This window comes from Cydia pomonella, chromosome 11, assembly GCF_033807575.1.
Source record: "Cydia pomonella isolate Wapato2018A chromosome 11, ilCydPomo1, whole genome shotgun sequence".
Lineage (NCBI taxonomy): Eukaryota > Metazoa > Arthropoda > Insecta > Lepidoptera > Tortricidae > Cydia > Cydia pomonella.
Genome location: NC_084713.1, coordinates 22,495,497 through 22,567,585, shown reverse-complemented (window position 1 = coordinate 22,567,585; position 72,089 = coordinate 22,495,497). Strand labels below are relative to the sequence as shown.

At 36.7% G+C, this 72,089-nt stretch overlaps 1 protein-coding gene across 4 annotated transcripts; it reads left to right on the top strand.

Annotated features, from left to right (window-relative positions):
* Positions 1-37,867: 37,867 nt before the first annotated feature.
* Positions 37,868-62,236, top strand: LOC133522510 (putative inorganic phosphate cotransporter). Of its 4 annotated transcripts, none has more exons than XM_061857868.1 (11): positions 37,868-38,432; positions 52,083-52,207; positions 52,792-52,971; positions 53,450-53,588; positions 55,131-55,348; positions 55,835-55,984; positions 56,201-56,333; positions 57,607-57,731; positions 58,335-58,454; positions 59,460-59,604; positions 61,549-62,236. In XM_061857868.1, the coding sequence occupies exons 1-11, from the start codon at positions 38,372-38,374 to the stop codon at positions 61,581-61,583; spliced, it is 1,431 nt and encodes a 476-aa protein (XP_061713852.1). In that variant the 5' UTR covers positions 37,868-38,371; the 3' UTR covers positions 61,584-62,236. The 4 variants fall into 4 exon arrangements, with proteins under 4 accessions (XP_061713852.1, XP_061713855.1, XP_061713854.1 ...); XM_061857871.1 differs by lacking the exon at positions 37,868-38,432 and adding an exon at positions 51,155-51,444; XM_061857870.1 differs by lacking the exon at positions 37,868-38,432 and adding an exon at positions 51,453-51,618 and having other exon boundaries at positions 52,089-52,207.
* The last annotated feature ends 9,853 nt before the right edge of the window (positions 62,237-72,089 follow it).

Below are 72,089 nucleotides of genomic sequence, written 5' to 3'. Positions count from 1 at the left end.
CACAGATGTATTGACGTTGCATAAACACTAATGAAGACTTGTATGAAAATGACCCCTACAGTGTAATGGTAGGCGTCCACGTGTATTATAAAATTAAAATTTAGATAATATTTCAAATATATCAATTTACTGGCCTCGCGGATGTATAGACGTTGTGTAAACAGTAAATACAAATAAAGACTTGTATGAAGATGGCCCCTATGGTAAGACGGTTGGCGTCCGCATGTACTACAAAATTCTAATTTAGAATTTCACCAATTAATCGGCCTGTCCTCCTCACGGCGAATCATTGTAGGTTGGTGTCAGTTTGTGTTACAAGTTTCTAGTTTTAATGTAACAATCGTTCGTCGTAAACGCTAATCGAAAAGGAAAGAAAGATGCGTGTTGCAATTTCCATACATTGTTTACTTTTTGTTTGGCCTTAACGATGAACGATTATCTTGGCTTAGTCTTTCAGGCTTAAACTAAATATTTCTAATACTATACGTAATTAACTTGTTTTTAAAACAGACTATATAATAGATATAAGTTTGGTTAAGTCCGTACATTCCGCTCCTAAAATGATATTGAGAATAAGGTGGTAAGGATTTCTTTGGTAAAATATATAAAAGCAAAAAATACTCCAATTAATTATTACAAGTAATTACTGTAATAAGGTAAGCACGAACAACCCATCGAAAGCGTACCAAAAAAGTGGTGGTTGCATTAAATAAATGTCGGCTGTTTTTTAGGGTTCCGTACCCAAAGGGTAAAACGGGACCCTATTACTAAGACTCCGCTGTCCGTCCACCCGTCCGTCCGTCTGTCACCAGGCTGCATCTCATGAACCGTGATAGCTAGAGAGTTGAAATTTTCACAGATGATGTATATCTGTTGCCGCTATAACAACAAATACTAAAAAGTACGGAACCCTCGGTGGGCGAGTTCGACTCGCACTTGTCCGGTTTTTTTTTAAATTTAAAGTTTAATTTCAGTATCTGACCTTGAAAGCCCAACAGGTACTGAAAAAAACAGCTATTAAGGAAAGTTTAAAGCAGACCAAATGTTCACTAGAATGAGTCCAATTTTGTTCATATACCGCTACCTCCTAATAGTACAAAATCCCGATTTTGCAGGAGAGAGGTTCAAAGGTACAACGGACTGTAATTTCCTTATTTGTTAATGTAGTTCCATATATATTGGATTTAGTCTGGCGAATCTTCTTGGATTATGTTTGCATTAATGGAATTCTAAGATTTATCGCATTTTATGACAAAAAAAGGTTATCTATAAACTGAATAATAATGAACATACCTATTAACTCTATTATTCATTACATTCATTCATTCATTGATTCCTTTATAAAACATAGTTGTATATGGCAATCATATTATTTCATATTTAAAACTATTTATATTTAAGTTACATAACATAGCATATAATATTAGGTATAAGATACGTCAGGTGGGTACAAATGTTATTATTATTATTATTTATTTATGGCTTTCGCTGGTTACAGTACTTATTAAGAGTATATATATACTCGAGTGTACGCGTATTTACGTACGGAACCAACAAGCACTTGATCCAGTATACGTCAAATGTAGACAATTTTTATGATAAAATTATTAAGGTCTATGTAGACATGTAGACAAAAACCTTTCAAGCAGTCATACTCTATTAACATAAGAAAACCAGGTACAGGCTGAAATTTTAACCACCGTTCATACTCTTCGTCAGTACGTAATAAAAGTTGTACTCAAATTAAAAAAAAATCTGTTACAACATTCCGGCTGATGCGATGCCGCTGATTTCTATGGGGCAGCCAAATTTTTTTTTTGCTATTTCGGCATTTGCCCCATAATAAAAAGTTGTTAAGTATGACCTGTAAAGTCACTACGCAGAGTATGAACGGTGATTAAATTTTTGCCTTGTATATAAGCTACAAAAGGAATCATATCAAATCTATTTCCAATATGACATAACTAATCAATAAATCAGCTCTGGTTTGCTATAATAAATCTGAGGTAGAACCGATATTTCAAAGTATGTCAATAGTGCTTGTCCCACAAGGCACGCTATCAAATATCTAGGTCATGTCCCATGTGGTTTCTATATCGCTAACCCTAGTTATTAGAGATTAATGAATCTGGATAATAGTGTTTGGTAGACCCAAGGGATATAATATTGGGCTCTCTAACTTAATAATTGAATGTCCACTCCTTGCCTGAATAATGCATTTAGAAAATCAAATTAGAATATGAAAATAACTGAATAAAGTTGTCAAACAAATTTAATTATACTGTGTATTTGGGTAATTCCGAAAGGAAAAAAACACTCAAAAAGTGCCGATATATTCCAAAAAAGACCTCTTATTGCAACGGAATATTGATTTTTAAATGTTTTTCGGAATCACCTACCCAATTTCCCCTAGTTACAAAATCTTACGGCCCGATTCGAAGAATGAGATACGATAACGATAATTTCTGGTTTAGATAAGTTCTCATTTAGATATCGTTTGTATGTCGTATAATTGACAGAAGCAGCTCGATTCGGGCAATCAATGTCACTTTGAAATTAGAAATATCGTAGATAGATCTCATTGGGATCACATCGGAATTAAAATAAACGTCAATTTTGACATGGCGTTTAGTTATCGATAATTTAAAAATCTTTCCAAGGTCTTAAACGTGTCTAAATCATTCTTCGAATCGGGCCGTTAGCCAGGTGTACAACCCATAAAAACCAAATAGTATTTTGTACAACAGGTACTTAATAAGGGTACCTAATAATGCCTAGATAATGTACCGTTGCACACAATATTTTTTGCAGTTGCAGTTGGCATCCAAACGTCATTAACTCACATTTTGTCAAGAAAATAGACAAATACTGCGGCGGGATTAACTCCGCAGCAGTAATGTCGCAACAGGAATTCAGATGAGTTATCCTAACACCACCTTTATCGGACAAAGTTTATTCTACTAAAACAAGTTGTTTCGATGTAATCTACTATAACCAAGTTGAAATGCCAACGTTGTTGCCGGCTTTACGAAAGCTAATATTTAAAGTCAGCACTTAATTCGCATGTGCATCGTCCGGCGGCGTGTTTGCTACAGCTCCCTCGGCGCCGTCAAATATATTGGAGAGAACGGAGTGCTTAGAATATCGATGCATTTTATTGTATTTATGTTCAAATAAGGAAACCCTAAAAATGACGAGGTATTTACATTTAGCGATTTCGAAGGCCAACTGCGCCGAGTGGTCTAAATGTACAAATGGTCGTGTTTCTTTGTATGTTAGATCTCTTATCTATTTATTAATTGTTTGTCAGTTAAATTTTCTCTCTTTCTAATAAACACATATGTCAAAATGACGGATAAGGACATAAGATCCAGGGCTCGTTAGACTGGATTGGTGTTTATGAATAACACCAATAGCACTTTAAAACTTAATTGGCGAGTGCATCGTCTGGTGGCGTGTTGCAATCTACGATAGCTCCCTCGGCAGCGATTGTGTTTTAGTCTACATCAGATATATCGGAGCGTGCATCACAAACATCTGAACATGATAATGTAGCAGTGTCTGGTTGATGTTTAATCGATTTTTTACGTAAGATTCAATTTTTAAATGAAACTTAGACTTCCTAATTAAGGTCGTGTTAATCTTAAAAATGGCTAGATTCTTAAGCCATTGTTACGCATATTTAGCGATTTCTGAGGTCAAAATGGTCAACTCGTTACTTGTAGAGTATTTCATTATATATTGCACTACTAACTTTATTTTTGAATTCTCTATTAAATATGTAAAGTCATCTTAATTCATAAGTGCACCTGTGGCGGGTTAGCAATCGGCGGTAACTCCCCAGCAATCATGTTTTACAGCCCGATTCGAGCTTAAAATACATCAAATATTTCTGCAGACAAAAATGACACTTTTGACACTATCATATCTGATCCATAGATCTAATTTTTGACGTATCTTAAAGTTCGAATCGGGTCTTTAGTCCCCAACATATATATAGAAGCGAACAGCTTGCTGACAAATATTATTAAAATGTTAGGCCATTATTTGGTTTTTGGAGACGAAATTTTGAACCGGCACCTATATTTTTATGTAAGATTAAAGTATCCATTTAAAGCTAAGACTTTTTTGTATAAATAATGTCCATTTATTGAATAATTACGAGATATTTAAACACTTATAATCTACATTTAGGGATATTCTAGTTCAAAATGAATGTACCTTCTGATCAGAACCATTAATCTAAATGATCATATTAGAGTTAGAGTTATTAGAGTGTGTCGATGTTTATCGACGTCATACGTAAGTTAGTAATTTTGTCTATTAAATTATCTATGAAATGTTTAAAGCCAGCACTTAATTCATAGGTGCGCGGGTGGCGTGCGAGCAAGCGGCGGGCGATGTTACTCCCCAGCGATCGTATTTCACTCTTGATTAGCTCCAATTATGAAGCACCAAGTTTTCAGTCGCTTGATAGCTTTAGTTAAACTGTTCATAATCAGGGCCCGTACATTTCATGCCATTGACAGACTAATGATAGTCACGCTACATAGAGTATGATTCCAAATAGTATTTTCGTAATAATACTAAAAAATGATTATTTCAGATGGAATCCATACAGTATTAATAATAATCACATAACACTTAAGCTATGTTAGAAGTAGCATAATAATTAACCATTGTTTAACTGATACATATACTTGACAATAAGTACAGTACCCCTAGCGTAAATTTATTCGATAGCGAAACGGGACGTACGCGTTTGCGTTAAGTCTCATTTTTTATGGGATTTTGAGTTTCCATAACGTCCCGCTTGGCGCGCTGTTTCTAAATCCCATACAAAATGAGACTTAACGCAAACGCGTACGTCATGATTCACTATCGAATAAATTTATACTAGGGCTACTGAAAGGTCTAACTGATTTTCGACTTATTGTTACTCAACTAATTAATAGATTATTGATTTATTACCTACCTACCTACCTGCCTAGCCTACTAGTTTTTTACCTAGTTTACAGCTAGCGTTACCTAGTTCACGTCTGGATCAGCGCCATCTTTCAGGAAATCTGGACAACAAACTAAACAAAGCCATTAAATTGTAAAGCAAGCATTGTCTTAAAATTCTGTTTAACTTCAATAGGCAAGAATTTTTTATTCTGACTAAATATGTGATTTTAGGATTGATATTTAAATTAACTTCTAATTTGATGAACTCGAAGACGGAGGCAAGTCTCTTTTTAGGGTTCCGTAACAAAAAGGTACAAAAGGAACCATTATGGTACGACTCTTACCGTCTGTCTGTTACATCCCTAAATACTCCAGAACCACTTAAGCAATCGATTTGAAATTTGGAATAGTTATGAACAACGCTAAACCAGATACATTGAAAATATTTTTTTTATTCCTTAGGATAATGACAAAAAAGCCCCGTAAAAAATGCTGAATGATCATTTGTTGATTTACCTTAGTAAATATTCAACCATTTGTTGATTTTTCTTTCGATAACAAGTCACATAATTTTATTTCCTCGGGATTTATGTCGTTCTCGATTATATTTGCGATGCTCAATGAATATTATTCCTTTTGGTTCGGTCGGGTGTGACGTCTTTTATTGAATTATCGTTTTTCTAACATCACAAATGGCTGTGATATTCGTATTTGTTAAATATTTTTGCTTCAGGTAAAAATCGAACTAATTTTAAAATCTCGTATGGTTTTTTATTTGTTTTCAAAGCTTTTATTCACTATAATAACAAAATTTTTAAATACATCGAGTCGAAATTAAAACCTATACTCACGTGTACAGTCCATTGAATCTGAAAAAATAAAAAAACGTATATTTTGATAGTGACAAAGGAATCAAAATTTACAAGGTACCTACTTTCCGTTGACATAGAGCTATGAAAATATGGAAATTAAACTGCAAGTACAGAGACAAATCTTAAAAATATGAATTTGTAAAAAAAAAGTTAAATTCGTACGAAACCCTCGGCGGGAAAGACCGATTCGCACTTGTCCGGTTATTGCTTTTAGTTTGGCGTTTGTCGAACTACGTTTGTCATATTAGCTAAACTACAAATTCAAATTCTTAATAAAATAAAACCAAAAGAAATTATATCTCATCTAAATAATTATATAACTTAAATTTCTAAAATAATAAACCCCTGAGGTCATAAGGGGCACGGTAAATAAAAACATACAAGCATATTTATTTTTTTTTTACATTTTTCGCTCTAACTCAATGGTGTGGGGTATCGTTGAATAGGAATTTCAAAACGAATAAGGGACTCCAACGACCGATTTTTGATAAAGTATATTCGCTACACTTAAATCGACCGGGATATCGTTCTTCCTTGCGTTGTCCCGGCATATTGCCACGGCTCATGGGAGCCTGGGGTCCGCTTGACAACTAATCCCAAGATTTGGCGTAGGCACTAGTTTTTACGAAAGCGACTGCCATCTGACCTTCTAACCCAGAGGGTAAACTAGGCCTGGTTGGGATTAGTCCGGTTTCCTCACGATGTTTTCCTTCACCGAAAAGCGACTGGTAAATAACAAATGATATTTCGTACATAAGTTCCGAAAAACTCATTGGTACGAGCCGGGGTTTGAACCAGCGACCTCCGGATTGCAAGTCGAACACTTTTACCGCTAGGCCACCAGCGCTTCTAAATCGACCGGGATATAAACCGTGATTATCGTTTATATTGTTTTTATATCCCGGTCGATTTAAGTGTAGTGAAACTAACCGGGAATCATTCAAAACTGTTAAAGTATATTCGAAAAGAATAGCTCCGAATGAAACACACTGTGTGTCGTCCCCGCCCCCACCCCTTATAACTTTTGAACCATGGATCCAAAACTTATGAAAAAAGTCGTAATAAAACAGCTTAATAAATGCTTTAAATTACAGCTATAACGAACATGATCGATCCAGCCGTTTGATTTATTGCAAAAAGTCTTATTTCCTTAGTCAAAAGACGTGCGCTGAAATATCAAATATCAAACATTTATTTAGCAAATAGGCCACAGGGGCACTTTTACATGTCCATTTTTACAAACAATAAAAAAAAACAATTACAAATCTGCCGTCCTATCCCTAAAACCTATCTAACCCACAAATTATAGTTTTGAGATATGGGCAAAAAACGTTCAAACCAATATCTCTAGAAAATGTGTACATTTATTCGGGATTTCTTTTATGCAAAAATTAAAACTAAATTTATGCTTACTGTTTTTGAAAACCATTTTCTCAAATATTATTTTATTAATTAGAAAATCACAATTTTGTGTTTTAGTATTGCAAATAATTACTAAAATATGTACGATATTACTCCTAAAACACCGTTAAGTATACTTTAGCCGTTCTTTAGAATTGAATAATATATAAAAAATATCTAAATAACGGCCAAAGTCAATTTACGTGTTTATAGTATCGTAATTGTGAATTGTGTAATAAACAAAACATAGCTTAATAACCGCAAAGGTACTGAACAATTTTATAATATTGTATCTGTTAAAATATTACCTAGAAAACATTTATAATACACACGTTATTGGATTGTGACCGTTTTTTAAGCTATGTAATGACCCTACATATTGAAGTAATTTGTATGCGTTCCTATTCTAAAACCCCGTTAAATGACGAATGCTCACTGTCGTCGTTAAGTCGTGGAAATATTAGCATTTTTTTTTAAATAAAATCCCGTTGATTAGCATTATAGTACTAAGTTTATAGAGTTACTTATTGTTAAATGAATAAATCACACCTGTATCGTATATGTATTTATTTGCATTCAAAAATAATATTAAAAACGTAAAAAATACTGACAAATCAGTCTTCAGCTTTGTACAATTTTACGCGAAGGAGTAAAAACGAAAATTGTGTCAGTCTCAAATATTTGTTAGATGTAGGCGTAGATTACTAACCATTGTAAGGTAGGTATCAGGTGATCCATGTAAGGCCCAGTACCTAATAAAGACCACTTTTGAAAAAGCGCCCCCCGCGCTTTGATTGCCAGTTCAAAAACCTAGTAAGGCTAAATGACCACACTAAAATCTATTAGTTCTCAGATTCCTACTAGTTTTTTATATGGGATTTGTGACTTCCTGAGTTTTACGATGGTAAAAGGTAACTCAACATGCTACTTACTAGGTTTAGAGGCATCGAAATCTGTAGTAATTATGCCGAATTTGGAGCAGTTGTCTCTGTAATCGGTGAGGACTTACTAGTTGGATACACATAAGATAAAAAAACGAATTTACAGAAATGTGTTACCTACTTTAGCATCTGCCTTTAACATCTTTCGCATAAATATAAAGCTAAGTGTCATGCATTACGGAATCACTGCAGTACAATATGCGGAGATGATCAAAGGCTTCAAATTCATAATTTCGTTGAATTTGGGGACCAACTAAAGTTTGGTAGTTTCTTAAGTTACTTGGAGTTGGAACCATCAAAAAGGTGAATTAATGACTTCTTTGGTCTCGACTCCCTTAATCTGGACTTCTTTTCTTCTGAAAAATTTTCTCGGTAAGTAGGATATCCTAAACTTTCCTTCTAATGCATCAACCTAACTTTTTTTCAAATACCTCAACTTCTGACTATCCTTCTTCCTCCCTTGATCAATTCACTGATAGTGCCCTTAGAGAGGACGTAATGTTCATCTCGTCTAATGCCGTTGGAGTCGACAATCTGAGCCAAAACTCTAATTGACCTTATTGAGCATATCATCATATGTATTTCTTCTTATATTTTCCCGTCGCTTTAATAAGATACCGCTATTACTTATTCCTTTGCTAAAAAGTCCAATTCCTCCTTCTTCTTAGACTACCGCTCTATTTATTTCCATTTCTTCCTTTCCTCTCTAAAGTTCTTGAGTGTCTTTTGTACATCAACAGGTTACTGTTTTGAATAGACATGCGCTCACAAATCCATATAAACCAAACCCGATTACCCCACATGGCACAGCACTTCACCGCTCTTGTAAAAATTATTGCATATATACGTGCAAATATGGTATATCAGGGTGTTATCGTTCTTGGATTTCGGTAATGCTTTCAACACGAGTGACTTCGACATCTTACAAGGCATATTGCGTTCTCTTAATGTATCTCCTGTGATAGATATCTAGTTCCATAGTTATTAAGTCCCTACTTACTAGTTGACGCCCTCGTCAACAGCATATAAAGGTGGATTCCTCTTGATCTTCATTTTTCTTGCACAGAACAGCGCAGCGTGTTGTCTTCTGTTTTATTTCATAACTGTATAAACTCTAACAAATTATATTTTCTTCTTCTATCACTTTAAACATACCGTCAAGGCTCTTTTACTCATCTAACATAGACTATCTGCACCATGAACACGAACACTAATTTAGAAAGCATTTTGATTTGGACTTACACGGACACTTACGGTCTCAAGGTAAATCCACTGAAATTCAAGTTATAGTGATAGGTACATAAATCAAAGCGTTCTGCCAGAGTTGATTTTAATACTCTACTGGCCATTGTTTTTAACTGTACCTATTTAGATTCCCTTCTCTCTAGGTCTGCTAAATCTAAGCCTGTATTCTGAAAATCGTATAACGCATAAAAGAAATAACAATTATAAATTATTCCTTATTTCATTACTTATTTATGTAGTCTAAAAGATGTGTAGGAAAATACAAATTCTAAGATAGTTAAAATCTAATCTTAGTGTGCCTAAATCTTTAATATAAAGAGATATTTAACACTTACATTCGCATACCGGACATTTTTGACATAAACATGCATCCATTACTCACCAACGAAAACAGACAACTTACTGCGCGCGCCGCATTGAAAAACTGTCTGTCCTACGTAATAAAATTTAAGGGAATATGTTTTATACTTAGCGGGGTTTTAGCGTAGCATTGTTAGTTGGCCATGTTTAACTGTTGTATTATTATTCTTTTTCTCAAACATAATTACCCGTTAAGAAAACTAAATAGGTTTTAGTGGTGTATTTGTAATATGGATCGCAATAAAAGTCTTTTAAACACACAGTTAAAGAACGTTAGCCATGTTTAAGCGTAGTAACTGTTTTTTTGTATAGTATTTATTGTAAAAAAGTGTACGTGATAAAACATAATAATAGGGTTAAATGGCTTTAATGGAAATTTATAAAGTTTTTCCAAGTAAATGTGTTTTAGCTTTGTATGTTGTAAAAGATTAATTAAAATAAACAACTGGCTAAGCGCTTTTATATTACTTATAGAAGAATAATGTGGGTTTGCGATTTTATAGTATCGAGAAGTATCAAATTATAATGCAGTTAGCGTGTTAGGTCGAGTCTGTATCTCCGTAACTACAAATGATAAAAATATGATTCCAAGACCAGTCGATAGAGAATTTTTTCCTGTCTTAGAATATTAATCCAAACGAAAACTGGTAATATGCAGCTTTGATAGGTTTTAGTGATAGGACGGCAGAAATATCGAATCGATGAAATAATAAATACTTTATTAGAGATGTATACTGTCTCTAAATGTCAAATTACACAAAAAAACTATGATAAATAACATAAAACCATAAAATACTAAAATTCTTTAGAGATTTATAAGTCTCTAAGTGTCGGAGATAAAATATAAAAAAAGATATTAAATTATCCTTAGAGATGTAGAGGGTCGCCAAGGCTTGAATTCTTATATAAATAATAAAAAACACAAAAAATTTAAACAGACAAGAACCGAAAATAAAACAAAGGTATAAACTCCCTGGTGCTTGTAATGTATATGACATTTATTATTAGCCCCCGTTTAGCCTATTCTGACCGAATGGTAACTACGGAACCCTACACTGAGCATGGGCCGACATGCTCTTGGCCGTTTTTAGGGTTCCGTACCCAAAGGCTCAAACGGGACCCTATTACTGAGACTTCGCTGTCCGTCCGTCCGTCTGTCACCAGGCTGTATCTCATGAATCGTGATAGCTAGACAGTTGAAATTTTCACAGATGATGTATTTCTGTTGCCGCTATAACAACAAATACTAAAAACAGAATAAAATAAGTACTTAAGAGGGCTCCCATACAACAAACATTTTTTTGCCGTTTTTATAAATAATGGTACGGAACCCTTCGTGCGCGAGTCCGACTCGTACTTGCACGGTTTTTTATTTTTTAAATTTTTAACTCTTACGTATAATAATATAATAATATAAAATAATAATTTAGCCTATATACGTCCCACTGCTGGGCACAGGCCTCCTCTCATACGAGAGGGATCGGGCTATAGTCCCACGCTAGCCCAATGCGGATTGGGGACTTCACATACACCTTTAAATTTCTTCGCAGATGTATGCAGGTTTCCTCACGATGTTTTCCTTTACCGAAAAGCTAGTGGAAAATATCAAATGACATTTCGTACATAAGTTCCAAAAACACTCATAAATACATACATAATAAACACATATAGTTTACTTCTCCAGTAAAAACGTCCTCTGGACGAGCTGGCATCGTTTCTTATTACTACCTCTTTTAAATGAGCTTGAAGTAGAGAGAAGGATAAAGATTGCCTGGAACAAATTTTGGAGTCATAAAGAAGTACTCAAGAGCAAAAATCTACCGATTAATTTTAAAAGGAAGATTATGGACATGAGTCATGAGTCATGAGTGATGGAAGCAGACATGAGTCTGCTTCCATCACTCACATATGGCGCACAAACTTGGAAATTCTCGAATAATGTAAAGAACAAAATAAAAACGTGTCAGAGAAGCATGGAACGCAGTGTTACAAATATAAAGAAGATACAAAAAATTAGACATACTTACACTTATTAGGAAAAAAACAAATGTGATAGATGCACTAGATTATGCAAAAAAGTTGAAATGGAAGTGGGCAGGCCACGTCGCAAGAATGGCAGACAAAAGATGGACTAACCAGATAACTATGTGGCCCGGACCAAGAGGCAAACGCAAAGATGGAAGACCGTACATGCGATGGTCCGATGACATTGCAAAAATTGCTGGCCCAAAGTGGACTCTAACAGCACAAGACCGATCAAACTGGCTCTCTCTGGATGAGGCCTTTACCCGAGAAGGGGTTCTTGCTTCGTGGCGTAGGAATATTCTTAGAGTTATTTAAAAATTCAATTTTAATTTTTTGTGAATATAATGAAATTGTTGACTACTTATCATAATTACGAGATATTTCTTCCAATTTTTCGAATCATGTTGACACTGTAACTACTTGCAAGAAATAAAAGGCTTTTTTTATTTTTATTTTATTTTATTTATCTCTTTTAATTTGTATGACGGACGATGCCATAAAGATTTTTTTTTTGGCATCGGTTGTTTAAAGCAGAGTCTACATAAATTAGTCAATATCCTCGTATAAAATTAAATTATGTCCGGATATTTCAAATAAATAAATAAATATTTGGGGACAATCTGACACATATCGACCTAGCCCCAAACTAAGCAAAGCTTGTACTATGGGTACTAGGCGACTATATACATACGTATATAGATAAATACATACTTATATACATAGAAAACACCCATGACTCAGGAATAAATAACGGTGTTCATCACACAAATAGATGCTCTTACCGGGATTCGAACCCGGGGATCATCGGCTTCAAACACAGGTTCACTACCCACTAGGCCAGACCGATCGTCAAATTAAATGAAAATATCTTATCCGTCTCCGCTACTGCCGAGAAAATGTGCTCCAAGTAAATACATAAATATTTTTTTTGTACAACTTTAGACAGATCCAACTAGTTCCATAGCAAGCTCAGTAAGGCTTATGTTGTGGTACTATTCGACAATATATTCCATAAAATATAGTTATATATACGTTATATAATTTTATCTTCTGTGGAAAATAAACATCGTCACTTATACGCATTAGTGGAACTCAATTTTGATGATCCCACAGACAAGCATTCTAATGTCGAGTAAGTTGCTAATGTTTTTTTTCGGTTGTTTACACAGAAAACAGCCATAACTTAGAAACAAATATTGATGATACACACACAAATAAACGCCCTTGCCAGGATCGAACCCGGGAGTAGTAAATATGACTAATGGCTGCGGTTTGAATTCTGTTGGAAATACTTTATTATTATTTAATAATAAAGTGTTACTACACATTAGTAATGTTACTTTATTCCATATATTGTTACTGCTATATTAGTAATGTTACTTTATTCCATGTATTGTTACTGCTACTTTAGTAATGTTACTTTATTCCATATATTGTTACTGCCACATTAGTAATGTTATTTTATTCCAACATGCATGCTTTCTGATACAAACTGAATATATAGCATTATATAAAGCATTAAAACCTTTTTTCTGCATTTATAATACATACTAAATATATGGCTAACAAAGTAAACCACTTTAATCAATTTCAGTTAATAAAATATATTTCATCGAAGCTATCTTGCTAATAAGCCGAGCTATTCTTAGATGTACGTGGGTGCCAGGACAAGATAATAAGAAAACATTACATTTATTACTTTTCAAGTATATTATAATTAATCAAGTTGGTTATTTTTTTAAATAAATGTATTAATAGAAACGCTTGCCGCGCCCCCTACCGATATACTAAGTTTGTTTATATTTTTGTGACGACCGGTCCCCACTAGGTATGGGTATCCTGACTATGGTTCGAATCCCGGTAAGGGCATTTTTTTGTGTGATGAGCCCAGATATTTGTTCCTGAGTCATGGGTGTTTTCTATCTATTTAAGTATTTGTACGAGTATATTATATATATCGTTGTCTGAGTACCCACGACACAGGCCTTCTTGAGCTTTGCGGTACTTACTCAATATGTGTAAGAATGTCCTATAAATTTATTTATTTATTTTATTTTGTGTTTTTACGGTAAGTACCTGTATAAAATATAAATACCTTTACTGAAAAAAAATTGATATAATTCCTGGAACCTTAAAAAACATCTAATTACTTACCATTATATATCAATCACCGGTCAAAAAAACAAAAAAATAAAACAAAAAAATCTGTCACAAAAACACAGTCACAAATGTTTAAACACAGTCACAATTCAAAATAACGCTTGGAAAATCCCGATTCGTAGCCGCGCCGCGTAGCACGTCCGTAGCCGACGCGTCCCGTAGAGGCACTGATTCGTAGAGGCTCTACGATAAAGCATTGATAATATATGCTTTAAGCGATGATTGGTTTCTGCTAAAAGGTGATAAGAAGGATATTACGCTCTTATGTGTAAAAGGGCTGTAAAATAAGCCTTTTAAACCATTGTGTTCTCATTGCTTGGATTATGTTTTCGTCGAATTTGATCGTTCTTTTGATATTATGACGCGTAAAACGGTAGATGAAAGCCTTATTTTTTGGGAGAATTATTTTTAGGCGACGAAAGTGTTTTATGTTTATGTACTTACCTAATTGTTTTCTGTTTTGAAAGGTGCAGGATTTTTTATTAATCTCGTACAAAAACGTCCTGGAGGACAATTCGAACGTACATTTGTATATCTAAATGAAGCTATTTAGTTATCCTTCGCGCGTGCATTTTGCTCGTACTTTTCAGACAGATTTTTTAATGTAATAGGCGGCAAACGAGCAGACGACCCGCCTGATGGGAAACAGTTATCGCCGCCTATGGATATAAGCAACATCTGAGGTCACACTTGCGTTGCCAACCTTTGAGAACCCTAAATACCTGCTTCTTGAAGAACCCCATGTCATAGCGCAAGGGAAACACCTCAGAAGGTAGCTCATTCCACAACTTGCACGTTCTGAGCAAAAACGTTCCCGACCCACGAACTGCCCGACATTGGATGGAGTCAAGTGGAATGGTACTTTGGTGCTCCAGACCAGAGATGAAAACAGTACTCCATATGTGGTCGAACCTGCGCTTTGTATAACGAAAGCCGGTGACCTGGTGTGAAGTACTGTTTCGCTCTATTGAGCACCCCGAGTTTCTTAGAGGCCAGTTTGCCGTAACTGGACTTCGTTCGTAATGTCGACACCGAGTATCCCGATACTCTTGGAAATGGTAAGAGGAATGTTCTGGAATTTTGCGCTAAGACAAATGGGGATTTCTTAGCGGAAAACGCGTTAACTGTCTGTCTATTTTGTGTGGGGTTAAACTAACATCTTCAGTCGGTGTGACTGAAAAATCCTAGTTAAAACTAGTTTTCACTGAGGCCCCACAGAATATTAACAAACAAGTTTTAACAAATGAAAACGCGTTACGGAAGACTACCTTTAACAAGTTTTAACTTCTTTCACTTTTTTCCTTTAGATATAACGCGTTTTTACTAATAAAGGATATCTACGCTAACATATATAATTCGTTTTTCCCATTTATTTATCTAAATGGTTTGGAGAAGTCCATAAATCTGGCATTAACACCCGTCGACCGATATATCTCCATTGCTCCCAAACAATACGAGTACACAACCCTTGACGTTCTCGAGCTATATTTTCGTTTTTGTATCGCCTTCAGCTATCTTAAGCGTTCCAGGAACGTAGGATGTGAAATATATGCGTGAGACATGGCGCGTGCTCTTGTATTATCTAGGGCTAGCGAGTGATCATCTCATTAATAAAGATAAAAAATCTTATTTGAAGGTTTACTTAGCATTCACTTGTAATAAGTAACACAGCTTTCTTCGATATATACACTTATATCGTGTATATACACCGTGGGCTAATTAAACCCGACGGATTTTAAAGGTGTATTCTTGACCGCATTTAGACTAAATCAGAGACGATGCGCTAACGAGCCACATCCCTGGTGTGCAGAGTAAGGGCCAGCCAATAGCATCCTGACCATGATTGCGGACAGGCCATCGCATGTATATAAAAAACTGCTGCATGATCCATGTGCGCTTGAATAAGTAGATAGGCGGATTTCCTTTCAGTTGGTTTTCTTTAAGAAAATCAGCTTTTTATGTATTTAGAAACAATAATTAAATATAGTTAGCTAGGCAGTAAATAATTATGTTAAGTTGGTCGTAAATAAATGGATTTATTTATTTATTAATGTCATACTGAGCTGCTCTAAATTGATTTGGTTGGCAAATTAATTATTTGATCGGCAGTAAGCGATCCACCATTAAGCAAACTTTGATCCGCAAAAATCGGTTACTTGAAAAATCTGTTGATCAGATAATGTCTAACCAACCTAACCTACCTCGTTCGCTAATAACCTGATTTTTTAAACAAAAAAAAAATGTTGGCCATCATTTCATTAAGTACTTCCCTTTCATTTTGTCCTTCCAAAAACTTACTACCCATTCACAAAATGTGCGCAACTAACTCTGTGTTGAAGAGGGTGTATCCAAGGGTAAAATTTTACAATATGGACGGTATGGTGAGGGGTGAGGGGGCCGGGACGCAACTGCGGCAGGGTAAAGCTGTTGGATCTGGGTAGCTCCGGCGCTGCGGAAGAGCAGCCCTTCCGCCCTCGCGTGACGAAGCACGGTCATTACACTCCGCTTCGCAGCTTCGGCTTGCTTTGTCGCCTTCGGCGACCCCCCTTAGCCCGGAGGGCGAGGGCTACCGTCCCTCCGCGCCTTCGTTTTCGCAATTGCTCTCTAAAGGTAGGACAGACAAGACCACGTGGATATTGGGGTGGTCTGATTCGCTTTTAAATGGCCTTGACATTTTGGTAACCCACTGACCCGGGGTTAACTGGTTAAATCATTAACCTAGTGTCAAATTGTACTGGTAACCATGGTAACTCCAGGTTTAACCGGTTAACCCCGGGTTAGTGATTGGTGCCAGTGGCCCTAAAATATATTTTACAAACACAATCAGTTTGAGGAATACAACATTTTCTGATCTTATGAAAGTATACACATACTAAATAAATAAATTTACCATAGTCCTTAATTTTTAGTGTGTCGACAGTGAAGACGTAAGCAAAGATAGCACGTATTGGTTGGTCCATTTACTCGCCCTAGCTCAACGCTATATAGGAATGACAGCGCGTGCACGACGAATCATAAATTAAGTCAAAAATATTTAAACACGACACACGTACCTGTTTGTTGCGAACGTGAGAAAACAGGATTTGAAAAAGAAATGACCTATTTCTTGTAAGATTATAAGGCCGAAAATTAGTTAGATAAGTTCAATGAAATAGTACGTTCAAAAAGAAATAAAACAAATACAAACAAATATATTTTTCCTATTGGACGCCCTAGGTATCGCTGGGCGACATGGTGGAGGCGGATCTGCGCGAGCTTCGAGTCGACAATTGGCGAGAGGTCGCACAGGACCGAGAAAAGTGGCGCTGTCTTGTGTCGGAGGCCAAGTCTCATTTTGGGTCGCTGAGCCAACGGAGTAAGTAGTAAGTAAGTACAAATAATTTATTTATAACGCCAGGTTACATGTCATGATAGTTTTCATATAGTACATATTAAATTTAATTATTACACATCTAACACATTTTAATTGGTACTTATAATGTTAATGGTTTATGTTGTTAATGTGTTCCAATTTGTGCCGCTTCGGCATTAGCTGTAAGGTGCAATTTGTTATTTGAAATAAATAAATAAATAAATTCAAGTCTGCATGCTTTATAAAGGTGATTATAATGAATAATATTTATATGTGCTCGAAGAACTCGACTATGGAATAAAATGTAAGGTTGAGAAGCAATTTTAAGGGCCACCGCAGAAACTGGATCCTTTTTAGGGTTCCGTACCAAAAAGGTACAAAAGGAACCCTTATGGTGCGACTCCGTCCGTCCGTCTGTCACAACGCTAAATATCTCAAGAACCACTTAAGCTATCGATTAGGAATTTGGAATAGTTATGAACAACGCTAATCTTGACACATTTAAAGTATTATTTTTTATTTTAATTTTTAATAAATATGGAAAATGCCCAATATGAAGAGGGGGCAAAATTTCAAATTCTAGTGATTAGGTCAAGTGGGGTATCATTTGTAAGATATTAAATTGTACGTTCCAAAACATTTTTTGATTTTTTTTCGTAGTGAAAAAACACACAATTTTAATATTACTACAAATTTTACAGGAAAAATATAATCAGACGTCAAACTTCGTAATTTTTTTTAATATCCAAAAAACATTTCCGAAACCTGTTTGCAATTTAACCAACTTTACGTGTGTTTATTACACTTGAAATTTCTATGACATTACATTAAATATATCTATTTCAAATAAAAGAACAGTTTTTGAAATCGGTTCACATGATAGAGAATTATCCTCAAAAAACCAAAATACGTGCACATCGCGCAAATTAGTTAGACAATTTGCCGATAGATGGTGCTGTCACAGTTATACTTAGTATAGGTACCTACTACTACTTTTGCCTTTGTAGTCATACAAGATAATTCAAAGTTTCGACGGAACCCTCGGTGCGCGAGTAAAACGATCTCGCACTTGACCGGTTTTTATTTTATTTCGTCCGGCAGTCTGTTGTACACTGAGTGGCCGACGACATACAATTTGCGATAATTGCGGCGCTGTTCGCGACGGCGCGCGTGGACTGTTTCTATACTATCATGCGTGCACAATGCAGTCCCAACAGCATCCTACGAATGATAGCGTATAGGGTTGACTGTCCCTACTTGTCGCACTGTGAGGGATTGCATTCCCCCATCAGTGTTGTTTTATTTTAAATTAATGTTTGCTGTACCTACCTGACGGGTACGACTTTAAACTACGTCCAAAAGAGAGGTATGGGCATTGTGAATGTCATCTCGCCTTGTGTATTAGGGCACAGCCAGTGGATGTCATTCCAGATCTATAGCAGAGCCCAACTGGGGAAGTACCTCCACCTTACAGAAAACCGCAGCCTAATTGTGTTCCTGCCGGTGAGTAAGGTTGCCAGAGGTCAACGAGAGGGGGGGGGGGGGTTGAGTCGGCAACGCGCATGTAACTCCTCTGGATTGCAGGCGTACATAGGCTACGGAGACTGCTTACCATCAGGCGGGCCGTATGCTTGTTTACCGCCGACGTAGTATAAAAAAAAACCTACTAACCCCTTAGTTTGTAAGTTCTACTAATAAAAATATTAATTCATTCATTCATTCATTAATACTAGGATCATAAGAAGGGAGAGATGTTGTCGCACTTCTTACGACTTATCTTAAAAATTTCTTCTTGCAGAGCAAGTTCTTAACTATCGCTTTAATGCAAGAATTACTTTCCCATTTCATCAGCAGTTCCATTTTGCTTCGTAGTCGGTTAAACTGTTAAATTAAAAACTAACTTGAAAGCCGCTATCGCAGTCAAGTGATCTTTCTTTTTGTTCAAGAAGCGGCATTTGAAGTTTTAAAATTTGAACTTGATTTGATTTTACGTAAGTAGCTCTCACAGATGTCTCCCATTTTTAGGGTTCCGTAGCCAAATGGCAAAAAACGGAACCCTTATAGATTCGTCATGTCCATCTGTCTGTCCGATTCTGTCACAGCCACTTTTTTCCGAAACTATAAGAGCTGTACTGTTCAAACTTAGTAAGTGGATGTATTCTATGAACCGCATTAAGATTTTCACATAAAAATAGAAAAAAAACAATAAATTTTGGGGGTTCCCCATACTTAGAACTGAAACTCAAAAAAACTTTTTTCATCAAACCCATACGTGTGGGGTATCTATGGATAGGTCTTCAAAAATGATATTGAGGTTTCTAATATCATTTTTTTCTAAAATGAATAGTTTGCGCGAGAGACACTTCCAAAGTGGTAAAATGTGTGTCCCCCCCCCCGTAACTTCTAAAATACAAGAATGAAAAATCAAAAAAAAATATATGATATACATTGCCATGTAAACTTCCACCGAAAATTGGTTTGAACGAGATCTAGTAAGTAGTTTTTTTTAATACGTCATGAAATTAAAAAAAAAAAAATTTTTTTCAACATACCCATACATGTGGGGTATCTATGGATAGGTCTTCAAAAATGATATTAAGGTTTCTAATATCATTTTTTTCTAAACTGAATAGTTTGCGCGAGAGAACCTCCCAAAGTGAAAAAAAGTGTGTCCCCCCCCCTGTAACTTCTAAAATAACAAAATGAAAAATCTAAAAAAAATATATGATATACATTACGATGCAAACTTCCACCGAAAATTGGTTTGAACGAGATCTAGTAAGTAGTTTTTTTTTAATACGTCATGAAATTTAAAAAAAAAATTTTTTTTCAACATACCCATACATGTGGGGTATCTATGGATAGGTCTTCAAAAATGATATTAAGGTTTCTAATATAATTTTTTTCTAAACTGAATAGTTTGCGCGAGAGAACCTCCCAAAGTGAAAAAAAGTGTGTCCCCCCCCCTGTAACTTCTAAAATAACAGAATGAAAAATCTAAAAAAAATATATGATATACATTACGATGCAAACTTCTAACGAAAATTGGTTTGAACGAGATCTAGTGAGTAGTTTTTTTTAATACGTCATAAAATTAAAAAAAAATTTTTTTTCGTCAAACCCATACGTGTGGGGTATCTATGGATAGGTCTTCAAAAATGATATTTAGGTTTCTAATATAATTTTTTTCTAAAGTGAATAGTTTGCGCGAGAGACACTACCAAAGTGGTAAAATGTGTGTCCAAAGTGGTAAAATGTTGAACGAGATCTAGTAGTTTAAGTAGTTTTTTTTAATACGTCATAAAGGAACCCTTCTTGGGCGAGTCCGACTCGCACTTGGCCGCTTTAATTTTTATACCATTTTGCGTAATAATGTCCTATTGTAGGACGGGAGGTGAGGGCGAAGACGAAAAGCCGGCGTTTAGTTATATAAGCGCGTGTATTCCGAACTCAGAGAGATTTTACTATAGTACTAGTACTTACTTGCCTAGCAAGACCTAACTTGGTAGGCGCGAGCTAGACTGGTAAGTTGTACAACGACTTCAACTGGGGTGAAGGTATATAGCGTGCTGTACCGAAGCTCCTACTTGCATTTCTCGAATAAACCTCGGCAACGCTCCGAGGGTCATGATTCTTCGTTGCACAGTCGTTAGCGAGATCTATCTCGATCTCAGCGCCATCTCTTGATAGCTGGCGTAAGCGGGGCCGACGATATGCATTTACTATAGCGCGGGCGAGACTACTAGCGGCATCTAGTAGCTTTGTGGCATATTCGTGTTACACTATACTATTTATTATTATTTATTTATTATTTATAACAAAATGCTATTTTATGAAGTTAGCGTATCATTTTGTGAAATTTCATCGTATTAATTTTTATAATTAAACGCCAGAACTATTGCTAAAAGGTATCAGGCGCTTTAGAACTATGGTGCATGCTAAAATAACTGAAACAAAAACGTGATCTGCTAAACAGTGATTTAAACTTTCACCATTTTTGGGGTTCCGTAGTCAACTAGGAACCCTTATAGTTTCGCCATGTCCGTCTGTCTGTCTGTCTGTCTGTCCGAGGCTTTGCTCCGTGGTCGTTAGTGCTAGAAAGCTGAAATTTGGCATGGATATATAAATCAATAAAGCCGACAAAGTCGTACAATAAAATAAATAAAAAATTTTTTTTAGGGTACCTCCCCTATACGTAAAGTGGGGGTGAACATTTTTTTTGCTTCAACCCTACAGTGTGAGATATCGTTGGAAAGGTCTTTCAAAACTAATAGGAGTCTTCAACAAACATTTCTTGATAAAGTGAATATATTCGGAGATAATGTTTGCTATGTTAAAATTATTTAATTTAATTTAATTATCAAAGTGCATTTATAATCAAGAGTTATACGTATTTTAGTGACATGTGCCGTGAGAACTCTATTATGTGCAAAAAACTATATCAAAAAGTGTAAAAATAACAGAAAACAGTTAAATCAAAGTGACAATGTTCGTTGTGCCGTTCAAAATATCACGCATACATGCAAATATTTAGAGTGTGTGTTCAGTGTATTCTCCAATGAACGCACAGGACATTATTTTAGCCACTCCCATTGCACTTGCACTAATAGAACGTTATTTTCATCTTCTACGTCACAAGCTCGCTTGGCCTAGTGTGAAGTTCTTGGACTATAACTTATACTACGCCACAAGGGCGTGAGTTCAAATCCGCTCACGGGCATGACTTTTGTGTTTTAATTTTTTGTTTTTGTTTTTTGTGTTTTTCTTTTATTTATTTTTTATTATATTATTTGACTGTTTTTAATTAATTGAACAATTAAAATGGCGCCACAATATTTTAAATGCTCCAAATGCAACGAGAGTGTGCATAATCATGAAGCCTTAAAATGTTCGAACTGTAAACAAGTGTTTGACACAAAATGTTCGGGAAGATCCGAAAAATTAATTCGGCTAATGTCCGTGGAAAGTAGGAAAAAATGGAAATGTCAATTATGTCTGCATGGATCTAACTCACCAATCCCAGTAATAACTAAAAAATCTATTTCAATAAGGAGCACCGAAGAACAAAATATCACAATAAGGAAAAAAGCATTAAAGTCATCGGCAGAAACGCCGTCGAGTTTTTCACCCGCAGCGCAAGAGTCGTCCGGGAAAAAACAAGGAGAAACTAACAAGCCACCGACATCATCGGCAGCATCAATTCCGTCGGCGTCCAGTTCTTTATGTGTAGGTCAAGATCAAACTGAGAAGGGAGAGATTGAAGATAACAAGTCAACAACAGAATCCCCAGTAGTAGAAGCATCGGTGTCAAGTTTTTCTCCCGCGGCGTTTGACCTGACGGACGAAGTACAAAAGTCACCAGCGCCGAGTTTTACACCCGCGGCGCAAGACTCAACTGGGAAAAGACAAGGAGAAACTAACAAGCCACAGACAGCAGAGGCAGCATCGGAAGCAACGGCGTCAAGTTCCTTCTCTGGGGGGCAAAACCTGACTGAGGATAAAGAGAGGGAGAATAACAAGTTAACGGCATCATCCCCAGTAGCGGATACATCGGCGTTAAGCTCTTCACCCGCGGCGTTAGACCTGACGGAGGGAATACACAAGTCACCAGCGTCTAGTTCTTCATCCGCTGCGGATACCCGTTCATGCGGGTACCCTGCGGAAGAGCAAACTGAGGAAAAGGAGGATGATATTGACATAGGCGTAGTTAAGAGCCAGGAAATATCACGTACCAGATCTAAATCTATGGAAGTAATATCGGAAATCGAAAAGCGTTTTTCAGATAACTATCTACTTTTGGAAGACGATTTGTCCAAAAGTTTTGAATTACCAAATGATACCAGTATAATTGCTGAGTTAAAAGGAAAAATAGCAAAACTGAAAATTGAGCTAGCGAGTACGGACAACGAATTACAGAACACAATTATCGAAAAAAATGAACTAACGCGCCAGATTACCAAATTAACGTTAGAATTAAACACTTTGAAAAAATTGTGCAATACACCACCCTCGTCAAAGAAAGGAGCCCGTATGATCCGGATATCGAATTTAGCTAGTCCTATAGGAAAGTGTAACCTTGGACAACGTTCAGATTTTTCAATGAAAACTTTAGAGATGGAAAGTACCATATCAAAATTAAAAATTGAGCTTTGTAACTGTAAGGAGGAAATGATTCGTCTCAATCGAGTCATTGCGAACCTGGAACAAGAATTGGCTCCTACAGCGGGATGCAACCCACCCGTTGGGTCCTTAAACGTAAACCAAAATAAGAACAAATGCTCTAAAGGTCCTACTGAGGTCTCGAAATGCAAGAAAATAAAAAATAAATTATGTATTATATCTAGCAGCAAACGGTGGAATATACTACGTAACATGACATCAGTGAATTCTTATGACGATTTTGAGTACTGCCATTATTTAACGCCCAATGTCGGAACAGAAATACTATTAAAAGACATATATTTGAAACTAGCTAGCTATTCCAAAACAGACTTTTGCATTATCATGATTGGCGAGTCAGATTTTCATACTACCCGAAATTATGATGTGTTGGTTAATGTTATACAAAATAAGTTGAAGAGTATAAGTAATACCAACATAATTATAGTTTTGCCAACTTATATTTGTGGTGCGCCTGTTTATAATTCACGAGTTGAATCATTTAATAATAAACTTGGGCAGGACATGCATAATCATGGTTATGGCTATCTATATGACTCTAATCGAAACCTAACCCTAGATCAGTTTTCACTAGGAACTGGGAAAATTATCAGCTACGGGATTCAAACCATTCTGCGAGGCCTGTCAGAATGGATCTCAAGCTTTCAAAATGTCAATGATTCAGAATTCACTCTGGAAACTTCACCTATCAATAATAGTGTAATAAGTGAGAACTTAGGACAGAAGGATCCCTTGTTTTTTCGATCACATACTTGCAAATAGTGACACTTCTGTACCGGATCTGTATACCTATGCATCTGCACCCATGAATAGTGAGCTAGGAAATGTCAACATAGAAAAGGCTATTGATAGCAAATTATCATTGTCCAATAGTCAGCAATTAGAAACAACGTCTTTAAATGTCTTTCTACAAAACGTATGTGGTATAAAATCGAAGCAAGATTTGGTGGAATTGTACTTAGACAGTTTAGATAAAAAACCGCATTTTGTATGTTTTTGCGAGCACTTTTTAAACAGCAGTGAAGCCAATTGTGTAGTTTTTTATAATTACGAAATAGTTTGTATGTTTTCTAGAACCAAGAAAAAAAGGGGTGGTACTTTGATACTGGCTGAAAAAGGTAGGAAGACGGAACCTTTATTAGAGTGCAAAAAAATGTCTAGAGTGGAGTGTTTTGAAATTTGTGGGGTTCGGGATTTGGACACTAATGTATTTATATGTTGTTGTTACCAAAATGACAAAAAATTTGATATTTTTATGGAGAAGTTAGAACAGCTACTACAGTACTTCATTGACAAAAAATGTATTATCTGCGGAGATTTTAATGTAAATATGTTAAAAGATGATAAGAGGAAAAATATGTTCGTTAAACTTTTGCGATCATATAACTTTAGGCATCTTGTTCAGAACAGAGTGACGTTTAAGCGCAATGAATCTGAATCATGCATAGACAATATCCTGACAAATTTACCTGAGGAGTATGTCTTATGGACTATAGTGGATCATAACGGTCTGTCAGATGGACATGCAGGTATAGAAACTGGCTTTGTAGTCAATAATAATAAGCACGTAAGCAAGAAGGAGAAAGCCATTTTTGTACACCGCAGAGTTTTTAGTAGAAGGAATCATGAATTTTTCAATGATTATATTACTAAAGAAAACTTGGATGTTTTATGCATTAATAGCTTTCTTAAAACATTTAGTACAATATTTGATAAAAGTTTTAAAAAAGTAAAGAAAAAGATCAATTTACGAAAAAGTAACAAAATTATGTGGATAACAAAGGGAATCAAGGTAGCAAGCAAAATGAAACGTGTGTTATTATCAATAGATAATGTTCGCAATGATCAAAGTTTAATTAGCTATCGCAAATCGTATATTAAAATATTCAAAAAGGTTCTCAAGACGGCAAGGATGTTAACGGTACAAAACCAAATTACACAGGCAAAGAACTCTGCTAAAAGCATCTGGGAAGTAGTAAACAAACGTACAAATAAGAATAAAGTTCTTAGTAATAACAAACTTTTACTTAAAACAGATCAATTATTAGTAGACAATGGTGAGGAAATAGCCGATATTTTTTCTAATAATTTTGATTCCGCAAATTTTCAAGTAACTGGTGATCCTGCCCTAGCTTTTTCTTTACTAGAATCAAATTCCAAAAGAGTACAAAATCATATGGTAATAAGGCTAACAACTTCATTTGAAATAAAGTCTATTGTCAAAGCCATGAAAAATAAAAAATCTAGTGGATATGACGATATACCCATAACCGTAATCAAAGATAATATTGATCAGCTGGCCCAACCACTTTCATGTTTTTATAATAATTGTATTGACCAGGGTATTTTTCCCGAGCAGCTGAAAATTGCTAAAATTATTCCCTTACATAAGAAAGGTTCGCGAACGGATCCTAAGAATTATAGACCCATTTCTTTATTACCGACTTTGTCCAAAATTTTTGAAAAGATAATAAAAAAAAGACTTACGGCACACCTATTAAATAATAATATTATTAATGTAAGGCAATTTGCCTATCAGAAAGGTATTGGTACTTCTGAGGCTATAGATACTTTAATTGAGGATATTACTAATGACTTAAATGAAAAGTTAAGGGTGGCTGGTGTGTTTCTTGATTTAAGATCCGCTTTTGACACTATCGACCATAATATCTTATTGTACAAACTAGAATTTTATGGCATCAGGGGAAATGTATTAAATTTATGCATGTCATATTTACGGAACCGAAAACAGTTTGTAGAAGTTAAAGAGGTTCTTGAAAGTTCTATTGAGGTCACAAATAGGTCAAAATGCGTTAACATAACAAGAGGTGTTCCTCAAGGATCTGTATTGGGACCGATGTTTTTTGTTTTATATTTAAACGATTTTATTTCTTATCTTTGTAAAGAAATTCCAGGAATAAAATTGGTAATTTTTGCTGACGACACGAGTGCAGTTTTGTCGAGCCAAACTATTGCTGATCTAAATGATAAGGTAAATTTAGCGCTAAAGGCATGTCAAACATGGCTTCGAGCTAATAGTTTGATCTTAAATAGCTCAAAGACTTGTGCTATGCTATTTAAAACTACAGCTAGAAATAAGGAGACTCTAAGTGTTCATATAAATGATGACATAATTCAGCCCGTAGATAGCACCAAAATATTGGGTATTCACCTAGATGCACTATTAAACTGGAAAGACGAATTGAACAGTATTGATAACTCAATTAGTTCTGCTTGTTATGCTATTCGCAGCCTTAGGGCCGAATTGACTGTCGAACAACTTAGGATGGTGTACTTTGCTCTTGTAGAATCCAAACTCCGCTACAGTATAAAACTTTGGGGCAACAGCTATAGATACAACATAAATCGCGCTTTCGTGGCCCAAAAAGATGCAATACGTGCTATAGCTAGGCTTCCTCCATGGGAAAGTTGTAAAGAACACTTCAAGAGTCTAAAAATACTTACTGTACCTAGTCTTTACATACTAATTCTCTTAACAGATGTTATCAAGCATCGCAATCGTTATGAAACGGAATCGGAAATGGTGTCGCGGGAAGCATCTAGGACTAAGAACTTGACATCAAAAGTAGCTCCGCGACTGGAGGTTGTAGAACACAGCGCCAGAGTTCAAGCGGTCAGATTGTTTAACAAGATGCCTACAGATTTTAAAGTTTTAAAATGTTCCGCAACATTTAGAGACAAGTTAAAATTATATTTGTTAGAGAAATGCTGTTATGACATTAGTGATTTTTAATGAATACATTTTATTGATCGTACTGACATTATAATATTTATTATTTTATTACTATTTTCAATTGATTTATGAATTTGCTTTGGCTGATTGTCGAAATGTTTTAATGTCATAATAGAATTTATTATTTGTGTTATTATTTATGTTTTGCATGCCTATTTGTTTTTTCTTATTGGTATTCTATTGTATAGGTGTACTCACTAGGTTAATATTAATTGTATATATGTATAAGGAATATTCAAACACGATGTAAATTGTTCTTGAATAAATAAACTGAAACTGAAACTGAAACTGAATTCGAATGCTTCGAAGAAAAAAAAAATGTGTCCCCCCCCCCTCTAACTTTTGAACCATAGGTCCAAAAAATATGAAAAAAATCTTAGAAGTAGAGCTTAAGAAAAACATTAAATGAAAACTATAGCGGATATGATCAGTTTAGCTGTTTTTGAGTTATCGCAAAAAGTTTCCCCTTCGTAAAAAGACGTACATCCACAGTTCATCCCTTGGTTAACAATCTACCATACCAGTCGATATTCGTTTCCGCTTTCATGTACTAATGACTGGATTCCACGCGGATCAGATCCCCAAACCCTCGTCCCGATTGAAATTGCAATATTTTTGATTGCAATGCCTTCCTGCTCTTTTCTGCTATAATGTAAATAAATAGCGATCTGTGGAAATCCTCTGTGTGAGTATGTGGATATGTAGATCTGTGTCAATACGCGATTAAGTCCCGTTCCTATAAGTAAAATTGTGAAATAGTTAAATAACGATGAGATGACGGGTGACAGAAAGATATGGAAGAAAAAGACATGCTGCGCCGACCCCAATTGAATGGGATAAGGGCAAGCGAATGATGATAGTAATCTGCTAGATTTTGATATGCCAACTTCACAGACATCTCCCACAGCTCGGCTACGAAACGGCAGCAACGCTACACATTGCTTATAACCAGGAACCCGATTCGGATTCGGAACAACTTATTACGGTTTTAACCTTATTTTGATATGACTTTGAAGAACGGTCACGCTGATTGGTGCACGCAAAATGGAGTGCCCTACAAGTCCGAGGCCCTGGGCTTTATCAAAACCAATTCAAATCTGTAGCCAGTTATTAAATCTGATTCGGACTTCAAGTCCGAGGCCCTGGGCCTTATTGAAACCAATTCATAACCGTAACCATTTATTAAATCTGATTCGGGCTCCAAGTCTGAAGCCCTGGGCTTTATCAAAATCCATTCAAAACCATAACCAGTTATTAAATCTGATTCGGGCTCCAAGTCTGAAGCCCTGGGCTTTATCAAAATCCATTCAAAACCATAACCAGTTATTAAATCTGATTCGGGCTCCAAGTCCGCTTTATTAGCATTTCGCCCACTCGGGGGATTTAAAAAAAAAATTACCATTATTTTCTACTTTTTACTTAGAACTTTTGGGTTAGTTTGACTCAGGATCTCGAGGACTATTGATTAAAATAAAGAAAAAAGCGTCCCCAGTTTTTATACAAATTTTGGGTGTCAGTTTTGTGACGGTCTCTACAAAATGTATGTGAAAATGCGTCACAAAATTGACAATATTTTTCGAATTTTTTTTAGGGTTCCGTAGCCAAATGGCAAAAAACGGAACCCTTATAGATTCGTCATGTCCGTCTGTCTGTCCGATTCTGTCACAGCCACTTTTTTCCGAAACTATAAAAGCTATACTGTTCAAACTTGGTAAGTAGATGTATTCTATGAACCGCATTATGATGTTCACACAAAAATAGAAAAAAAACAATAAATTTTGGGGGTTCCCCATACTTAGAACTGAAACTCAAAAAATCTTTTTTCATCAAACTCATACGTGTGGGGTATCTATGGATAGGTCTTTAAAAATGATATTGAGGTTTCTAATATCATTTTTTTCTAAACTGAAAAGTTTGCGCGAGAGACACTTCCAAAGTGATAAAAAGTGTGTCCCCCCCCCCCCGTAACTTCTAAAATAACAGAATGAAAAATCTAAAAAAAATATATGATATACATTGCCATGCAAACTTCCACCGAAAATTGGTTCGAACGAGATCTAGTAAGTAGTTTTTTTTTAATACGTCATAAAAATTTAAAAAAAAAAATTTTTTCATCAAACCCTTACGTGTGGGGTATCTATGGATAGGTCTTCAAAAATGATATTTAGGTTTCTAATACCATTTTTTTCTAAACTGAATAGTTTGCGCGAGAGACACTTCCAAAGTGAAAAAATGTGTGTCCCCCCCCCCTGTAACTTCTAAAATAACAGAATGAAAAATCTAAAAAAAATATATGATATACATTGCCATGCAAACTTCCACCGAAAATTGGTTCGAACGAGATCTAGTAAGTAGTTTTTTTTTAATACGTCATAAAATTTAAAAAAAAAAAAATTTTTTCATCAAACCCATACGTGTGGGGTATCTATGGATAGGTCTTCAAAAATGATATTTAGGTTTCTAATATAATTTTTTTCTAAACTGAATAGTTTGCGCGAGAGACACTTCCAAAGTGAAAAAATGTGTGTCCCCCCCCCTGTAACTTCTAAAATAACAGAATGAAAAATCTAAAAAAAATATATGATATACATTACCATGCAAACTTCCACCGAAAATTGGTTTGAACGAGATCTAGTGAATAGTTTTTTTTTAATACGTCAATAAATTAAAAAAAAATTTTTTTCATCAAACCCATACGTGTGGGGTATCTATGGATAGGTCTTCAAAAATGATATTTAGGTTCCTAACATCATTTTTTTTTAAACTGAATAGTTTGCGCGAGAGACAGTTCCAAAGTGGTAAAATGTGTGTCCAAAGTGGTAAAATGTTGAACAAGATCTAGCAAGTAGATTTTTTTTAATACGTCTTAAATGGTACGGAACCCTTCATGCGCGAGTCCGACTCGCACTTGGCCGCTTTTTTCTTCATTTAATCGCTAATCGGTTGATCGTTTTTCGAAAAAAAATGTACTTTTTTATCTTAAAAAGGCCTTCTACATAATATTAACATGATAATGAAATGCATTTCGAATAAAATAAAATCAATATCATACCAAGATAAGTTAAAATGCCGCTCAAGCTCGAGATGAACTCCATAAAAACGCAGCTGGAGTTAATAAGGTTCTTTAAGAGCTTTAAGCTTTCGTCTGAGCTTTTTGGAGAGCTTTCCTCGTCAAGAATTAAGAACAGCGTGGAAGTTATGAAATAAATGGTTGTACTTGTATGATGGAACGGTGAATAAAGACGTTGATTGTCAAATGAAATAGAAAATAACGCACTAGTAAACTACTGGAAAATTCTAAACCGTACTCATTTTCGGACACAATATACATTTCCATCGTAGCGGCTATCGCTGAACTCCGCTCCAAACTAAATGTTTGAATTTTTTTTTACAGTCAGTTATTAATTTAATGAGTTCTTTATTTAACATAATTTATTACAATGCAATTACTTAATCTAGTGTACATTTTCATCCTAGACAGTAATAACAATAAATTAATACAGTTTAGTGAGCTATAAGCGCTCATTATAAACTTTTTAACAACTTAGTGTTTATAACATTGATATGGGTAATATCATACCTACACTAATGCTTAGAAGTAAACAACAGCATAACTAATATTACGTTCGCTCAGATAGCTTACGTTTGATGCATAAACAGTTCAGTTTTATTAGTAACGTAATTATGACGTGAAATGCTGACGTATTGGCCTATGAAGGTACATTCATCTGCAGAGAGGTGACCCCCTCCCCCCTGCATACAATCAAACTGCAGAGGGGGCGGGTCACCTCTCTCTGCAGCTGACTGCACATGCTTGTCAACAATATCAGCGAATAACATTTTTTTCTTGTACCACATTGCCAAGTTTATGACGACATACTTTCAAAATCCCAACTGACTTAAAGAATTTACACATATGTACATTGATCCGTATACAGACATGTCGTGCGCACATAACCACTCAAACAATGTCTGTACTATAACGTGTCCCCACAGGGCAACCAAACTTGGTTCACAAACTTATTTTTTCTCATCAAAAACCAACAAAAAAATTATTACTTCTATTCCGTTGTCATGTTTTTCCGCTGGTCAACAACTTAATTCCCGATAGTGCCGAAACTCCGCGATCGGCCCAGCGGGACGGGAATATTTTATAAAGTGCCGTCTTACCAATTTTCCCGGTGAGAAGGATAGTTCCTTCGGGACAGGAACGGGGTTCCTTTTGTCATTAATCACAGGAACGGACGTGAGGGGTTTTGGAAATTTTGGGAAATAGGTTTATCAAGTTGTCTAGTCTGTTTCCGTTGCTGGAGCGCTATTTGACAGCTGATTTATACGATATCAGGTTGCTAGCGCAACAGTAACGCTCGAGGGACTTTATGCCGTATCAGGTAGCTTGCAAAAAGAACGTAATCAGCAAAAAATTATTTATTTTGTCAAACTGACACCAGACTCCCAGAGTGAGTCGTGACGGAAACGCCGGAACACCGCTAGAAAGATCACCATTAAGTAAATCTTTTCCTAAACAATTGCAATTTTCACATGCCATAATATCTTCTCCGACGAACTGAGGACGCCCAAAAGGTCTTCGGCGGTTTGGTACGCCAAAGTACGCCCTCCAGACTGCACGATCGCCACCCATTCGGACTACGTAGCCAGGTCATTGGAGTCTGACAACATGAAGCGTAAAAGCGATCTCGGTGCCGTCGATTGGCTTTGAACAAACAAGCATGGCATGCCAGTATTTGGTGTTGGCTAACAAGGAAAGGTACCCAACTGTCCGGTTCTGATTTGATTTATATTTATATATGTTATACAGTAGTCTAAAATAACGGACACGTATTTTTTTTTAGCTGCCCAAACTCAACCTATTGGGAGAAATTGTCCTCCAAAGTACTAAATCTTCTAACTCCTATAGTGATGCTCGAGCAACTTGCTAGTTAATGGCTGGTTTGAGTATATGTTTAAAAGCAGCAAAAAAATAATGAGCACGTGTTTTGTTATAAGTAAGTAAGTACCTACCTAACTATAATCTCTTCTATCTATGAAGGTAATAATCCTTGGTTCAAATTCCCGAAAGATTCTTAAGGTAGGGTTGTGTTCTTTTCTCACTCTCACCGAGCATAAGCGTGAGCGAGACGGATATGTGTCCCGAGCACGTACATCCATCTCGCTCACGACGCATATCATATTTTTGAATTTTAATTAGTAGTAAGATTAAAATTTTTGGTAACACATAATAACCTAATAAAGCGTTACGATTTTTCAAAAACTCTGCTCAGCCCACGACACCTTAAAATTAATTTAACATTTTTTCCCTTTCCTATTCTCTAAGCCTACGAATTTTTCCGTGACATTTCCATACAAAACGTTAGACTGAAAGTGGATTAACTGCTAAAATGCTGTATATCTTTTTTATAAATTTTATTCCCGTAGTGAAAAAGTTCCTTTAATTCCGTTCTATTCGGCGCAGCTGGCAGTTTTCACATCCCAGCGACAAAGAGAGCGATTAAAAGTTTAGCCTCAAATAGCTACAATTTATAAAATGTACGACTATATTTTATCGCGTAGGTCAGTGGTGGGGCAAGACCAAATGTTTATGAGGGCAAAGTACATTTAGCGAGGCCCTCTGGTGGCGTAAGTAATAACTAACATTTTTACGTTGTGTCCGAGTTATACTTATTTGAGGCGCGAGGCCGTAGGCGGTGGCCCACGTCGCCCATACCATACCTAACGCCTCTGGCGTAGGTATTAAATAATTGAAATAATATAAGCATTTAATACACTATACATCGTTTGTTATCCCGATACATTTAGTATATTGCTTCCATCCAGCGCGGCAATGCATGCCGCAAGTAACAATTTTGAATAATTTACGGTTAGTTCCACTAGACTTAAATCGACCGGAATACTCGTATGAACCGTGATTACCTTTTAAAAGGTAAGTCTAATGCCGCAAGTATTTTTTGCACTTTTGGGCTGGCTGGGGATCAGAATGCGGTTGACCGTATAAGTAGGTTATTATATTAGTAATGTGCTTATTTTTAAGAGTTAGTTTTAGTGTCTTTGTTTGTATTTATTTGTCTTTTATGTACGTGTTTGTTTTTAATTTCGGATTACGACTAGTCGTACATCTGGGCTATAACCGAAAATCGAAGTTCGTCAATTGCGGCCATTTTTCTCTGTCACTCTAATTACGTCTTATTATTATCAACACTGGCTGGCTGGCTGGGCGCTGTCACTATCAATTGCCTAGATGAAATTAATGATGAATTGAACTTTGTAAATTGAATTTGGAAATGGAAATCGAATGAAATGCAACTGTCACTGTCGCACTAATATGGAAGAGTGATAGAGATACACAAAGCGTTTCGTTTTTAATTTATTTGAATCAAAAGAAGATTACAAAAAGCCTTAAACTAGTAATCTGCCAAACTGCAGTACAGTTTGTTGACAGAAAAAACTTAATTTACCCTCCATCAACTAGTAGGTATAATAAATATTAATAATTATAGCCGCTTTGCATACGTATGTATATTGAAACCTTGGTATGTTAAAACTTAAACTTCCGAGTGGTTAACACATACTGTTATTGATCACAGGTCATTGTATTATGTAATTCAAGCTAACATTAACGTTGTAAATTAAAATAACTGCTAAGTTTAAGCTAGTTATTAGTTTAGTTTAGTCGCTGTAGTACCCTTGTTAATAAATGATTTCACACATAAAACCAAAACAAGCCTGTCCATAGACCCACCACAGAACATTCCCACAGAAAATGTAGTAATTTTATTTTAACTTTTTAAATATACGTGATGCTAATGACGTATATTGTCGTAGCGCAAGCGATTTGACAAGGTGATTCTTGGCTATGCACCCTTAACTACCCAGAATCTGTACTGTAATATCATTTAGAAATTCAGGTATTCTTCTTTTACTCAATTATCACCTGGAGCTATGCTTTAACAGATGTACCAGCCTAGCCATTATAGTATTTTATGCAACCGTTGTATAAGAATGGTAGTGTGCGTATATGCCTTCTTCAAATCTAACCTATTAACCGTATGTATGTTCTTATGTTAGTGTTCTTCAATGTATAAATGACAGATAATAGTAGAGTAGTAGAAAAAAAAATTGAATTTGGAACTTGTTCCGCGTTTGAATTCACTTCAATCAAATTAAGGCCATCACTTCCACACCATCCCAGTTAGTTATATTTGAACAATTTTCTCGGGTCCTTTCAATACCCAGCTAGGGTTTTATTTAATAATAGTCAAAGATCCGTGTCGACCTAAATTTGATCGCGTACATAAAAAGTTCAACGGGCCCCTAGGGGACGCTAGATATCCATGCTAAGATGTCGACATAAAACTAACAATAATGTGTGTGATTCCCGTAATATTGATGTCATAGGTAACAAGGAATATAAACACTATTTGAACTTCCATAAGACTCAATTTTGGTATATTTGAAAAGGGTAGGGAATGCTTTTTGACACACCTTTATGTTTAAGGTAGGCAGGTTACATTGCCTATTGCCGTTGGCCGTTAAGTCCTAATGTAGCATTCTAAAAAAAAGGTAGGATTTTTTGAAAAAGCTTATTTTGCTCGTTGTAGTTTCTGCCCGTGACTACGTTTGAATGGGATGACGTATGATAAAATGACACATTATTAAAAAAATTAAATTCTCGTCTTTCGAGTCGAGACGAGTTTTGGTCTTTATGGACCTATAGCTTTTTGTCTCAATTTCGGGGTTATTAGGGTGTACCTTAGGGTGTATCTTATTTAACGATTTTCAGAAATTTTAATCAGATTTTCAAAAATATCCCAAAACACACTGAAAATAAATTTCAGGTCGTTCCTGTAACAGGAACCTGTGCCGACTTGCAACTAAAATTCCCATACAAATTACTATGGAGAAATTTGGTCAGACAGTAATTTGATAATTTTTTATTGGTTTTCTGTTCGCATCGAGATTTTTTGTGAAATAATGATTATACGGCAGTAGTATTGATACGAATAAAGGTATGAAAAAGAAAAAAAAATTGGTCATTTTCATACATTGTAAAATTATACGAAAATCTTTAGTATGACCTATTCGGGTCATACACATTTTTTTAGCGAACTCGTTCGCGTCTTTTCTGTAGACATCGCAAAATTAAGGGAACCTAAAGCATTTTTTACACGGCACTTTTACAGGCGGGATACATTTTTTTTGTACTTGAGACTCAAATAAGAAAAACGGGATATATATGTACCAGAGTCGTTAACTTTGATTACTTTGTCCACAGAAGTGACCTTGTTCTAAAATGTATTTGACCCATTTATACCTCGCAGAGAACGGTTTTATGTCGAAGAAAACGTCTTGTATTAGTGAAAATATATGTCGAAACATCCGTGTCGAACTCTTGAACCATCAATTCACGTCTGTCCAACATGTTGAGAAAAAATATATAATTTGTATCGGTTTCCTGCGGTTTTGCCCCTTGTCGGTAGCACTTAAAACCGCCTTTTTATGATATACGAGGCAAACGAGCAGACGAATGCTAAGCAATTACCATTGCTCATGGACATCTGCAACATTCCAGCCTAACTAGGATATACAACATAACATGGAAGGATTACAAGATTTCATCAAAGTGTTAAATTTCGTTTTACAGTTATGCATTATGACTTCTTTCTCACGATATGAAAAATATATATTTTTGAGAATTTGCACAGCAATCATTGAAATACCCCGTCAAGAAATAATATCGAATTGAATATATGTTAATAATTCGAATACTGAAACAATCCCTTTTGCTCTTGAAAATACGATAATAAAACATGCAGAAATCCCGAAGACAATCCGCTCATTCCGCCACTTTGTGAGATTGCCCGGAAAATGGGGGTCCCGTTCCGACCCCCCCTCCCCCTAATCTATTATGCTATGTATTGTGATGGCGTAATAATATAATACTTGGATATCTATTCACAATTTAAACCCTTTACCAAGCACAAGTCCGATCGTGTGTGGAATACTGTTCACATCTGTGGGATGGTTCAGCCAGCTTGAGGCGCTCGAGTCAGTCGAGAGGAGAGCCAAGAGAATTATTAATGACGACGATCTGACGAATGCTCGACTTCAAAGTCTGGAGCATCGTCGCAAGGTTGCCAGCCTAACGATTTTTTATAGGATACATTTCGGAGAGTGTGCTGAGGAATTGCACAACCTTATTCCTCCGTCCCCATTTAATCATCGGACTACCAGACAACCGGCACTTCGGCATCGCTTCATGGTAGGTATTCCACAAATACGCACGAAGCGTTTCGCTTCAACATTCCTTATGCGAACTGCCAAGCCCTGCCCGAGTCTGTGTTTCCGTATGAGTACAATCTGAATCTCTTCAAGGCTAGAGTAAATAGGTATCTCATAGGTAAGCGTGTTCCACCGTAGGCCGCATCATCACTTACCATCAGGTGTGATCGTGGCCAAACGCCTACCTATCCTCCATAAAAAAAAAAATAGCTCACCTTGATCTGCTAATTATTTGTTTGGAGTTTTGGACCAGGGGCCCATTTCTCGTACGGTATTACTCTAATATTATTAGTGTGTTGTCATAGTAACCAATACGACTTGACAGTTCGTGGACTAATATTATTAGTCTAATAATATTAGAGAAATGGGGCCCTGCTGTTCCAAATGCGCACTTAAACACTTCACGTTAACAGGGTACGAGTATTAGAACTATTACTTCACTTTTACTACTGTACATACTTTTTTTTGTTTACTGAATCGACCTTAGACACGGCTCGATCTAATTGTTTTAGGATAAAACTTCAGTTTAAGTAGGTACATAAGTGCAGAAATGTATGGAGCAGTATTTACTTTTGTCACAAAGTAAATAGCGGCGGCGCGCGCCGGACCAGAGAGTTCGATCAGTACAAAGTGCCATTTTCGCCGCACGCACAGACGCGAGACGTGACATTTACGCACACAGACGTTACATTTACAGGCGTTCTCGGGCACTCTCGGGCAGAGCTTAGTCGAGCTGTGCGCGCGTTGCTCACTTGACGTCCCCGCCGTTACGTAGGTACATACTGTCATGTACGTCAAAATGCAGTCTCTAAGGAATGTAAACATGATAAGATGTATGTATAAACGAATCGATGTATGTATGTCTGTAAACTTACATTACCTACTCCTTTTTAAAATTCGAAATTAATACAGAAGCAACCCTAGTGAGTCGGGCAAGTTTAGGAATGTATTTTCAAGAACGGCGAGAATGGACCTTCTGTTTATTTTTTTATTTTGTGTCTCAGGCGACGCGACGCCCCTTTGGACGATTGTTCCTAAAGCCAATCAAAGCTGTTCTAGCCCGGTAGCCACGAGATCATGCGAGAAAGTTTTGGTTCCCCAGATTCCAGTAGTAGTAGTAGTAAAACACTTTATTTCACAGAACGAAACATATAACAGGAAAAAACACATCATTTGTACAAAGGCGAACTTATCCCTTTTCGGAATCTCTTCCAGTTAACCTTTGAGCAATTGAGAAAGAATTGGAGAACGGTAGACATTAAAACTACTAAACGGCATCAGACAATATATTCTATTTCCTAAAAGATCAATATATGCTTTATTTCTTCCTGCTCTTAGGAACTAGGGCAAGTTAAAATATAATTTTTAGGTATAATTTTAACGATAATTTGTCATGGAGATAGTTTTAGGCCGATGACAAAGGATACTAAGTAGTGTTTATCAATCTTCATCATTATTTCACGCAAAGTCGCGGGCAGAAGCAATAGCCAATAAGTTGAAACTAACATTGAGGCCATACCAACTAATGTTCTACTAATGATGGATGGTAATGGTTCCAGTCATTAGTACCTAAATGCAGTCAACGAATATTCCACATTAGAAGGTGGTTTGAGTGTTGTGTGCCTAGTGTTACACTTAGATTTAAGATTTGTTTATTTCACAACATACAGCAACAATATAAACAAATACGAATTTAATTACAAAAATCTATAAGAATGAAATATGTGGATTCAAAAATTTAATTCATAAGCCTTAGGAACTACTGATATTATTAGTACTCAAGTTGATAAAGAAAGTGTGCGGATAGTTCGAAAAACTCGCGCGATAGAAGATATTGATGACTACTTTAGCCAGTTCTCCGGGACTACAAGCGCAATGTCGCGTTCAAAACGTTGGAGGTAATTTCATTTTATTTGTTTCTTGATTTAGTGTTGTTTCAATTAAATCGAAGCTTCAAAAACACTTTATATCAGGTCCTGAAAAACAATAAATAAAAATATCTAATTGTGAAAAACCTTTCTGTGAAGACATCAGGAAGAAACCTAATACATTCACGATGAAATTTTAAAAAGTGAAGTCCGCTACTTGCACCGGGTGTGCCTATAATTTAGCCCCAGCCCATTTGATTGTATGGAAGAAGGCACCCGTAGAGAATGAGTACAGACAAAATAATTATGAGCTAATGTGAGATGTGTGTTATGTGTGAGTAATGTGTATGTTTTTGACCTGGGGGCCGATTTTTAGGGTTCCGTACCAAAAAAGGTACAAAAGGAGCCCTTATGGTGCGACTCTGTCCATCCATCTGTCTGTCACATGGCTAAATGCCTCGAGAACTACTTAAGCTATCGATTTGAAATCTGGCATACTCACGACCCGATTCGAAGAATGATGAAGACACGTTTAAGATCTTTAAAATATCAATAATTGAACGACATGTCAAAATTGACCTTTATTTCCGTTCCGCTGTGATCCCAGTAAGATCTATCTATGATATTTGTAATGTCAAAGTGACATTGGTTGGTCGGTGGTCGGATACGGCCGGCAATCCCGTTTCTCGCCGAGATTTGTATAGTGCTTTTCTCAAACTTGCAATGACATAATTAAAAAAAAAGAATGATGATGATGATTGTTTCATGTCCTAATGTGATAGGTCAATGCGTGGGGTATTGAAGGGGAACAAAAATGTAATTATTTTTACGATACGATGCATGGTTTAGGAGATACAGCCCTATAAAGATTTCATGACTGACTGAAAAAAAAACTTTATTGGGCTGTATCTCCTAAACCGTGCGTCGTACTTAGTGCAAAAATAATCAAATTTTTATTCCCCTTTGAAGTCCTGTGTATCCTAACCTACGGCGCCCAATCTTGGTCATTAACGGAAGCCCAGAAGTCCCGCCTCAAGATTTGCCAGCGAGCAATGGAGCGCAGCATACTAGGAGTTCGGAGAACCGATCGAGTTAGGAACACCGAACTGCGCTCCAGAACTGGTATTATAGATGTGGGTGTTAAGGCCGCTAAGCTTAAGTGGGGTTGGGCAGGACACGTCTGCCGTATGCACCCGGATCGGTGGGCCAAATTGGCTACCGAATGGATAGCGCAGATTAGCCGGGGCAGAGGCAGACCAAAAAAGAGATGGCGGGATGACCTCGACGCTTTTTGCAGAGACTGGCGGGAACATACTTCAAACCGTGATGAGTGGCGGAAAAAAGGGGAGGCCTTTGCCCAGCAGTGGGACACAAGATAGGCTATTTAAAAAAAAAAAAATGAAATTCCTTTACATATCATCTTCACTCATCGCACCTGATATGTGGACCTAATTTGAAGTAAGTCATGTCAACATTTCATTAAATCATCAGCATTAAAGCATTAAAGCATTAAAGCATCAGGGATGTTCGCCGATGCCCGTACGGATGACTTTTACGCTATTATGCGTAAAAGAGCGGCATCCCTATTGCATAGGTTGCAGGGTAGCACCAACAGTCTCCTAAACGTATTTGTCGTCAGAGTGGACTGCCCACTGATGAGGCGTTGGAACCAACTGCATGAACCCAACGGTCCAACGCATCATCGACATAGATTATGTTAAGTAGTTTTAGGTATTTATTGTTTTGTTTATATTGTACTAACTTAGATATATAGGTAGATAAATAATAATTGTTGTATGTACTAACACTATATGAGTTTTTAGCTCGAAATAAATGATTTTCATTCATTCATTCATTAAAAGTTTGAGAAAAAGAAGAATCTTTGAAATCGAATCACATGATAGAGTTTTATCTTCGAAAAACCAACATATACCGTGCATTATATCGCGCAAATCAGTTAGACCATTTGCCGATACATGGCGCTGTACACAAATATAATTAGTTGAGTTAAACTGACGACCGGTTTGGCCTAGTGGGTAGCGACCCTGCCTACGAAGCTGATGGTCCCGGGTTCAAATCCTGGTAAGGGCATTTATTCGTGTGATGAGCATGGATATTTGTTCCTGAGTCATGGGTGTTTTCTATGTATTTAAGAATTTATAAATATATATATATTTTTTTTAAACTACGTCGGTGGCAAACAAGCATACGGCCTGCCTGATGGTAAGCAGTATCCGTAGCATATGTACGCCTGCAACTCCAGAGGAGTTACATGCGCTTTGCCGACCCTAACCCCCTCCCACCCTCGTTGAGCTCTGGCAACCTTACTCACCGGCAGGAACACAACACTATGAGTAGGGTCTAGTGTTATTTGGCTGCGATTTTCTGTAAGGTGGAGGTACTTCCCCAGTTGGGCTCTGCTCTAGATCTGGAATGACATCCGCTGTGCTGTGCCCTACCACACAGAGCGAGATGACATTCACAATGCCCATACCTCTCTTGTGTACGTAGTTTAAGGACATACCCGGGTCCAAATATTTATATATTATATAGATCGTTGTCTAAGTACCCTCAACACAAGCCTTATTGAGCTTACTGTGGGACTTAGTCAATTTGTGTAATAATGTCCTGTAATTAGTACACCCACCTACTTCTGATCAAATGTTTTCGCCTTTATAGTTACACGGGATAATTCAAAGTTTGAACGGAACCCTCGGTGCACGAGTAAAACGAACGCGCGCTTGACCGGTTTTTGAATTTTGAGCGCTCGACTTCGTCTGGCTCTCTTCAATACTATCTCCACTACAGTACCCCTAGTGTAAATATTTTCGACAGCGAAACGTTACGTACGCGTTTGCGTTAGGTGTCATTTTGTATGAGATTTTTGACTTTCCAAAACGTCCCGCTTGGCGCGCTGTTCAAAAACCCATATAAAATGAGACTTAACGCAAACGCATACGTTACGTTTCGCTATCGACTAAATTTACACTAGGGGCACTGTATCTACTAATAGAATTGAAAACGAGTGGTCAATACCACTAAACTCCCATTGCCTATCGCTCGTATTTCAAAAGTAGCATTTCGCCGTTTCCACAGATTTTCGAAATTCAAAAATTGGCCGACTTTGAGCCCATAAACATAGCGACTATATTGAATCGATCACTTTTCAATAATGAAGATGCACTGTTAGTGTCATTGCACGTGGTGCGAATAGATACCGTTATTTTTAGCGCTGGTAGTATAAAATCAATTCGTATTCGTCGTCTATTATTAATAGCGCTTTTATTGCTAGGAGTATTTTAAGACCGTTCTACACTTAGTTTGCAGTCAGAGCCATATTCTAATATTAGTACCTAATCTTTTCTTCCTCGCGTTGTCCCGGCATTTTGCCACGGCTCATGAGAGCCTGGGGTCCGCTTGACAACTAATCCCAAGATTTGGCGTAGGCACTAATTTTTACGAAAGCGACTGCCATCTGCCCTTCCAACCCAGAGGGTAAACTAGGCCTTGTTGGGATTAGTCCGTTTTCCTCACGATGTTTTCCTTCACCGAAAAGCGACTGGTAAATATCAAATGATATTTCGTACATAAGTTCCGAAAAACTCATTGGTACGAGCCGGGGTTTGAACCCGCGACCTCCGGATTGCAAGTCGCACGCTCTTACCGCTAGGCCACCAGCGCTAATACCTAATATATTACTATTACACGATTGGTTAACTTTTATAGCAGAGAAAATCATATCAATTTTTTTTTATACTACGTCGGTGGCAAACAAGCATACGGCCTGCCTGATGGTAAGCAGTCTCCGTAGCCTATGTACACCTGCAACTCTAGAGAAGTTACATGCGCGTTGCCGACCCTAACCCCATCCCCCTCGTTGAGCTCTGGCAACCTTACTCACCGGCAGGAACACAACACTATGAGTAGGGTCAAGTGTTATTTGGCTGCGGTTTTCTGTAAGGTGGAGCTACTTCCCCAGTTGGGCTCTGCTCTAGATCTGGAATGACATCTGCTGTGCTGTGCCCTACCACACAAGGCGCGATTACATGACATTCACATTGCCCATACCTCTCTTTTGGACGTAGTTTAAGGACGTACCCGGGTCCAAAGGATTACCATACCTCTATTTAAACAAACATTTTCATCGTACAGTCAGCATCAAAACTAGCGGATGAAACAACGCGCTAAAAGTATCTGATATTAAGAATAACTTTTCCAAATATAGATAAATTGTTAAAATTCGCGCTCGAAAGTATATCTTTTACAGTATTAGTTGTTCTATATTAAAGACACCACGTTACAGAATGATACTTATGAAACGTTATTTGATCCGCTACTTTTGATGCTGACTGTACAGGCAAATTGGACCGATTCAAACTTTTAAAAGTTCCAAGTAGATTAGTGTGAACAAACACTTCAATTAAGTACCCGTAGTGTAAATTTGATCGACATCATAACGTGACGAACGCGTTTGCGTTAAGTCTCATTTTGTATAGGATTTTGAGTTTCCAAAACGTCCCGCTTGGCGCGCTCTTTCTAAATCCAATACAAAATGAGACTAAACGCAAACGCGTACGTCACGTTTCGAAATCGAATTTATTTACACTAGGGGTACAGTACCCCTAGTGTAAATATTTTCGACAGCGAAACGTGACGTACGCGTTTGCGTTAAGTGTCATTTTGTATGAGCTTTTTGACTTTCCAAAACGTCCCGCTTGGCGCGCTGTTCAAAAACCCATACAAAATGAGACTTAACGCAAACGCGTACGTCACGTTTCGCTATCGACTAAATTTACACTAGGGGTACTGTAGTTGTGATTTTTCGATTAATTCTTGTTTTTTTTTTTACTTTAAACCCGTTAAACCCGTTTTGCCACATACGACAAATTCACTACGCGCGAAGTAAATAGTAAGCAAGCAAGCGATGCATTTTTAGATTTTATTTTTTAACGATGCGTTACCTTAATCAAAACGTCCTCTTTCATTTTAAACTGAGACCATGACAATTACTTAATTTGTAAACACGAATTTCGTGAAAACGGTTGAAAGATTTGGTAGCCTTCATCACATTGACTTCATCATATTATACCAAGAAATTTTTAACGTTAAATACGTTAGATGGAAATCTCAGAGCATAGAATGGGAATATTACGTTTAAAATTAACAATTTGTGACCTAAAGGTTGCTTCTGATTTATTAATTAGTCGAGATTTTGATTTTATTATGCTTATACAGCCTTGCTAATCGCCCATGCTTGTTGATGCGCGAAAACTTCACTGGGACCGGTGTCAAAGTCAACATTTCAACAAATTGGAAAATCGGAATTGGCCTCCTACACGGCTATATACAACGAGTTGGCATTAGCATGTCGCTCGCACTGATATATATGTGCGATAGAGAGGGAATGATATCGAGTTGATGCAGACACTTACGTCAACAATGCCGGATTTAAAGGTCTGGAGGCCTCGGGCAATAAAGGAGTGGAGGCTCCCTGGCCCTAAATTATTTTCCAAATTAAATGGTAAGTTTTCCGAAGTCTCTATTGTGAGGGTCCCTCTTTTGTGGAGGCCCCGAGGCTGTAGCCACGGTTGCCCTCCCCTAAATCCGGCTCTGTACGTCAATGTCAAATGCGAACTTGTGGTACGACTACAAGTATTTTACTTTTACGCCATAAATAATACGGCTGAGTTTGGCGAGGTATATACCACTTATTTGTAACTTAACGTAACTTTGTTTCAAGTTATTTGATTTATTCTCACACGAATGCTGCTGTCAGTGAAATATGTAATATCGGAGGGTTTACATCACTGCAGTGTATCAGACTGGAGCCATTTGCAATATTGAAGAAATATATCAAATATCTTCGACGCATTCTGAAGACAAATCGATTGACTCACAACAAGGGATTTATCATTGGGTATCCGAGTATTGTATTTGAGTGACAATAAGGCGTATGTGACTATTATTTGTTACTAGTTCATGACCGCGACTTCCGACACATAACACTAACGATATTCATTTTTTTTTATGCCAATTTGTTGTTTTAGTTATAACTAGCAGTGCCCGCGGCTCCGCCCGCGTGGTATTCGGTCTGTGTCAGTAACCGGCTCATTCACCGCTAATTTCTCTGCCTCTCCCCTGGAGGTGGAACTTGAAGTACAGTTGACAGATGGATACGCTAGAGGACTGTAGTCTAGATAAAATATTTTACAATTAGGTACCACTTAATAATACTACACTCCAATATCAATTGTTATTTTTTTCAAATTCGTCCTTATTCAAATTTTTGACGTGATTTAAACGACATAAAGTAGTAGATGTATATCGGACAATACAGTTCCACTTTTGTATTTTTTTTACGTCCTTGACTGCTCCTATCCAAATCATGTCCATGGAAAATATCATCCAAATCGGTGCTCCAGACCAATCAGTCTAAGCATGAAAAGGTAAGAAATATACCCATAGAAATCCATACTTCCGAACACTATCGAATTTAGGTGTAATACCTATTAGTTTAGTCGGATTAGAGGAAAGGAGAATACTTGTAGATATCAAAAACTTGAGGCCGAGTATTTACATTTTGTTTACAGTTATGTTTATGTATGCACAACTAAATGTATACATATAATTATATCTTACATACTAATGAGTAAATAGGTATGTAATAGTATATTTACATAACATTGACATTTTACAATATTAATAGCTCCGTGTAGCTGGTAACGCGCGAGCACGCCACGTAGAGCTGCCCGTGCGAGAAGCAGCCCGTGCGCAGGTCCACGCCAGCGGCGCGCAGCGTCTGCCTCTGCGACTTATTGATGTTCATGGCAAAGCAGACGCTCACGGAGAACTGTAGGCGCTTGAAGTGGAACGGGAAACTGCTCAGGATGAGGGGGATGCGCGGGATGAACACGACTTCTGCGGCGCCGCACCCCGTCAGGATCTGCACCTCAATGAGGTTTCGCTGCAGCTGCACTACTTAGCTGGGTTCCGTTGCATAACTTCGGAGGCGACAAATTCCGAAGAAGCATGATTGGAACTCCAACTTTCAGGGTTAATGTGTGTGCTGGGTGTCCTGAAGCACTCAATGAGCTAAGGAACTAAGGTACTCTACCGGGTATGTTGTGACATTGCCTTCATCCAAGACAGTGTTAATGGAATTATATACTGCATGTTCACCTTCGATTTCCGCCTGCTCATTTTTCTGCGTGAGCATGGACCGTTCCTCTATGGGCGTGAGTATAGATCTCTCACAAACCCAAGAATGGCTCAGGTCTCCGTACACGCTACGAATGAGGTTTTCAATGGATGAAATGATCCTGCATAACGTCTCTGGTAGTTGTGGCTACGCCTAAAATCACGATCGTCGCTATAGTTTCGTAACATCAATGCGTTGCGAGACTTTCGTGAAAGGTTCGCTTTTTTCGGAAAGGCATTTTCAGTTTTTAGTTCTTATGGCATTTTAACGCGTATAAAATGCGAGTCCCAAATCGTTTGACATTTACACCGCAAACATCAGAGAATATTTTTTTTCATAGTACCCACCTTCGCAGCCATTATTGAGAGTTTAAAAGAGGCGATACGTATAAATATGGATACGATAAAATTACGATTAGGTATAATTCATGACGGAGAAAATATTTTTTTTTAATAATTATGCAGTTATACGCGTGTTGATATGTGTTGATTTTGCCACTACTTAACTATGTAAGTAAACTCATTTTTAACCGACTTCAAGATTTCAAAAGGAGGAGAATCGAGGGAACTCTTCAAATATGAAAGTCATACATATAATGATTTTTGTATTTTCTTTAACAAATCTAGCATTTACATTTAAAAAAGTGACATTTGATGAAGTGGAACTGCTGATGATGATCAGAATGGAACTCTTCAACGATACACAGTACACGCTTGGTGATTTATCCTCTTCGCTGTGTTTGTTAAGTAAATTAGATTTTCAAGACAAATTTTTGTCAAGTTCGAGTTCTGACGATGGGGTCCATGAGGAATCGAGGGAACTCTTCAAATGTGAAAGGCATATATATATAGTGATTTTTGTATTATCATCAACAAATCAAGTATTTACATTTGTAGAAGTGACATTTGATGAAGTGGAACTGTGCATGATGAACAGAACGGAACTCTTCAACGATGCATAGTTCACGTTTGGCAATTTGTTCTCTGTGCATGTTTGTCAAGCAGTTAGGTTTTCAAGACACATTTTTATATTTCTATCCTATTTAGTTTTTTTAATAATTATCTGGTGCTTTATTTCATGCATCGTGTGAAATAATTTATCTTAAATACAGTCGAATACCCTATTGCGGGTATCTTACCAGTCAACCATAGGGCAAATCTGAAATGTGTCAAGGTGGGTGCAGTGGCAAAAAAAAATCATGTTAAGTACCTCCTTTTCTACATAATTAGGCGTAGGACGCTGTGTCTTTTTAATTTAATTGTATGAAATCAAAAATCAACAATAATCGTTCTTTCACCGGTCTACTCATTGAAGTCGGTTTTTTTTCTAAAATATTAGTTAGTTTACTTGATTACTAAATTTTTACTCAGTTTCCCAATAGATGGCACTGTGCAATGTATGGCAATTAATTTACTGTCGTTTAATTTCGTTGTATTATTACATCAACACAATTGAAATTGAATTGATATCCGTACCCCCCACTTCTAACTTTAGAGTTAATTTGGCAAAATCCTTCCTCGGTTGCTTAATTTCAGCACCATATCTGTTAGTTTAGCAGGGTACTCGATACTCGTAGCTCATATTTGTTGTAAAAGTTTGCACCTCCTTCCTAAGTAGCGCCATAAGATTCAGGTGCAAACTTAACTTAATCGAGTGTAGTGGCTACCCCCCCCTTCTACCCTTCCTTTCTAGGGGGGGTTGAATTTTTATAGCCGGGGCTTGGCCGGGCATTTTCTCGACAGATTAGTAAAGTTTTCATCAAAATCTGTTCAGCCGTTTTCACGTGATGCGAGGTCAAATAAACAGACAAACAGAGAAACAGACAAACAGACAAAAATTCTAAAAACTGTTGGAACGTGTTCTGTTAACGATTCTTGGTATCCCCAGCCTACTTTTTTTCGAATATCTTCCATGTACAGACTTTCGACCCCCTTCAGCTTTATTATATGTATAGATAGATAACCTCACTAATGTAATTCTAATACATTGCAAATTATTTCTTAAGAGTAAATTTTACGCCTAGTTTGCGGGGTGAGGGTCTGGATCTGTATTACAGGTTTACACCTAGTTCAGACTCCAGTCTCTCACAAAGATTATAAATCGAATTTGCCTTTACTCTATTTAATAGTAATTGTTAAATGTATCCTTTGTGAGGTGAAAATAAATAAACATTTATATATTTTTCGACTGCCGGTATTAGTTTTCGCTTACATTTTACTAATGACTGGATTCCATGTGAATGAGATCTCCAAACCCTGCCTGATTTATGCCGTATGTAAAAGGAGTAACGGATAAAGTTGGAACAATACTTGGAAAGTACTTTATAAAGACAGTTTACACCCCTTAATCCGTTCCGTATCCGTTTCCATCGTGTCAAATTTACAATAGCTTCCAAGATTTGACCCACGCTAACATATATACATAGATAATAACAGGGCAAGTTAAATAAAAGCTTGTAATTATCATTTGACTTGTGGTAATCTTTTGGCCTATCATATTATATTTATGTACTTATTTGTAGTCAATCTGTTTTAGAATTTATTGGTACCTCTTATATAAATGAGTTTAACCAGCATGCTCTTATTTTATTGTATCATCTCTCGAAGTCTGCAACCTACTTAATTATGCGTCATATAAAATTCCCTTTGAAAAGGGTGTGCTGACCTTCCATAAAATAAAATTAGCTATATATTTTATCTGTTCTCTCCAAAAACCAAAGCAAAAACCACAAAGCGGTCTTAGTATCTACTAAATCCGTCGTAAAAGAAAACTAAATAAAATATTTAAATCAGTACCTTAACTACGTCATTAAAAACAGGAAAGACACTACAAGAATACTGAGATTGAAAATAATACATGTACAAGGTGCAATTCAGAGCAAATTATTTTGAAGACAAAAACTTAAAAAACTGACCTAGTTGTAGTGACAAGTGTGTGACATTAGCTCAGACTAATACCGTAAACTTTCATGGACACAAAAAATGCAATAATGATATTAGGTACAATGTAGTTATAACTAGATAGTTTTTAGACTATAGCTGGGGTGAGTTGACGCTCAACTAATTGCCACGGGAGAAGACCAGAGACCAAGAAAAGAAACCGGTTTTACCACAATCGATTTTATATCTAAAATACGGATAACATTAATAGTCTAAACGTACACAAAACATTAACTACATCGCATTGAAGAAAGTATCTCCAGTTCTAAATTATTGGTGACTAAGGTGTATCCCAAAAAACATCAATACACGACTTTTATATTTACAATTATTTCTTCTTGTATGTCCTACTTACATGATTATTTCTGAAATGCTATTGGAAAGACAGTGTACATATTATATTTTGATGGATATCAGGAGAAAGTCTAATACTGCTTCAAACACAATTATTTTTTGATTTTTTAAAATTTGAATTTTCTTTTTTGGCATCAAAGATTTCTTGTAGGCCTTCTCCGGATTTATATTGCTCGTTACATTTTCTGTCTTCCTTGAAATTCTCAGATCTGTCTATCTCAACTTATCAACTACGCGCTCGTCTATTCCATAATGTACCTTATTAATATTGAGTCAAGGTACTGTTTGGAGTACAGTGTATCCGCGACACCCTTCCAACCCATTTCCTGCCGAGATCTATCTTCCTCGACCTCGACAGCTCGCTTATATGTTATATTCCTTAATCTTTATGTTTACCTACTCAGCAGGAATGTAATACATTATGTCGTCCTACACTGGCAGTTATATAACTGCCAGTGTGGTGCATCATTACTCGTGTAATCGTGTTCGTTAATTCTAGTCAGCGTTATAATCCTTCTCGACTTTAATTTCTCGAATTAATTTAGAGGGCTGTCTGATTCCAAAATTTCCAAGATTAAAGAATTTATTTGCATGGAACATAGTTATGAGAAGGTGTTCCAAAATAAAAGAAATCCTAAATTCATTCTGCATTCTGCAAATATTATAAAAAACAGGCAATATTTACAAAAATATCAAATAATATTAATAGGTAATACAAAATCGAGGATCAATATAAACTAAAAATGGATTAAACAATGTCAAGGATATATATGATAAAAATCTGTCACTGTGTAAGTTGTTGAATGCTTAAAAAAAGATTGGTAAAGTTCTCGGAAATTTCGTAGGAAATTAAGGAATCTTTCATTTACAAAATGGAAAATTATGATCACACAAAAATATGAGATGTTTCCGACATTTTTAAATGTGGAAATTTTAGTTACTTTTCATCGGCACATCAGTATTCACTCTTTAAACCAAAGTTATCATAATACAAATATTACATTTGCTACAAATATTATGCCAGACGAAGTCTCCATAATATTTGCTGAGTTAATCCGTCCGTCGGTTAGGGTTGGTGCAAACCACAGATCATCTTCATTATGGAACATACAAGGCAACTTTAATGTAAATTAAATTCAGACCAACCATTTATTTCAGACCGACGTAGGATCAATTTTGTTTGTTAATCAGAACTTTGTTAATATTAGGTACTTGTGTAAATCAATAATGAGGTGTATTTTAACTGTAATAACTGAAATCTGAGATATTGAATTTGATTTGGATTTTTCTTTTGACACAGACAAAACATATCCATAACAAATCCGGATCAAATACAGAACCTGTTATTACAATCAGAAGATTATATTTGAATATACAAAGTTTATTCATAAAATTTAAAGTACATTTATAAAACGAAAAATTTGCAGATATCGAGCTTATTAATGATTGTAATAAATGTTATATAGATGTAACTCACGTGTGATCCCCGCGGCGCAGCATTTTACAAGTAGACATCGTACACGGGTCAAAAACATTTTATTATGAGTCAGGGTTACGCGATTTCCCTGAGGACATCACAAATAAACGGCCCCATTCGAAGAATGAGATACGATAACGATAAGTACTGGTTTAGATAAGTTCTCATTTAGATATCGTTTGTATGTCGTATTATTGACAGAACCAGCTCGATTCGGGCAACCAATGTCATTTTGACGTTAGAAATATCGTAGATAGATCTTATTGGAATCACAGCGGAATCGAAATAAACGTCAATTTTGACATGTCGTTTACTTATCGAACTTTCAAAGATCTTTCCAAGATCTTAAACGTGTCTTAATCATTCTTCGAATAGGGGCGTAAATGGACTGTAAAGCCTTGTTTTCGTATTTTATCCTTTTTGGCATAATAAAACCATCTATTTCTTTAAATTTGTATGATGTAAGTCTAACAAAAATAATAAGGTTCTAAGGTCGTCCTCATGACGTTTCACAATTTGTATATATTTATGTATATACATATATATATAGGTATTTATAAATATATTTATTTATGTATAATATTATTTATGTATGTGTTAATGTTTTTCCATTTTACTCTAACTGTATTCTGACCCTGCACCAACTAGATCTTTCAGTTTAGCTCATGGTTGACTGGTAGAGAATGCCTTTTCGCAGTAAGTCCGCCATTTGTACTCTTCATGTATTGTGCAATATAGTTTAAATTAATATAAAATAACAAATATACTAATCCAGATCGTTACTTTTTGTAATGTAAACCACAGAAACGAAGCCGATTTTCCTAAATGTTTTTGTCCCACACGCTTCATAATGCGGTGTCTATTTAGGTCATGGTTTGTACAAACAGATGCTGCTGTATACATTGCATCGTATGGATGATTGCTACATAGAGACTGACTGATAATGGCCACTATAGCCCAGATAAGTTAATCTTTTTCGTCTGCATGGATTTACCTACAAGTGTTTTGGATTTAAGGCAAGACGACTTCAAAGTGAAATCACTTCACATAGCCCACGTAGATAACATCTGATTGGTATGGATTACATTGATCTTTACTCTTACATTTTAAAGAAAGATAATAAATAATCAGTGCGCATCGAAATTCGCAAGTTGTTGAGAGTTTTGTGCGTAAAAGTGAATTTTTAAGTCTAAAAGTGAATTTCTGTTTGAAATTAAAGTGCTAAAATGCAAGAAGCTAAGAAACCAAGTAAGAAAATATTTTTAAGTTTACTTCATTTAATTAGATCAAACATAAAATAAGACCTAAGAAACAGAAATAGGTCATCATCATAATTTAAGAGCCGTCGTCGGAGTGCATGTCAGTTTTCGCGGTCCTCGACCAAGTTCTTCGGTAAGACATAATATTGGCTTATTCTTTAAGTTGTTGTGACAGCTTGCTCGTGGTTTTACTCTTTCTCTTCTAGCTTCTATTTAGCCTTCTATAAATGTGGTTTTAAAAAAAGCATCGTGTCTTATCAAGTGAACTCTCATTTTGTATCATCTATTTTAATGGTTCTCATTAGGTTCCTCTTCTCTCCAGCACTTCGCAATACTTTCTCATTCGCTTTCTCCTCGTCCAACTTATTTTCTCCATTATTATCCATAGTCATAAATAATGAGAATTCAATATGACCGTTCAATATTCCAGTCCGTAATGATCATGTCTTTCAGAAGCAGCTTTTGGCATCAGACACCTGCAGACTGTGATGATGTTCTTTGCGTTGGTCATCGGCTATGCCATGCGAGTCAACATGAGCATGGCCATCGTGGCTATGACCGACTCCGCGGCAGACGACGTAAGTTAAGTGCTTACTTTTGGCATCAGACACCTGCAAGGTGTTATTATTCGCGTTCGTCAGCCAGCGGCTAAGCCATGCGAGTCAACATGAGCATGGTCATCGACTCATCGTGGCTAAAACCAAGTTGACCGACGCCGCGGCAGACAACGTAAATAACTTTACATATTTAGAAAAAAAAATTCTTTCTAACAAAACAAATGTCATATTGACATAAAGTGACAAACGATAACCAACAGCGTGTTTGTTTGTAATAATAGAATTAGGTATAATATATATAACCATTAAATTAAAAACATTCTTTCTTATAAATTATTTCCAATTCGCCATACTTCCGGAACATAAAATAACTGGAGTACTGAGTTTTCTCCTGTCACTATTGGACAGTAGTTATTTGTTTTACAAGGGTCAAAATTGATATTTAACCTCTCGTGCTGACATCAAGCCGATAAACTGCAAGGAAGATCAAAAAAATAATTAAAAAGACTAAACTCGGACCACGGTTCTATCGCCCTTAACTAACTAAGCTACCAAAGCTTATCAGAAGCGTGCAAATCTTTCCATTCCTTCTTTTTCTCTTTCAGACATTTGACTGGAGTATGCAAACGCAGAGCGTGATTCTCTCATCATTCTTCTGGGGCTACGTGATGCTGCAGATCCCTGGCAGTCTTCTGGCAGACAAGATTGGAGGCAGTATTCTCATTACCATCAGCATTGGATGCAACTCCATCATCACCCTCATTCTGCCTACTGCTGCTACTTACGTAAGTTCTATAGTCAAATCTAATGCATTCTTTGTTCTACCTCATGTATATAATGAAGACCGAGACAACATTTCTTTATAACAGCATTGGATTGATGCAATACCATTATCTCTCTCATCATGTAAGTTCAAAGTTCAGGCCATCCTGACATCACCGTAGGTTAGTGACAAGTTGACAACGATGATGGCATGATGGGAACGATGATGGTGACAACCTGTGGGATTCTCACGTCTTCCTAGGGCTTTTCGGAGAGTAGATGTAGACGTACCAAGATCTCACCAAAAACCCTTTGTTGTTCACAACAAAAATATTAACTCTGACCGCCAAATACGTCAACTGACGCGCGTGGCAACATCCCAATATAAACCTTCGTGCATTCCGATAAAGTACATGCTTCAGCGCCACACACGATAGGCGTGGCGTTCAAAGGGTTAATCAGATTATCAAGATAAAAACATGGGTGTGCATTTCATTCTAGGGTGGCTGGCAGGCAGTATGCGCATGTCGTGTACTACAGGGTCTAACACAAGGTTTCTTGTTCCCTTGCACTCACAACCTCATCGGGAAATGGGTGCCTTTGGAAGATAAAGGCCGATTTATGGCATTTATTTATTCGGGTAAGAAATTTTCATCATTGTCATTACTTTATTTTACCTTTAAATTTTTATTATTTATCAATTATTCTGCGGAAATAGAAGAGAATAATCTCACACCTGAGAATACCGAAGTCCGAGCAAAGTGGAGAAGATTAAGTTGGAAAGCGGACTCTGGCGCTAGGCCAGAAAAACTAGGTTGAAGAGATCAATCATTCTGTAATCCCCCATGCAATCATACTCCGAGAATACTTTGGCTGTGATGACGCTTACTTGAAACTTAAAACTTGAATTCTTCTTAAAATAGACGTTAAGGTCAGCCAGAAGAATTGCAACTATGTGTACAACAATTTATTCTAAATATACTAGAAGTGATTTCTGAGCTAGAGCCACTTGTGTTTATTGCACACTTTCGCCCGTCATAAAAGAGAATTCACCCATGATACATATATTTATTACACAGTTGCAAATGTTGCAATTGCCGTGGCCTTACTTTTCACGTAATATAAAAGATGAAACCAGTACCCCTAGTGTAAATATTTTCGACAGCGAAACGTGACGTACGCGTTTGCGTTAAGTGTCATTTTGTATGAGATTTTTGACTTTCCAAAACGTCCCGCTTGGCGCGCTGTTCAAAAACCCATACAAAATGAGACTTAACGCAAACGCGTACGTCACGTTTCGCTATCGACTAAATTTACACTAGGGGTACAGATAACTAGACGTTAACTTTGGATTTCCACTGCAACAGCGTTGCTAGTATCACAGTCACGTTAGATGTCTTTGTCAATCTCCTTCCGACGTTTCGAGTCATTTAAAATTTACTTCCGACGTTTCGAGGACGGCGTTGTCCCGTTTCTATGAGTTAATAATGTGTAAACATCGTAAAAGTTTAAATCTGAATGTTTGCCGACTTAGAAAGTTTAAGTCATCATTAATTTTATAAAGGAAAATGATAGCGACAATCGCTGCTACTACGCTGTATAAATAACAAATATCAGGGAAACCGAGCTTTGCTCGGAAAATATATAAAAACTCAGAAATGCGCGTTTTCCCTGAGATAAGACCTAGCTAGATCGATTTTTCGGCCCCGAAAACCTCCATATAGAATATTTCATCGAAATCGTTAGAGCCGTTTCCGAGATCCCCGAAATATATATATAAATATACAAGAATTTGCTCGTTTAAAGGTATACGATTCATTAGTAAAGCGGTTGTATTCTGAATTAGCAATCAGTCTGTAATGCAGTCGGCAGCCCTGCTCCACAGCAATGCTGTTGCAATTTAAATGTAATGTTTATTATATACTAGACAATGTTATTTTAACAAGGTGTTATTCAACTTGCAATGCATGTTCGGGTGACTTGAACTGAAACTTCACGTTTATGGTATCACCGAGTTGATCTGATGATAGACAGGACGTGACTATAGAATCTTTGTGATAAAACAACGCAACCTAATTGTGCTTGAGTTTATTAGATTAGCTGGATGAATATGAGATAACTGTTGAAAGAAAAATAAAGTCAGCGATGTTTTTTTTTGACAAAAAACCTTTGACACATTCAGGGTCTCAATTCGGCACAGCAGCCCAATTGATGCTAGCCGGATACCTCACCGAATACTGGGGCTGGCCTTCCATCTTCTACGCCAGCGGCATATGTGGGGTCATATGGACGATCGTCTACATCCTCATTGGATCAGCTTCTCCGCAGGGCTCAAAGATGATTAGCGAGGAGGAGAGGATGTATATACAGAGCTCGCTGGGACATGTTGGTGGTCATAAGGTGAATTGTGTTTTAAATTATACGTGATAAAGATCGAGTTTGATTAAATTGCTTTCATGTTGAAGTAGAAGATAAATTACCATCATTTTTATTACGGTTATCATTAAGTTGACCTGAAATTGTAGACTATGTCGCTTCAGGTGTTGTCCCAGTTGATGATTTTCGAAACAGGTCGAAACATATCAATCGATAATCAATCAATTTACTCGAGAAACCCGGTTCTAAATCATTTGCGGCTATGGTGACCGTACGAATGCTGTAAAAAACAACATCTATAAACTACCTATTTAAGAAATTTGGTTCATAAAATATTTTTCGGTGATACAAGGCTTTCCTCCGTCACCGAATATTTAGTCATCTTTTATCATTTTTCGAAATAATTGTTTTGCTCTATACAGCACAACCGAGGTTTGAAGCCACTACTTTTGACCACCACTCACATATAAAATATTAATACCTAAGCGAATTTTAATCTTCCTATTCCAGACATACCCTGTGCCCTGGAAATCGGTGTTCAGTTCGCTGCCCTTCATCAGCCTGATTGTAGTGAACTGCTGCCAAAACTGGGGTTTCTGGACGCTGATGACGGAGATACCTTCTTACATGAGCCAAGTGCTTGGAGTCAATATTAAAGCAGTGAGTATTTCGACTAAAGTTACTTTTAGAGGGATATTTAGAATATCCAGAAGGTAAGGAAAACGGACGTTCGCTGGCGTGTAAGTGACTGTATCATATGTGGTATGCCATGTGATTTTCAATCAAGCTAACTAATCAAGCTTAGGTATTTAATATTATGTCTGTAACCCAAATGCCCAAATGACTGATTGAGTAAAATGAGTTTTATTTGTGCAGAACGGTGTTCTCTCGGCGCTCCCCTACATCACAATGTACCTGCTAAGCTTTCCCTTTGGTCTCGCATCGGACTTGATACTAGCCAAGGGCTGGCTCAGAGCAACTACTACAAGGAAACTCAGCAACAGTATAGGTAATTAGCCGAAAACGGCGTTTTGTAAGCGCTCTCGTACATTACGATTTGCACAACTTTCCGTCTGGCTACGGACTTTTTTTTTTTATACTACTTCGGTGGCAAACAAGCATACGGCCTGCCTGATGGTAAGCAGTCTCCGTAGCCTATGTACACCTGCAACTCCAGAGGAGTTACATGCGCGTTGCCGACCCTAACCCCACCCCCCTCGTTGAGCTCTGGCAACCTTACTCACCGGCAGGAACACAACACTATGAGTAGGGTCAAGTGTTATTTAGCTGCGGTTTTCTGTAAGGTGGAGGTACTTCCCCAGTTGGGCTCTGCTCTAGATCTGGAATGACATCTGCTGTGCTGTGCCCTACCACACAAGGCGAGATGACATTCACATTGCCCATACCTCTCTTTTGGACGTAGTTTAAGGACATACCCGGGTCTCCCGGGTACTTTACATGTAGACCAGACCAGAGGCTGGCTGGCGGCTACATACCAGCATAGATAATATTTTTAACAAAACGGCATTTAGCCTATACATTACGATTTACACAGCTTTCCCTTCGGTTTGGTAATCGATTTTATACTTGCTAGATCCCGCAAAGGTAATATTTTGTACAGGAAGGTGCTTCCCTACTTTACAATGTGTACAATAGACCACTCAGATAATCAATAGATCTCTTCGTCATCATCTGCCTCTTTAGGACACAATAATACGGGCTTCTCTGATGTACGGTAAGCTGCAGAGATAACTGACCCCCCTGCAAACAAATTTCTATGCAGGGGGAGTCGGTTATACTATATAGTATCTGCAGCTATAGAACTTGTTCAATTAGGCAGGTTATGTACGAGAAGGTTTAGTCTTATCTCCAAGCTATTTTTAGTTTCATGTATAACATTTATTTTAATGGTATCTGAATGAATTTAAGGTTCCTAAGAATAAGTGTCAAAAACAGAAGTCCTATAATTGTACGTCTTGTCCAGATGGGCAGTATTAATGAATAGTTATTCATTAATTCTGCCTTAATGCGTAGGTAATGGCTGGCAATCCTTTACTGTGCGTTTCTCCTAAAACTTCCGGCTTCGTAACTACAACTGAACTGTGGAATGAACTATTTTTGGAATAAACCTTCAAGAACGGCGTATTCACAATTAAAAGCCAGCAACGCAATTGCCACCCCTCTGATGAAACAGGTGTGGGCGACAGTAATTACATTACCATCAGGCGATTTGTATACTAGTTTGCCTCCAATATCATTAAAAAATTTGTTCCTGTTTCCAGCATACCTCGTGCCAGCCGTGACCCTGATCGGCTTTGCCTACGTCCCTGCTGGAAACATCGCCGTGGCGGTGGGGTTGCTGTGTGTTGTCGTCGGGCTTAACGCAGGATACTACACAGGCTTTATGGTAAATGTCTTCAATATCCCCTTCTTACTAGCGTAATCCCACCTTATTGCTACTACTGAGCGAAACAGCGTGCAAAACGCGCAGTACCTAATTTTACTCGTATCCCAAGAATTAGTGCAGGCATCATACAATAGTGACGACAATTAGATTATCCACTAATAACCTAAAGAAAAAGCTAAGTTTTATTAATCCCGTCCCCTTATCATAATATTTTCTCCCACTGAAAAACAACTAGTGAAGTCAAATGGCATTCCGCATATAACCAGCACCACCACTTCCAGCAACACTGAATGAAATTACATGTCCGGTGACTGCGGGCAATCCAGACTGCGCAGTTAGGATAGGAAATTATTTTTAATTTTTGTTTTAGCCTTAAGTAATACTAACATTATTTTTATTTTGTTATACTGTTACTTACCAAGATATGGATTCCTAGTGTATCTGAAATAAAGTTTTCAATTCAATTCAAGTTCTAAGAAACTTTTTACCATTTTATTTTACTTCAACTTTCTTATATCAACAGAAACCTTTACAAAGATGACCACAATAATCAACTTTGCGAAATTTTCAGTATTTTTTGAATAAAATACTTTTATGTTTTAGCTGGCGTTTCTGGACATGGCTCCCAACTTTGCCGGCTTTATGTTATCCATCACAAACTGCGCTGCCAACTTCATATCATTTATCGCACCGCTAGTTGCTGGAGTTCTAATACAAGACGAGGTACTTCATTCATCTTAACGCTAACTACTTAACTGTTTCGTTTTTTTTTCGAAGGTTAATAGAGTTAAGTACTGAAAAAAAATCAGATAGGTTACCTTTACAAATCAAACTTTAGAGTCACAGATACATCTAAACTTCATAATACTTAAACTTCCTCAGAAAATTATGCCATAGCGGTGAGTGAACGAAACGCAGGCATAATAATACAGTTACATATGCAGGGCAGGCATGAGTTTAAATAAAGTTTATATAAATTGTGATATCGACATATATGTATAATGATAGCATAGAAGTAATAAAAAATAAATTAATTGGACGCTTCATGGGTGACAATAATTCTGGCGCAGGTCAGGGCTCGGTGCATTATTGAATATGTACTTAGAGGATTCAACTATTTTTTTCTTTTTTAATTTATTTTTTGTAAAAATGGATCATATAAGTATATAGATCTGTTCTTATGCTGTAGGAACTTGTATGTGTAAATTAAATTGGGCAAAAACTTTTTATAATTTTATTATATTTCTATAAGTGAGAACCTGTAATTGCCTCTGTAATTCTATTGTAATTCTATTCTATTGTAGATATATATATATATATATTATAGCGTTGTTTGGTTTTCCATATGCTAAAATAAATTAATAAATAATAAACCTTAAACGCAAGTAACTGGTTAGCAACTATATCTAACTAGCATAATTATATATACGAGTATAGTGTACAAAAGTAGATCATTATATTGTTTTACATATACTTAAATTTTTGACAGGTTAACAGCTTACTATTTTTCATTTCTCATGCTCTGAAAGTGGGTCATTGTTGTCCTATGAAAAATGCAAAAAGTGATACGTTTCTGCACTAAAGCATTCTACATTCCGAGTACGTTTAAACGCGTTCTCACTGCGTTCAAGCGCCAAACTATCTCTACAGAAATAAGTGCCTTTCGTCCCTTGGTTAAAAATCTACTATTAAGTATTGACTGTTCAAAATGGTAATGTTTTATTTCAGACTGACGTAAGTCATTGGAGAAATGTATTCTACCTCTCCTCCTTGCTTTACGTGCTGGGTAACACCTTCTACATCGTGTTCGGAACCAGTGAGCTACAATCATGGAATGAGCCGAAGCTGGACAAGCAAGTTGAAAATGGTTCAGGTACGTAGTATAATTATTTTTATTTATTTATTTATTTTAAACTTTAGTGCACATAAAAAAGAGTACAACAGGCGGACTTAATGCCAACAGGCATTCTCTACCGGTCAACCATAAGGCAAAACAGAGAAACTTCAAGGTGGCCAGTGAGAACAAACAAAAAAAACTGTAAATTTTAAGCGAAAAAAAATCTAAATAAGTACTATAGTATGTTTCATTATACCTTATGACTATGAGAACATAAATATATACATATATATGGATAAACAAGGATAGATACATATTTTTGGTAGCATAAGCGGGAGCAAGTGTCATAAATACTTAAGAAGTTGTAGCCAAGCCCTCCAGTGACCTAGGCTGGAACGCCCTCCGAGGCGAGGCGAGAGATGACGAGAAGAGGTCGGTGGTGGTCTCGGCCACTGGAGCCACAGGGTCACTTTTCCTTTAGTAAACTGATAAAAAAAACAGTTAAAAAAGCGGCCAAGTGCGAGTCGGACTCGCCCATGAAGGGTTCCGTACCATTATTTATTTATTTATCGTATGGCGTTTACACACTGGTTATACATATATAAAAAACTTAATTCAAAATTTACATTTCTGCAGATAAATACTCGCATCTTTTATCAGGTGTTTAAAATCCTCAGCTGGTCCGTTGTATTTCGTGACGGGGCACTCGAATACCATGTGCTGCACCGTCTGCTCTGGGTGTCCATTGCACAGTCCATGCACCATTTATGACGTATTAAAAAAAACTACTTACTAGATCTGGTTCAAACCAATTTTCGGTGGAAGTTTGCATGGTAATGTATATCATATTTTTTTTTTTGATTTTTCATTCTGTTATTTTAGAAGTTACGGGGGGGGGGGGACACACTTTTTTCCACTTTGGAAGTGTCTCTCGCGCAAACTATTCAGTTTAGAAAAAAATTATATTAGAAACCTCAATATCATTTTTAAAGACCTATCCATCGATACCCCACACGTATGGGTTTGATGAAAAAAGATTTTTTGAGTTTCAGTTGTAAGTATGGGGAACCCCCAAATTTTTTTTTTCTTTTTTTGTGTAAACATCTTAATGCGGTTCATTGAATACATCTACTTACCAAGTTTGAACAGTATAGCTCTTATAGTTTCGGAAAAAAGTGGCTGTGACATAATCGGACAGACAGACGGACATGACGAATCTATAAGGGTTCCGTTTTTTGCCATTTGGCTACGGAACCCTAATAAAACAATTGAAATTGCATTAAGGTTTAATGCTTGAAACAAAGCCCCTAGTGTAAAATAATTCGATTTCGTGACGTGATGTACGTTTGCGTTAAGTCTGATTTATAATTGTTTATGGTAAATTATTGTATGTTTATAATTTATAATATTTTATAATTGTTGATGTGCTTGTTTTTGCCTAATTCCATGTTGACGTGTAAAAGTGCCCTTGTGGCCTATTTGCTGAATAAATGTTCAAGTTGAGGTTGAAGTTGAAGAAGCGGTTATTTCATTGGTAATTTTAATACTTGCGATAAAATTCTTAGTACTTATATATTATATAACGATTTTTATAATATACTTCAGATCTTGAGAATTTTATGTAAAACTAAGATGTAATTTTCAATTACTAATTAATGTTCTTACTTAGTTACTTGGCTGGCGCAATGACCCAAAATAAGTCTTGGCCTCCAACACAAGAGCACGCAACTTTGCTCGGTCCAGGGCTATAACCGCGAAAATCTTTCTTTTTTCTGTCACCCTAATTACGTCTTATTGAGAGTAAAAGAGAAAGATCCCAACAATTTGCGAATTTCGATTTTCGCGGTAGGCTCCCAGAGCGGCCTCGCGCCAGTTTTCGCCGATGCCGAGCTCACGGAGATCTGCCTCCACTCTATCCGCCCAACGACAAATGTATCTATCTATAAATTATATGGTATATTACTTTTTTTTCTGCTTCAGGTACAACAACAGAAAAGACTGAAATATTTATTTAAATGACTATATGGAATCATTATCTCAATGGATGTGAAGGAAGAATAAAGAGGTCTGTTAAGAAGAGATTACGCGTTCCGATATATTTGACCACTTTGGTCGTCATTATATATTTGAGGCTAACTCTACTAGTGACCAGCGTGCCATATTTTTTGACAGAGCAGCAGTAAAATGCGATATGTTTGTGAACAAAAACGTTATTGATCTAAAAGATCTAAGATTTACGTAATACGTAAATATTTACTTCACTCTGTTAAACAAAAAGAAATAAAAAATAGAATCAGACCGAGCGAATTGTGCATGGCAATTTGAATGGCAAAGTGTGTTAGTGTCATCATTTATGTCTAATTCCTATGAAAATATGACGTTTATAAAGACATTACTTCACTTTATTCTCAGTGTAAAGTTAGCTTTGACGGACTTATCATGATTCTTTTTTTTCATGGACATTTTATTGATATATTTTACTAATTACGTAAGTCGTTCACCGTTTTTGCATGCTACCCTCTCCTATTTAGATTTAAGCAAAATTATTGTTTTCTCAGTAAGTGATTTATATAAATCTTTTGAGAAATAAATATCTTAAACCATAAACCATAATTGATTGATATGTTTGTGTACATTATTTTATAATAAAATATTAAAACCAATGAAATGATTTTTGTTAAATTTATAAAACAGAGTGTTTTTTTAGTCAAAGCAACTTTTACTATGGGACGAACCCCGATATCGTGAAAAAAATAATTGACTCTGACATTGAGTTGATATTTTGTATGGGACAGATTTTTTTTTGTGATTGCAATTTCGGTCAGAAGGTTGGTGGTAACTGGTAAAAGTTGCTCAGTATGGCCTTTATATATTCACCCTGAGAATGATTGCAGGTGATTAAATTAACACTCACTTTGTATGTCTTTCCCATCACGGAACAATGGTGTCCCGGACCTTTGGGAGGCGTGCGCGGAGCCGAAACCAACACGTACCTAGATGCCCTTTTGACACTTTAATGAAATGTTGCGTCTAGTGCCTAATTCGTGTAGTATGTTGAATCCAGGATATCTAGACTGCTGAATAAAACTATAGCGGACTGTATGCACTAATTTAATTACTGATAGTTACAGAGGTATTTTTATAATTATTCTTGGCGCGACGTGATATGTGTGCGTTCCGCGAGCCGTAATTTCGATTCTGACCGTCCCCCCGCGGACCGGCCCCGGTCCCCGTCGCGGGCTAACCGGTCCGGTGACGTGACGGTGGACGTCATCGCTGTTGCTGTGGAGTTAATTCGATGCGGCGGCAGGCTTGTCGCCAACAGAAATGTAAGGGGTACACCTAGCGGATGTTGCCCTTGCCCCATGGGACGCACGCAGAGGCAGCACCCGCCAGGGTGTAAGGACTATTTGAGAGTTGATGGAATCTAAAATGAACTGGGCTATTGGGTGAAAGCGATGGACTAAATACTGGGCTATGGGATAAAAAACCGAACGCCTGCCTAATAAAACGGTATTCAATTATATTTTTACACTCAGTTTATTATTTTAATTCAATGCATTTACACCAATTGCCCATCGATCAACAGTTACTGCATGCGTCACGGTATCAATGGATCTTCGTTGGCTGGAATACGTAGTGCAGCAAACTAACCAAGTTTAGATCAACTCGATCAATCTCACGAGTCTGCGGTCGCGTCAGGAGGCATTCCAGTTGTTTACCAAACATGAGTGCTTCGGGGGCTCAGGACCAGTATAATGTGTCTGATCAATGATCATCCACATCGACCGGACGGGAAAGGATACGATTACCTCAACGAAATAAGGGCCAGGATTTCATGTTACTATTCTCTGAGGGGGTGAAGTTATTCCCTATAGCAATTTCCTCAAATGGTTGCGGGGAGGACTTTGCAGAAACTTAAACAAAACTGCAATTTGAGAACTTGATTATGCTGAAAGTAATACGTCTTGTGAAGCGGCTTTCAACGCTGCAGCCAAGCTGCAGCTGTTACGTTGCAATAGTAATGCTCATACTCCAGTTTGATGTGGACAAAAATGCACCAGGGCTATTGAAATATCGACATCGGTATCAAGCAAATTGTGGGCGCCCACTAGCTGGCCAGAATTCACGGTGCTCCGTGCCTGGGGGCTTACTGCGAAAATCGAAATTCGCAAATTGCGGGAATCCTTGGCTTTTACTATTAATAAGACGTAATATTTAGAGTTTCAGAGAAAAATGCCCGCAATTGACGAACTTCGAATTTCGCGATTATAGTCCTGTTGGTGCACGAGTTCGCGCCAGATAACGTTGCTCATATCATAGGTATTATTTTTCTTTAACCCGCTCGCCCGCTCCGTGCAACCGCTAAGGCACATTTACAATGAGTGTTATTCAGCCGGCAGTATAATTCATTTTGCTGATACATATTTTGACATTTATAGGAGATACCCCTATAATGGAACTGGAACCGTAATGGAACATAAAACAACAAATTTTGTAAAATAAGTAACTAAAACTATAGTCTGTCAAGCAAAGTATGTCAGTAGCAATGTACAGCGAAGTGAAGTTGGGCAACACTCAAAAAGAGTTGCGTGCGTTGGTATTGCGCTAAGAAAAGCATTAATGTACATCGAACCAAAAACATGTAACTATCATAACCTCAAATTTTACAAATATTTACGATCAACGACCGTGGTTGATTTGTAGGCACCTTGATTTTGCTTAAGTTCATGCACAAGCTTATTTAATATATTGGTATTTAATGGTGACAGCAGAAATTTCTCTTGAAATAGCAACGAATCAGAATGTAAACAAACAAGATGGCTGTCATTCACTATCCACATTCCACAGATAATTCCACACGCGATTTTGGAATTATTCGAAAACAATGTTGCTAATCCACGTTTTTTCAAATTTGCCGCCTTTTGCTACTGACAAAATTTGCTTGACCGAGTATAGTTTATAAACACTGGCAACATTTTACCATAAACAAGAGCTTCTTAAGTTTGATGTTTCATTAAATTTGCTTTTTTCTTAAGAAATTGGTGCCAAGCCAAAAGTTGTCGTGGAACTAAAAAAATAATCAATAAGAATTCTTAACAACTCCGCTAAGAGAGGTGAGTACGTATTTTAAATTATAATAAATTATGTACTTCGTGTAATTTAGAATGTGTTTTATTAATTGCATTTACCATGAGATTAAGTATACTACACATTCTGTTGTTACTCCAGAGATGTAAAAAAAATTGATATTTACCCAATCCCATTATAGGAGCTGTAAACTGGATATTATTACCTGCTATGATGGGACAACCTTATACAATGCCGTATTTTGACGACCGGTTTGGCCTAGTGGGTAGTGACCCTGCCTACGAAGCTGATGGTCCTGGGTTCAAATCCTGGTAAGGGCATTTATTCGTGTGATGAGCATGGATATTTGTTCCTGAGTCATGGGTGTTTTCTATGTATTTAAGTATTTATAAATATTTATATATTATATATATCGTTGTCTAAGTACCCTCAACACAAGCCTTATTGAGCTTACTGTGGGACTTAGTCAATTTGTGTAATAATTGTCCTATAAAAAAAAATAAAAAAAATTTGAGCTCTATAAAAGGTAATCACGGTTCATATCCCGGTCGGTTTAAGTCTAGTGAAGTTTAGTTTTGTATGAAATACTTATACTTATAACTCTTATAAGAACGTATTTTCTAATATCGGTTTGACATATCTCTTTGGCTTTGGACGTCAATTTTTTTATTATACGTCAATGGTAGACAATTTCCTCTCGCGGGGTGAGGTACATAGCTATAGTCGGCGATATATATATATTTTTTTTTCAATAAAATACAGTGAATACTGACTTAATATTAAATACAACGTCCCACAAAACTGTTTGCACAGTTTGACTGTGGGATCCGTGGGGCTATAGCTAGGTTAGGTACATGATAATCATAAAGTCTAATTATTTTTAGAGGCAAAAATTGGATAGGTTTGTGTTAAATGCTATCAAGGTAATGTTGGAAGAAAGTTTAAATTTATTTTTATTTTTCTCCTGTCTGATAGTTACAGACAAGGCGTTGAGTAAGTATGGTAAGCGCTTCTCGATGAGCCTGTCCCCATAGTAATTGCTTACTCTGAGAACAGCATACTTACCTGCAGCTATAGACCTGGTGCCATGATTATGGCTCATTTGATATAAGTTACTCTCTTGACTGCCGTGTTGTCTAACTAAAAATAAATATTTGTGTCTTAGGGTTGCCGGATGAATTTTACATATTTTAAATAACTTGTAATAATCATTTTTATATTTGTTTTTAGTTTATTGTTAACTAATAGCTTTAGAAATCTTTTTTTTTTTTATACCACGACGGTGGCAAACAAGCATACGGCCCGCCTGATGGTAAGCAGCCACTGCAGCCTATGGACGCCTGCAACTTCAGAGGTGTTACATGCGCGTTGCCGACCCTTTAAAAACCTGTACACTCCTTTTTTTAAGGACCCGATACTGTAGACCCTCGGAAAAACCTCGGAAGGGAGCTCATTCCACAGCCAGAGCGTCCGCGGGAGGAAATTCCTCTTGAACCGCACAGTACGCGACCATTTAGGTTCTAAGGTGTGAGGATGAACACCCTGCCGACGGCGAGCGGTGCGGTGATAGAAAGTGGCCGTCGGCATCATGTCAAACAATTCCTCAGAGCACAGCCCATTGTACAAGCGGTAGAACACACACAAGGAGGCAAAGTCTCTCCTTCGACTTAAAGGTTCAATACCGCTTGTGAGTTTGGGATCGTCAACGATTCGCACAGCGCGCCTTTGGACTGAGTCAAAATCTTGTTTGTAATTTTTCAATCTTTTCTATATTAGTTTTAAAAGTGAGTCCGTAACAATCCAGAGAGTAACCTATAATCGTTTCTACAAGTGAATTATAAATACATTTAAGGGTGCTTATTAGGACTCTATATCTTAGATGGTAAAATCTACCAAGTAGGACTCTTAATTTACTGCAGATGTAATCTGTATGAGATGACCAAGAACAGTTTTCATCGATTCTCATGCCAAGATAAGTTATGCATTTAACACGCTCAATTGGCTTACATTGGCAACTAATAAGACTATTATGGAAACAGGAGAAGTCATGTGTCACTATTGTTGGCTCTGGTGAACAGGAAGGATTTAAATAAGGTGAGTGTAAAATTAGTAGCTTGGTTTTTGTCTGAGTTTAACACTATACCATTGTCGTGCGACCACCTGACTGCGGCGTCGACGTCCTGCTGCACCGGTGTATTTTATAAATCGGTGTATTTTTAAAACGAATTATTTTACAGAAGCTTATTTAGACCACTGGGACCTATTCTCGTCACTAAGCCGTACAAATTGAATCGTGGAACAATGAACCGTCAGACCGCCGACACAAAATGGCGGAACACGAAATAAAGTTGTTACAGGTTCAGGAAATAATGAAAAAATATTTCGCTAGAGTTCAGTAAAGTTCCTGAGTTATGGACGTTTTCTATGTATCTCTGTTATATACACCGTGGGGCAATTAAATCCGGTAGCTTTTAAAGGTGGGTATTCTTTACCGCATTTAGAGAATAAAATGTCATATACAGTTTCCTGAACTCGATCAGTCCGTCCGTCTGTCACCAGGCTGTATCTCATGAACCGTGATAGTTAGCCAGTTGAAATTTCTACAGATTATGTATTTATATTGCCGCTATAACAACCAATACTAAAGACAGAATAAAATAAATATTTCTTTCCAATCTCGAGGTTCTCATCCAATCACCGAAGTTAAGCAACGTCGGGCGGGGTCAGTACTTGGATGGGTGACCGTTTTTATAGATAATGGTACGGAATCCCTCCTGTGCGAGTCGGACTCGCACTTGGCCGGTTTTTTTAGAGATAATGACTAGTGAAAATTAGTATCTGTTATAACTTAATGAACAACCACCTTTTTATCTGTGATGCCTCCATGCTACGTCTTGGTTTAGACATACCTAACTGGCACACTGGCAGACATTAAAGTTTTAAAGCAACTCGCAATTTTTATCTGTAAATAAAAAAAAACTTTACTTATTCGTTGTATTGTTTTTTTTTCACCAAGGTGTAAAAATAAATATCGTATCGTGTGGTGAACGCTCGCGTTGTCCCGGCATTTTGCCACGGCTCATAGGAGCCTAGGGTCCGCTTGACAACTAATCCCAAGATTTGGCGTAGGCACTAGTTTTTACGAAAGCGACTGCCATCTGATATTATAATAAAAATAAAGATTGATTTTATGAATATTAAAAACCACCACTAGTTTTCAACCTACATCATAGCACAGAGAAGATATAACAGAGAAGATAGTGTTTATTATTCTCTTTGGTCGCATCTTCAACAATAATACAATAAATGACGTGTCAGTAGAGACGTATAGTCGTTGGTGCTCGGTCGTAAAGCGGGCGCAATCAGATCGTGTTATCTGGACCGCAACTCTGGCGTTGACAAAATGAGAAAAAAAGTGTTCGTGAGGTTTTTCTTTCGTCTTTGTAGCCAATTCAAATATACATTTTGATGTCAAAATGATACCTAATTGATGTTTTTTTTTGATTCGTGCGTGCATTTCGCTTATTCTTGTTTTTAAATACAGGGTGGGCAAATAGGAAGATATAAATTTTGTAATTTTGACTTTACTTAGTTCAAAGATTATTAGGTATTGTTTTAAAAATATATTATTCAGGGTTGGGAAATCCATGCGGAATATAATGTCTGACATATTATTATGCCTACCTCTAACAGTAGGCAAATGCAATTTTCAGCATATTTTTTCATATTTTCAGCGTTATCTTAGTAAATTTGTGTCGGATAGTCGGCTTTTACTGATTAAATTTCATCAGCTCGTTAGCAAAGACACTTAATTATAGATACCCTACAAAAATAAATCAGGAGCTGCAAAATTTTGGGAATTCGGGTGCCAATCACTGTCACTTTTTCGCAAATGAAATTAATCGAGCAAACAACGTGTTTTAAACAACACAAATATTTGAGAAAAAAAATGTATTTTATTTTTCTTATTTAATGCATGTTAATTATAAGATGTAATGTTATGAAAAGATGTGTCCCGCCGAGTTTCTTGCCAGTCCATATTGGGATACCCTCCTCCAATTGAGGGGGGATTTAAATCTTCTCGGGTCAGAGGTGTAGGGTTAGAATCGGTGTAGCTTTATTTGACGTTCATAAGCGCATTGTAATATGCCTACTTGAATAATAAACTATCTTTATCTGTATTGCTTGCTGGTAGAGGTAAACATTTGGCAGATATTATATTCCGTATACAAATGCCAACCCACAATAATATATTTCATTAAAAATATTAAGTAAAATTTGCACTTAACATAATTTAAATTTAAAAACAAAATATATCACTCTTATTTGCTCAACCTGTATTAGCGCGAACAAGACGAACGACCGGTTGATAAGTATTAAAATGCTATTTTATTTAAAAGTTGATAGCGAGTTAACATATTATAGATGCTATTTTGATTTAAAAATATAAATTTAATTTATAAGCTGATGGTCCCGGGTTCAAATCCTGGTAAGGGCATGTATTCTTGTGATGAGCATGGATTTGTTCCTGAGTCATGGGTGTTTTCTATGGATTTAAGTATTTATAAATATTTATATATTATATATATCGTTGTCTAAGTACCCTCAACACAAGCCTTATTGAGCTTACTGTGGGACTTAGTCAATTTGTGTAATAAAGTGCTATAATATTTATTTTATTTTATTTTTTATTTAATTTCGAATTGGTCTCCTTATTCTGCGCGCTAAGGTGAATATATTGTGTTTCAAGCATATACAAAATACCGAGAGTTCCAAAAAAAGAATAACGAGACAGCTAGATGTGTGTTTTCAAACGGAAGATCATGGTTCATACCCATGTTTTTCCCTTTACTTTTGAAACTTTTCTTTTTCATTTCGATATAAGTGAAATACCTTCAAAGCCTATTTATACCAGCTTTTATTTAACTTAAATAATAAGAAATAAATATTATAGGACATTATTAAACAAATTGACTAAGTCCCACAGTTAGCTCAATAAGGCTTGTCTTAAGGGTACTTAGACAATGATTTATATAATATATAAATATTTATAAATACTTAAATACATAGAAACAATCCATGCTCATCACACGAATAAATGCCCTTACCAGAATTTGAACCCACTAGGCCAGATCGGTCGTCTTGCTGTGTTTTAATGTGTTTATGTACCGGTCAAATCTTGCAAGTTAAATTTGAGCGACTTTTCGGTTTCCGATGAAGCTGAATGCATCATCATCATCATAAATTTAAGAGCTGCGCTCTTGTCGGTGAAGCAATCTCCTGGCATGCCTTTCTGTGGCCTCTTCCTTGACGGCCTGATACGACACGATGTTCTCTTTCTCCTTCACTTGATCCATGTATGCCCTTCTTGGCTCCTCTATTTCTCCTTCCTTCTACTTTCCCTTCTATGATGGTCTTGATGAATTCGTCGTATCGTAACGACACGATGAAAATTTGCAGACGTGTGTAAATGGCATGACAATCATCATCTTCCTAACGTTGTCCCGGCATTTGGCCAAGGCTCATGGGAGCTTGGGATCGTCCAAATATATACAAGTTATAACAAAAAAGTGAGGATCCGTTTAAACGCATATCTGGTATCGCGTTCAGATCAGGAAAAGGTAGAAAAAAAAACGCGAAAGAAAAAAATTTTCTATTGGGCAAGTCACCCAAGTCGGCCAACCCTCCATACAAAGACCAAACATTGTTCGTATAATTTTTAAGCCCTTAAACTAATCCCCACTATTTTTGTTACTTACACCTTTTATATTGTTCATATAGAATAAAAAAGAATAGAAAAACGTTTATTGCAAAATCATCTACAAACAGCACCACATTAGTAAAAAAAAAACCGGCCGAGAGCATGTCGGGCCACGCTCAGTGTAGGGTTCCGTAGTTACTCTTCCGTCACAATAAGCTAAACTGGAGCTTAAAGTATAGTAAATTGTTAACCAAGGGATGAAACGGTACCTTTCACGCGAGTTAAACAAATAGGTAGCATAATCAGTACCTAATTAAAGTCTTTTTACTATGAAGGGGAAACTTTTTGCGATAACTCAAAAACAGCTAAACTGATCATGATCATGTCCGCTATAGTTTTCATTTAAAGTCTTTCTTAAGCTCTACTTCCACGATTTTTTCCATATTTTTTGGGCCTATGGTTCAAAAGTTAGAGGGGGGGGGACACATTTTTTTTTTCTTTCGGAGCGATTATCTCCGAATATATTCACTTTATCAAAAAATGTTTGTTAAAGACCCCTATTAGTTTTGAAAGCCCTTTCCAACGATACCCCACACTGTAGGGTTTAAGCAGAAAAAAAATTCACCCCCACTTTACGTGTAGGGGAGGTACCCTCATAAAAACTAAATTTTTAGATTTTATTGTACTACTTTGTCGGCTTTATTGATTTATATATCCATGCCGAATTTCAGCTTTCTAGCACTAACGACCACGGAGCAAAGCCACGGACAGACAGACAGACAGACAGACAGACGGACATGGCGAAACTATAAGGGTTCCTAGTTGACTACGGAACCCTAAAAAGAAAGAAAGAAGATCTCATACACTAACACTGATATATAATCACTAACAAGAATACAACGGTCTATCCAACAAAAAATGTCTTAATTGGCGTCTGAATAATAATTTAATCACACAGTTCACTTATTATAAGGGCAGATAGTCGTTCATAATAGATAGGTCTTGTACATAATGTAACGAGGAGGTACATAGGTAAATAACTATATCATTAAAAGTGACTTATTAATAAGTGAAATAATAAATAAGAGCATCGTTAAATTAATAATATCTGAAAACGTTTGATACGTTCGATCGAATGCCACTCAAGTACCATTACAACGACATTCGCTAGCGACTAGATAAAATAACGGCCCGATTCTAATAATGCTTATACGATGTGCATTTTCAACCAAAAACATCAGTTTTGATACTGACAGATCAGTATCGTATCGCTGTGACATCTTATAAAACTTGTTCGAATCGGGCCGTAACTCTCAATTGTCTCTCTCGTACTATCGTTTTGTTTCATCCTCTGGGCCGCGGCTGTGATTGTTCAATTTCATTATAGTTGACTAAACCGTTTCGAAATGAATATTATAGTTGAGAGCCCATACATGAAAAGTCTCAAATTACAGTTTGGTATAAGAAATGTTAATTCAACGATTACAGTCGACCAGAAGAAAAAAATAATTAATTATTTTAGCTCAACCTCGTTTGCCGAAAAGTAAAAACTAATTATTAGTAGAAAACTTTCTCACGCGTTTAATTAATGAAATGAGTCGAATAATTGTTTGATTCAATTTCAGAAAACTCTACAGATGAAAATGACATTTAATTTATTACCTAACTAAGTTATGCTAACAAACTGTTTACGTACAGACGCGATCGCTTGGACAGGTCTCCACGGAAG

Bases quoted from the DNA above. Each gene is read 5' to 3' on its own strand.
- LOC133522510 (XM_061857868.1), top strand. From the start codon at position 38,372: ATGACTACTTTAGCCAGTTCTCCGGGACTACAAGCGCAATGTCGCGTT. The intron at 52,208-52,791 runs GTAAGTTAAGTG...TTTCTCTTTCAG, and splicing joins CCGACTCCGCGGCAGACGAC to ACATTTGACTGGAGTATGCA. The intron at 56,334-57,606 runs GTAATTAGCCGA...TCCTGTTTCCAG, and splicing joins GAAACTCAGCAACAGTATAG to CATACCTCGTGCCAGCCGTG.